We start from the raw sequence: 63,308 nt of genomic DNA on the forward strand, positions 1-63,308 counted from the left end.
CCACCCCCCCCCCCACCATTTTCAAAGGTCTGAATGACTATGGTCAAGGACCCACTATTGGAGCCCATATTGAGGGAAGAGGTGCAAGCTCTTTTACAAAAAGAAGCAATCACAAAGATACCCTTCAACACACAGCAGACTGGGTTCTATTCAACGTATTTCATAATTCCAAAAAAAGATGGTGGTCATTGTCCCATTCTAGATCTCAGCCAACTCAACCAGTACTTAAAAATTCTTCCATTCAAAATGAATCATACAAAGATGGTAATGCAGTCCATACATGCAGGAGAATGGTCCACGTCCCTGGATTTAAAGGACACATATTATCACATTCCAATTTGTACAGAGCACAGGCCTTTTCTCTGCTTTGCTTTTCAAGGCCAGGCCTTTCAGCCTTTGCCACCGAGAGTTTTTACTTGGGTGGTCTCAGCCACCCTAGCTCCCCTTCAGCTGTTAGGTATCAAAATCCTGCCATACCTGGATGATTGGTTAATTTGTGCTCCCTCTCGAGAGCAGGTGATCAGGAACACAGAGGAGGTCACATTCAGTTCCTGGGGTTCACTGTGAACTGGAAGAATGTCTCCAGCCTCAACAGCAGATGAAATTTCAGAGGCTATATTTAAACTCAATAACAATGGAAGCATGTCTCACTCACCAGAGAATAGACAGTCTGGAGAAGGCATTAGGTCACTTCCAGAAGGGGAGGCTCGTGACAGCCCACAGGATTCAGAAGCTGGTAGGACTGATGGCGGCATCATCAGTGGCAATCATCCCCATAGAAGATCAGTGATAACAACAGACACATCACTGACAGGCTGGGAGTTGTTTGGGAAGGCAGGTCAGTAAGGGGCAAATGGGATCTCCCTTGGTCATCAGAACACATAAATGTCCTCGAACTGAGGGCTGTTCATTTTGATCTCAAAGCTCTATTACGATTTTTTCACCACAAACGTGCTAGTGAGAACAGACAGTACCTCAACGGTTTTCCACATAAATCACCAAGGAGGGATGAAATCACTATGCTATCTCCAGGTAGCAACAGACCTGCTGACATGGACATGGCCATGGCTGTCCTCACTGAGAGCAATCCACATCCCGGGGGTGACAAACAGGACAGCCAACATTTTGTCCAGAACAGGGCCTCTCCCAGGAGAGTGGCGGTTGCACACGGAGGTAATAGCCAAATTTGAACCCAATATGGGACAGCTCAGGTAGATCTCTTTGCTTCCAGGGAAACGACCCATTGCCTGGGATGGTACTCCCTCACGGTACAAGAAGGTAGTTTAGGCTTGGATGCTCTGTCACCAGAGTGGCCGACAGGCTTATTATATGCTTTCCCCCCATTTCCTCTGATTTCCCAGGTCCTCCAGAGGATCAGGGAGGGTCATTGTACAGTTCTAGTAGTTGCTCCACGCTGGCCAGGAAGACCATGGTTCCCGGACCTAGTTCAGCTGATGCAGGGTCCTCCGTGGCAACTTCCAACACGAGGAGATCTCCTATTCCAAATAGACGGGCACATTAGGCATCCAAACCCAATGGCACTGCGATCGTGGGTATGGCCTCTGCAGAGTCCGTCCCTCAGCAGCTAGATGAAATGGTACGCGAGACACTGAACAACGCCAGAGCTCCTTCTACTCTGGCTAATTGCTCCATAAAGTGGAGAATTTTTTCAGACTGGTGTTTAGGCATGAGTGTTGATCCAATAATCTGATCTGTGCCACGTATCCTTAGATTCCAACAAGGTCAATTGGACCAAGGAAAAGCAGCCAGTACAATAAGGGTTTATGCTTCAGCCATTTCAGCATCTCATAGGGGAGTGGATGGCCAGCCATTAGGCCAACATCCTTTGGTATGTCAGTTCCTGAAGGGAGCTTGTCCCTTTGTGTCCTAATCGCACTTTGGGATTTTGCCTTTTGTACTAGACTCTCTCACTAAGCCCCCATACGAGCCTATGGCAGATGCAGATTTAAAAGCTTTGTCTCTCAAGAAAGTTTTTATCTTGGCTATATCCTCTGCTAAAAGGGTAGGAGAATAAAAGGGTAGGATAATTGTGTGGGCTATCTATTAGTGAGGATTGTTTACGTTGGAGGCCAGATGGCACAGGGGTGATGCTCTGGCCCAACCCTGCCTTTTTACCAAAAGTGCTTAATCCTCAGTTCAGATATTGAGTTCTGGAGGTAGTTCAATTTCAACCCCCTTCACAGGCAGATCAGCAGAGTTTGCTTACCCTTTGTCAAGAAAAGGCATTACGCACCTATGTAAATTTTACTCAGACCTTGAGGAATTCTCATTTGCAGCTTTTTGTTTGCTATGGAAATGCCAGATTGGGGTTGCCGCTTTCTAAGCCATGTTTGTCACATTGGTTGGTTGAGGTTATTTCCCAGGTTTATACAGAAAGAGGGTTACCAGTTTCTATGGGAATATGGGCCCACTCAACCAGAAGTGTAGCTACTTCATGGGCCGCACTAAAAGGATTTTCAGTGGGAGAGATTTGTGCTGCAGCATCATGGTCTACACCATGTACATTTGCAAAATTTTACAGAGTGGACGTAACTGCCGCAACGCATGTTAGCAGTGCAGTTTTGATGTCAGTTGCCCAGCGAGGATGACATGAGTCATCCTATTAGACCGTAGTGACGGTCAGAGTGAGGTCGAAACAGATCGTAAGTTATGAATATAACTATGGATCTGTGAGACCATAGGATGAGCATCACTATCCTTGTCACTTGGAATACTAGGGCGTTCAAGATAAGAGAACAAGCAGGAAGTTTAACTCGCCTTTTATACAGCGTGACGTTCCGACTCCGGGGTCATGGGTATGACTTTGTTTAGATAAGGTCTCAAGAGAAGGCGGAATGAAGGTTATCATCCTATTAGACTATAGTGACAGTCATCCTTCGGTCTCACAGATCCATAGTTATATTCATAACTTACATTCTACTTCTACAGTGCAGGCGTATCCTGCTCTCTCTCTCTCTCTCTCTCTCTCTCTCTCTCTCTCCCAGGTTCAGGTTCAAGTTGCTTTATTGGAATGACATTGTATTGCCAAAGCATTTTAAGTATGTATAAAATTCTGATAAAATCGAGAATATGATTAAATTACACCACCAAAGTAATAAAGGAGACAATAAATAATTGATGATGAAATAAATAAATACAATAAAATAAAAATAACAACAGCAGACATTATTTTAATATTAATTATAATAATTACAATTATATATAATGAAGCAATTGTAAAATAAAGCAAATTAAGGCAGTGGATTAACCATTTCATATGGTGTGTCTGGTGTATAAATTTTTTGCAGCTACTTTGATGCCATGTAATCCTCTCTGAGTATAACATAATTTCTTATTATTTAGTTATTTAGAGTAAGAATAAAAAATTCTGCAAGTTGTGGAAAAAAATATGTTCCTTGTAGTAGTGTTCTTGGCACAGACAGGAAAAGGTGTTTCTCATCTTCTGTTTGGTTCAAGTCACAGTGTCTGCATTGTTACAGTTCTTTAGGAAACCAGGATATTTTAGTCTTCCTTTCTCTATTTCTCCAAGTCGTGGTCACTGAGTGGAATTAATATTTTGAAAGTTCAGTTGATAAGTAATTTGCCAATTTTGTGTTTCTAACTTCAGTCTGAAGGACTCTAGACTAATGGCCGAATAACACTCGTGTTTGGTTTGGATGTCAAAATAATTTTTTACATTTTCATCATAATTTAAATGAATTTTATTTTAGATTTTTGTCAATTTCTTTATGCATGTTGGGGTTTTGGTTGGAATCAGACTCAGCTTAAGTTTCATTCATTATTTTAAGCATGAGTGAATTTCGAGATGAGACACTGTGGGAGTCAGTGTAAGATGCCAGAATTTAACAGCTCTTTTTTTGTATTTCAGTGTGTAAGGGTATAAGGCCAGTCCACCCCGGCAGGCACTGTTAAAAATTTTTTTGTTGTTGTTGTGGTTTTTTTCCTCTTCAAGCAGGTCTTGGTACGCTTGTTTGGTCCACCTTTGGTGCACACCCGAGTGCGATTGCTGCTTTCACACCTGCCCAAACGAACTGCACCAATTGGGAAACGAACTCTGGTACAATTCAACCAAACTAAATGAGGCAGGTGTGAAAGCACCCTTGAAGAGGTGGTCTCGGTACGCTTTCAAATGAACTCTGGAGCGGTCCGTTTGTGGTGAGAACATGATCCGACCTCCAACAGACCCAACTGCAAAAAGTACTGATCATTTTTGGACTAAACCAGCTGCCGTAGTCAGCTGCGCTGTGCATTATGGGATGAGGAAGTGTTTGTTCACAGTTTGCACTTTAGCATGGCAGCTCGTGGACAAACTTGGAGTAGTGAGGAGGTCCGGAGCCTCATAGAAATTTGTTCTGATGACCATGAACATGTCAGAGTTAAGAAGAATTAATGCACGCCTCCGCTTGAAGTTACGAGCGGGCCATTTGCAGTGCATTAGAACGTTGTTTTCAAGCCGCATCCATGCTTCATTATAGAATGTATTGTTTGTATATTGTGATGTCACTGTATACAAAAAGTGTAACAGATTATGGCCAGGGACAAAACCAGCCCATGCAGTCGTCTCTCCATAGTTGTGTCTCTGTGTTGTTTGCTGGCTTTCCTCTTATGTTGGAATTTTCCTGCACGTAAATTCTGACCAATCGAAAAGCAGTTTAGGAAATATGTCATGGCCAATGAGTGATGTGGATGTTGTCATGTGACTGCATTTTGGTTAGTTTCAACTGGTTCGGACCAAAGCAATCAATGTGGTGTGAAAAGAAACTAAAAAAACTGAAAGTTGCTACAATGTATAATAGTTTGCCCTTGGTTCGGACCAAATGAACCGAACTAGAGATGTGAAAGCACACTTATAGACATAACTTAGTATTGATCTACTTATTTATTTATTTTCATTTCCCTTTCATAGGTCACTTCGATGCTGCGGTGACGTCACCACATATGGGAACACCTTCGGTGTGACGAATGTCTGAAGCCCTATACCATCCCGCCAATCCTATTGGCCAAATGGCGCATGGCACCACCCTACGCATGCGCACGCATGATATACCTGGGTGCAGCGCGCCATTTCGCTCAGATTTCATTCCTTCAGGAATAGCGAATCATCTGTGCCCTATCATCTCGCGTTCTCCAGCGATCTCTTCGAGCAGTGTTAACTCCTCTTCGCGGACGCGATGAGTTTTCGCAAATGCAAGGAGCCATGTACCAGGTACATCACGGCGGGGGACACTCATGACAGGTGCGTAGTGTGTCTTGGTTTACATCACGCACAGGCGGCGCTTAGCGGCCTTTCTTCCTGTCCCCATTGTGATGGCCTGCGGCTCAGAGTAATGCGCTCTAGGGTGGAAGTATTCTCCGATGTCGCCCTCGAGTCTAACCCCCGTCAGGTCACCTCTGCGACTGCCGAGGCACCGCACGAGGCGAGGGCCTGGGGTGACACGTGCGACATGGATTTCGTGGACAGCGCAGCGCTGGAATATTCTCCACATCGCTTGCTCTCCCCTACCCTGCTGCAGAATAAAAGTTATACTGAGCCTGTCGTCTTCTCTAATGAGGATTTACTTCCCACACCGGAGGCATGCGCCGCCACATCCTTCGGTTGTGGACGCTATGACGACGACGTTTTATCCACCGCGGCCTCGGGGTCTGAGGACTTCGCGACCGACACTAGCCCTCCTCCTCCTAGCGGACAGGAGAGGCGTGTTTCCCCCTCCTACAGTGAGCTGTTGGACGTGGTTTCTCGTGCGGTGGGTAAATTGGGGCTAGACTGGGAGGTTGACAAGGCCGAGGCCCAACCTTCTTCTAAGCTGGACGACCGTTTTTTAACTAGTCGGACACCTACACAGCCCCGGAGGCCTTTACCTTTTTTCCCGGACCTCCACCAGGAGGTTTCGAGGTCCTGGAAACAGCCGTTTTCGGCGCGGATCACTAATGCTGCGGCCGCGGATTTCGCCACCGTTTCTGATATGGCGAACCATGGCTACACAATGATGCCCCCGGTGGAAGAGACTCTCGCCGAACACCTTGCGCCTAGTTCGGCCGCGGCATGGAAGTCTCGCCCCCTTCTTCCTTCGAAGGCGTGTCGAGTCACGTCTAGTTTGGTAGGTAAATCCTACATGGCGGCTGGTCAAGCGGCTGCTTCACTCCACTCTATGGCGGTCCTTCAGGCCTACCAAGCGGAGTTATTGAAGGAACTTGATGAAGGTGAGGGCATCACGCCGGAGGCAGTGAAAGAACTGCGTAGAGCAACGGATTTGGCGCTACGTGCTACCAAGCATACCGCTCGTGCAGTGGGCCGTACTATGGCCGGTTTGATTTCGGTTGAGCGCCACCTCTGTTACGCACGATTTGTCACGGATAGACCATCCAGTTTCGAAAAGGCCCGCCTCCTTTCCGCGGAATTCTTTCCACTACGGTGAAGTCTACGGAAATGACTGTGCTGCGACAGGAAATGTCAACTCTGCTGAGCAAAGGGGCTCTGGAAGAGGTACATCCCTCTCAGATGGAGGCAGGTTTTTACAGCCGTTATTTCGTGGTACCGAAAAAAAGACGGCGGATTACGGCCCATTCTGGATTTATGCCGTCTGAATCTTGCACTCAGGCCGAGCAAATTCAAGATGTTGACGGTAAAGTCTATTCTGTCTCAGATCCAACCAAACGATTGGTTTATTACGATCGATCTGAAGGATGCGTATTTCCATATTCAGATCGTCAAGAGACACAGGAAGTTCCTCAGATTCGCTTTAGAGGGCAAAGCGTATCAGTACCGCGTTCTTCCCTTTGGCTTGGCTTTAGCGCCCCATACTTTCTCCAAATGCATGGACGCAGCTCTGGCCCCGTTGCGGCTCCAGGGCGTTCGTGTGTTGAATTATTTGGACGATTGGCTGGTGCTAGCGCAATCGCAGACTCAGGCACACTCTCACCGGGATCTTGTGCTGAATCATTTAAACAACCTGGGCTTACGCACAAATTTCAAGAAAAGTGTTTTAACTCCCTCTCAACGGATAACTTTTCTGGGAATAGATCTGGACTCTCACGCGATGACAGCGAAGCTTTCTCTCCCGCACGCTCAGTCGATTGCGTCATGCGTGCGGCACTTCAAAGCGGGTCGCATGGTGACCGTGAGATTGTGCCTCAGGCTCTTAGGTCTAATGGCAGCAGCATCCCCCGTGATTCGTCTGGGATTGCTTCACATGCGCCCCTTTCAGTGGTGGACGAAAAGGCGGAATATTTCACCCCGTTGTCCTCCGCATCGAACGATTTCGGTGACACGGCGGTGTGTGATGTCGCTAAAATTATGGATGTCAACCGATTTTCTCCTGACAGGAGTTCAGCTGGGAATTTATGCTTTCCGAGAGACAGTCAAGACGGACGCGTCTTTGACTGGTTGGGGAGCTGTGTGTCGAGGGCGCCCAGCCCACGGAGTGTGGACAGCGGCTCAGGGCGGCTGGCACATAAACAGACTGGAATTACTGGCAGTTTTTCTGGCTCTCCAGTATTTCACGGATCTGCTGATCGGCCGTCATGTGTTGCTCAGATCGGACAACACAGCGGTTGTGTCATACCTGAACCATCAAGGAGGATTACACTCTCGCCCCCTGTGCAGGCTGGCGAGGCATGTTCTTCTTTGGTCTCGGGACAAATTTCTGTCGATCCGGGCCGTTCATGTCGCCGGACGATTGAATTTCGGAGCGGACTTGCTATCCAGACAGGCTCTGGAACATGGAGAATGGCGATTACACCCCCAGACGGTGAATCTTTTATGGCGGATATTCGGCAAAGCAAAAGTGGATTTATTTGCGTCGAACATGACTACGCATCGCCCGCTATGGTTCTCCCTATGCCCCCCATCGCCCCTGGGCGTGGATGCATTAGCTCACAGCTGGCCCAGGACCAGTCTGTATGCTTTTCCTCCGATTCGTTTGATCCCAGCGGTATTATGCAGAATACGGCGGGACAGAGTGGAACAGCTGCTGCTGGTGGCTCCGCGATGGCACACGCAGCCGTGGTTTGCGGATCTGATCAGTTTGCTAGCGGGCTCTCCGTGGGAGATTCCCCTCAGACAGGATTTGTTATCACAAGCACAGGGGCTGATTTGGCACCCGAGGCCAGATCTTTGGAAACTGTGGGCGTGGCCACTGAGCGGAGTGCATTAGTATGTCCCGGTCTTTCTGTTGAAATCACTGAGACTATATTGAATTCTAGAGCAGCTTCTACGAGACGCTTATATGCTTTCAAGTGGAGACTGTTTACAGCCTGGTGTGGCAATCGTAATGTGGATCCAGTTTCCTGCCCAGTGGCTTCAGTGCTGGAGTTCCTCCAGGATCGTTTTTCGGATGGCGTAACACCAGCCACTTTAAAGGTTTACGTGGCAGCCATTTCAGCTTACCACGAATACATAGGCGGTGCCTCTGTGGGGCGTCATCCACTAGTTTCTCGTTTCATACAGGGTGCGCGACGGCTGAGACCTTTCCGCCCTGTGCGAGTTCCTTCATGGGATTTATCCATTGTGTTGCTAGGTTTATCAGGGCATCCGTTTGAGCCCTTGGAGACTGTATCAGATAAATTCCTGACACTGAAGACACTTCTTCTCATGGCTTTATCCTCCCTCAAGAGAGTTGGGGATTTACAGGCTCTTTCTGTTTCACCCTCATGCATGGAATTTGCACCGGGCTCTGTGAAGGTGCTGCTGCGGCCCAGGCCTAACTATGTTCCTAAGGTCGCATCTAACCCCTTTCGCTTTCAGCAAGTGGTCCTGGAAGCTTTTTCACCTGCTGAGGCTGGGTCAGGAGATCTAAGTCTTTGCCCTGTGAGAGCTTTAAAGACTTATGTGGATCGTACAGCCCCTTGGCGTGAATCTGACCAGCTGTTTGTCTGTTTTGGACATAAAAGTAAGGGCCATGCGGCAGAGATGGGGACTCGAGTTTGAGACTCGGACTCGAGTGCGACTTAAGTCGCACAAACAGTGACTTCAGACTCGACTTGAGATTCGTCCTCGAAAGACTTCAGACTCGACTCGGACTCGAGCTCCAGGACTCGTGAACAATGTTAATTTTTAGTAAACGTCAGATGAGCTCCCTGTTAGAGTTGTGACGTTCGCGAACGAACCAATTCTTTTGAACGGCTCATAAACATGATTGATGGGAGCCGTTCTTTCTGTCGCTCTTTTTTCCTATGCGTGTTTCAGAGCGCGTGTTTCACACAGATGCACACAAATGAGCTCCTCCGCGAGACAGAACAGTTATAGGGGGAGGGGCGCACCCAGCGCAGGCCAACCCTTTATAGCGTGATGATATTAGTTATTAGTTGTGCACGCATCCTTCACGTGAGTACTCCAGTGGAAAAAAACCACCTGCGTGCCTCTGTCATTGGGTAGGAGCGGAGCTGTAACGTTTTGCACAGATATTCATTGCAGCCCACTTTGTTATTGTTCATTGACTTGAAGGGGCTGATGTCCTATTTGCAAAGTTTACAGTAGTAATAGTATGTAGACATTTCCATTTTATTTATTCTAATTTTATCTACTTTAAATATTTTTGGTTCTCTATCAAAATGTTATTGTGTGATAACAATGTTCTTGTGTGGAAGTGTTTGTAGTAAAAGCTGTTTTGCACAGAAATTCATTGCAGCCGGCTTTGTTTTTGATGTTTATTTGTGAGTAGGTATTGTATGAATAACATAAGTCAGCGTAGCTTTGTTCATTCTTAAGCCAGACAAGAGGTGTGCAGCTATACAGCCAGGACAGACAGAAGGCCATTACTGAATCCATAAAGGCAAAATACAGATATTAACTTAAAAGTAAAGCATTCTTGGTGTTTTTGTCATGTTGCAATAGCCTGTTTACACTGATTATATACCAAAATCAAAGTTGATATTGTATGCTAATAGATAGAGTTGTCATAATAACATATTACATGCTTTGAATTCCTTATATATAGCTACACTGTAAAAAATTTCCTGTAGAAATTACAGTAACTTACTGGCAGCAGTTTGCCAGTAACTTACTGTAAATTAAACTTACAGTAAAAATACTGTATTCATATTTACAGTACCATTTAACTTGCTGTAAATGTATTTGCAGTAATATATTTTTTACTGTAAAACACAATTATGTTTTTTTCTCCTTTTATATATTTTAATACAATAAAATATTACTTTACACTGTGAAATTTACTGTAATTGGTTCACTTTTATTATGTATTGTAAAACTTTACAAATTATTGTATTTCAACAGGTCTCATGTCTCAGTAGTAAAAACTATAAAAAGAAACAAAAGACTGTTTAACTTCTTTTATTGGTTTAATAGTTAAATTGTAATACTTGAAATAACATTTTAATATTCTTGCAGATTGTACTTTCAGTTTTCCAAAAACTTGAATACATTTCATTTATACATAAAAGTTTCATATTAAGAGCATTTTAAAACAACAGACATGAACAGATTCAGTCATAAGAACAATCTTAAAAATTTACAAATTCAGAAAACTCCTGTGTAGAATGTATTTGCTCTTAGTAGCTTAATAGTTTTGCCAGCTGAAATCCAGAAACTCCTTAAAGGGTTGGTTCACCCAAAAATCAGAATTAGGTCATTAATAACTTACCCTCATGTCGTTCCAAACCCGTGAGACTTTCGTTTATCTTCAGAACACAGTTTAAGATATTTTAGATTTAGTCCGAGAGCTCTCAGTCCCTCCATTGAAACTGTGTGTATGGTATACTGTCCATGTCCAGAAAGGTAAGAAAAACATCATCAAAGTAGTCCATGTGACATCAGAGGGTTGGTTAGAATTTTTTGAAGCGTCAAAAATACATTTTGGTCCAAAAATAGCAAAAACTACGACTTTATTCAGCATTGTCTTCTCTTCCGGGTCTGTTGTGAGACAGTTCAAAACAAAGCAGTTTGTGATATCCAGTTCATGAATCATTCGATGTAACCGGATCTTTTTGAACCAGTTCACCAAATCAAACTGAATCGTTTTATACTGTTCGCGTCTCCAATACGCATTAATTCACAAATTACTTAAGCTGTTAACTTTTTTAATGTGGCTGACTCGAGAACGAGTCAGTATTTTGTTCATTATCTGGCTCAGCTCGGTGTTCATCTTCAGTTCTCTCCTCACAGCAGTTCAGTCAGTGTACTTTTTGAGTAGATGAATTACTCCGGGATATTGGTTTGTTTGAACTCGGAGGGAGTGTCAGCCACATTAAAAAAAGTTAACAATTTAAGTAATTTGTGGATTAATGCGTATGGGAGATGCGAACCGTTTAAAATGATTCAGTTCGATTTGGTGAACTGGTTCAAAAGGATCCAATTACATGGAGTGATTGGTTCGCGAACCGAAAATCACAAACTGCTTTGTTTTGAACTCTCTCTCACAACAGACACGGAAGAGAAGACAATGCTGAATAAAGTCGTAGTTTTTGCTATTTTTGGACCAAAACGTATTTTCGATGCTTCAAAAAATTCTAACTGACCCTCTGATGTCACATGGACTACTTTGATGATGTTTTTCTTACCTTTCTGGACATGGACAGCAGACCGAACACACAGCTTCAATGGAGGGACAGAGGAGATAAATGGAGGTCTCACGGGTTTGGAACGACATGAGGGTGAGTTATTAATGTGTGAATTAATTTTTTGGGTGAACTATCCCTTTAATGAAGGAGGATACATGAGGGTTCAGACCAGAGTTCTTCCTTTGCACCATCTTCCCACTTCTTTTGATGACGTGGAACTTTGAGGAGCACTTGCTGCTGTCAGTGTTAACATTTAACCTTTACATAACAGAAAAAAAAGTTAGATCATTTGATGTGAAAAATGTCTAACAAAACAACCAAATACTCACAACACAACCAAATACAGAAATGCACTGCAAATGGCACAGAACACAACGGAAATATTTCCAGGGGACCCAATATGTGACGAACCCGGATGGAGCATGTTTAGTACTCAACGTCTACTTTTGTTTTCTTGCAAAAAATACAGAGATTACATATTTATGACATACAACTTTATATACAATATAAAAAATGTAAAAAGAACATGAGGGTAAGATATTAATCTATACATTAGTAACATTGTAAAAAAATTGTAATGTTATGTTTAAATAAGTTTCATAGGTAAGAAATGTAAGGTAATGTAGGGTCCAAAGATGAAACAGCTAATTTTAAAGTTGAGACACACAGATAAATAAAGCATATTACGAAAACTTTTTTGTATAAAATGTATTTATTTGCAACAGTTATGTTAACAGCAATAATAAGACATTTATGTCCTAAGTACAGCTATTAAACTGATAGACACCATGCTGCTTTGTCACGAGAACATCCCAGGTTAAAATAATGAGGAAATTACGTTGGCTAAATCCGAAATCGCCCCCTTAACACTCATTCACTCATTTCTACATTAGTCCACTAATACGGTTCACTTGAAGCTGTGAATGAAAACGAGTGAGTGAATTCGGACAGCCGTTGATCGCGCATACACAGTCGGGTTCGTCACTTACTGGGGTCCCCTGAAAACATTTCCATTATGTTCTGTGCCATTTGCGGCGCATTTTCGCGAACGAGATTATGTTATTCTCCCGATGCTGATGTACAGAACAAATGTTACATTTGAAGTAGACATATTTTTCTCTTGGTTGTTTAGTTTCCTTAACTTTATGTGTTTGCGGTAACGTTAAATGTGAGACTGAGGGGCGGAGAGGCTTTGGAAAGTGTATGAGCATTCAGGAACTGCACACGAAAACCTTAAATTCGCCGTGTTTTTATGCCCTTTGGCATGATTAATAAAGGCGTATAATGTCTCCACAGAGACGCCAGTGTTTGCACACGACACGAACATTGCTGGTTTTACTCTAGCACTACAAGCATGACGTGCATTTATATGGGGTAATCAGTTAACAGCAAGCGATAATAGCGGGAAAAAATCCGACTGACTTTAAGCTAAATCCACGAAAGCTTTGTTGTTCGGCTAACAGTTCACATGAACACTCACCAGCTCCTGGAGTGGTCAAACCCAAGGCAGAGACCCGTTAATGTCCATATTTTGGCGGTGAAACGTTCAGAAAAGGGAAAGAAAGGAAAGAAATATGAATGTTTGCACAGTGTCACCACAACTCTCTCTAGCTCTCTTCACAGCATAAATGTGAGGTGACTGCGCGCCGTTCAGTGGCAGCGTTTTTTTATTTATATATATTTTTTTTTAGTTAAACCAAAGATATAATATATTTAAAGTAAAAGAAGTAATATTTGTACCCACCTTTGCATCTGACTGGTTCTTTTCGCATCTGTGTGTCTTGTTTTCTTCTTTCTCCAAGTGGGAAATAAAACTTGATCTGTGATTGGTCAGGTTTCGCGCTCATTTTTTCTTTACTGTATTTAGATTTACAGTAAATTAAAAATACTGTAATTTAGTGTCACCAAGAGGGTATTCCCCAAAATGTAACTATAAAATACAGTAATATGCTGTATAACTGTCCTACAGTAAAATACAGTTCATTTTACAGTTAAATACTGTTAAATTTACAGACATTTCTAACAGTGTATGCAGTGTTCTAAGCAGCTTGGATGGGTCGCTGTACGTGATGCAACATTTATTATAACCAGAGACTTAATATAATAAAGAGACTTGAGACTTGACTTGGACTCTAGCTCAGAGACTTGAGACTTGACTTGGACTCTAGCTCAGAGACTTGTGAGCATCTCTGCCATGCGGTTACAAAGCAGCGCATGTCCCATTGGCTGGTGGAGGCAATTTCTTTGGCATATGAGGCGCGCGGACTCGCTTCGCCCTTAGGAGTTAAAGCTCATTCCACTCGAGCTGTGGCTTCTTCTCAAGCTTTTCTCAGTGGATCTTCTATGGATGATATCTGTGCTGCGGCAGGATGGTCCTCACCGAGCACTTTTATCAAGTCCTACAGTCTAGATGTGAGGATGGCTCCTGGCTCCCGGGTTCTCTCAGCTTGAGCAGATGCTTCCTCGGATCTCAGTTATCAGGTACGTCAGGCGTTTTGGTATATCGTTCCCATACGTGGTGACGTCACCGCAGCATCGAAGTGACCTATGAAAGGGAACATCTCGGTTACGTATGTAACCATGGTTCCCTGAATAGGGAACGAGATGCTGCGGTTCTGGCCGTTCCGTACCTTGATATGTTCTTCATCTTTAATCATGAAATCTGAGCGAAATGGCGCGCTGCACCCAGGTATATCATGCGTGCGCATGCGTAGGGTGGTGCCATGCGCCATTTGGCCAATAGGATTGGCGGGATGGTATAGGGCTTCAGACATTCGTCACACCGAAGGTGTTCCCATACGTGGTGACGTCACCGCAGCATCTCGTTCCCTATTCAGGGAACCATGGTTACATACGTAACCAAGATGATATTCGTTATTTGATTCAGTATAAATTTAAATAAATAAATAAATGTATGCATTCAGCAGACGCTTTTTTCCAAAGCGATTTACAGTGCATTCAGGCTATCAATTTTTACCTATCATGTGTTCCCGGGGAATCGAACCCCAAACCATGCTCTACCAACTGAGCTACAGGAACATATAGTATAAACAACAGTATAAAGTGTAGTTTAAAAATTACAGCTCTGTGTAAATTATTTAATTCAGATTGTGCCTTTATAGCCTATATCAGTGGTTCCCAACCGTTCCAGGAGGCTCCCCAACACTACATTTTGCATCTCTCCTTTGTCTGACACACCCAATTCAGGATCTTGGAGTCTTTACTAATGAGCTGATGATTTGAATCAGGTGTGTTGGTCTTCGGTCTTTATTTAAAAAACAAAAAGAAGAAAATAAATGAATATTTGTTAGAATATAAATATTTGTTGTCATTTTTTTTAAATAAATGCTGTTTTTAACTTTTCATTCATCAAAGAATCTATCACAGGTTCCAGTCAATCTGTCAGTCCATCAAGAAATGGCTAATGAAAATTCAGCTTTGCATCACATGAATAAATAATATTTTAAAGTATATTAAAATAGAAAATAGATGTTTTAAATTCTAATATTTCACAATATTATTTCTGCATTTGAGCAAAAAGATGTAGCCTTGGTGAGCATAATAGACTAATTTAAAAATACATTAAAAATCTTACTGATCCCACACTTTTGAATGGCAGTGTGTGTCATTTTATATATATATATATATATATATATATATATATATATATTCAAAAAAAAATAGATCAGGTATGATGAAAGAAGACCAAGAGTCAGAGATGCAATTAATAGAAAAAAAATAAATGTAAAAAATGACTGAAGAGTTTGCAGTTTCATCAGCAGAAGTCAGCTGCAATACTCTCAAGGAGTTTGTAGGCTGCTCTGCATACATGCTCAAGACACCGCCGATTATACTCTGAACAGAGGTCACTTATTATGTCAAAGAATATGTAGGAAGGATTCTGGTTGGCTGAAACATATATAAACTTGGAAAATCTCCACACATGGATGTCTAGTTTAAAACATATATCCTGGTGATTATTTAGGTGACAAGAAAACAGAGGTCAGACGTAACCAGTTATCCGGGTGATGACAGATCTCCATATGAATGCTTACTCCTCAGGTGCCTCAGTCTCCACATCTTCCTGGAGACAAGCTCTGCACAGACAGATACCAACACACATATGCAGAAAACGCTTATACGCTACAAGGTTGTCTGGCTCGGCCCTGAATCTTATCAGGTGCTTATTTTTACACACACAGACAATGAGTACAGTTTTTCAGAGAGGAGAGTAGAATTTCACTGAAACTATTTAATGTAATTCTCTGACATGCAGAAATATATATATGTTGACATGTTGGTCAAGTACATGAGAGGTCCTCCATAACTTGCAGACAGCCAAACTTGGGCAGTCACAGTGCCCTAAATGGAGAGAATAAAAGCTCAGCATTTAAAAAGCTTGATTATTCCAACTTCTCACTGAGGGAGAGAAAGATATGAAATACACATACATTTTCAATATCTACTCACTGGTTTATGGTTAATAATAATTTTATTCAATCAACTAATAATCTGTGTGAGGTTAAATACCAATTAATAACTTGATCAATATTTGTGCAAACGGATGATAATATATTTTATGAAGGCCGTAAATAATCCAAGATTCCACTCTTTCACTTTCAAGATTATTTAATGCAACATGATGAAACACTTTATTAATGGACAACAGTATATAATTTACTTGTGCTATCATTAGTTACATAGGACAATCAAAATGAACCAATGCAACATCAGATGAATAAATATGCAGAAACTCTTGTTAAGAGCAAAAATGGAGTAAACATGGCAACAGCTATATTTTTATCCTTGATCAAAAGAAAAGTAATTTGCTATTTCCCAATACCCATATGTGGTTTGCATTGTGCTGATTAGAGAACAATAGCTTAACTAAATTTCTATGTCTCTGCTATTACTATAGCAACCAAGAGATGATCAGGTCCTTTGTATCTGCATTAAGTTTCATCTGATTTGTCCATTTGCCGATTTTGGTAGCTTTTATTATGATGACATGGTAAGTAAATCGGGAACTGCAACATTAATGATATGGGTTTTTACTTAATATTTCAAAACACTACATTAATCACGAGTTTACAATGCTGAATGAAATATTTTCCATATTGCCCTGTAAACTAGACAAAGCATTTATTTTCCTTAGCTGACAATTCTTTGTTAACCAAACAGAGTTAGTGTTAGTTCCTGTTACTAACACCTCTAAGCCAACAAGATCTCACCATACAGTTTGCTGATATTCTCTCTTGTGAATGTTTCTCTAGAGCAGAAAACCGTTTGAAAAACAGTCAGTTTACATGTGTAACATTGTGCCATTGTCATTGTAAAGTTAGCTATATCTCAAAGTTAGTGGGGTCACAGCATTTCTTGATAATAGCAACAGAAAGAAAAAAATCTGGTCCTGGTCTATCATCATCTTTTATTTCAGTGAAACCAGTTTTGAGGAAACTGAATTCCAGTTGCAAGGAGCCTGCACTGTGTTTTCTGTTTGTGGTCTTAAAATACTTTTCTTTCTTTACTTTTAGGTTCATGGCATGACATCACTGATAGCCAAAATGCAAACACTATTCACAGCTTAATTTATTAAATGCATAAGCTATATGTTATCTATCTCTTTTCAAATCAGACTGGGTGAAATATTATATGTTATTATTATTTTAATTTGTAAATCATGCTTATATTTAACCAAAATATGATAATAATGTACATACTGAGGTTAATGCATTTAGTCTATTTCAACTGTTTCAGACGTCTATTTCAAACGTCTATAAAATGTGTGATGCAAACCAACTGAACATAACACTATAGTGTATAACCACAGAAAGTCTGTGGTGAAAGAGATAGTGAGCCACTTCCTGTATCAGTTCATTATTTTATACACTGTTTTGCACAATTAACTGCATGCAAATCCTTAGTCTATGTGTTTGCACAACAGTATAATATTTTCTTTCTTTCGCACCGTTTTTACAATGAGAAATATCAAAAGGGGTATTTTAATTTAGGTGCACTGACTACTTTAATTTGGACTGCTGTGTTCTACAATAAGCCCATACATTTTAATTCTTGACTTGATAAAGTTATAGTGAAATGACCATTGTTACTAAAAGGATAGGATACAATTTTGAGTTAGGGTGTTTCCTTAGTACAGCCTCAAACATGCAAAGAAACCCTAAATGTAAATTTCGAATCCTACTATTGTTCAGGGATTGGCACATGAATTTTAAATAGAATATGCTCGCGTTCTTTCCTGAGTACTCAATCAAATTTATATTAATAAACCCAGTTATTTCGCCAGTTGCATCACGTAGCGACGTCTTCCCTTTCGCAGACATTTCTACAGGCGGAACGTCATGTTGCATTAATAATATGAATGAGCCACGCATTCGCCGTAGTAGGATTTGTTAATTCGTATTCGAGACTGGCAGTTTCACTTCCAGGTGCTAGGAGACGCGCGGTCCACTCACAATTCAACACGAACTGCATTCATCCTTATAAATGCGCATGCGCAGAAGCGTTGCCCTCTCTGTTTCCTGCACACATTGCCACGTAATTAGCGGCAGACACAACATTCAAGCGACACTTCAGACTTTTAAAGGTGAAAGAAGACCCGCCGCGCTAACACACTCCCCGGTTTCCATCACTGTTTTCGCTATAGCTGACTCGTAAGGAGGTCATCCGAGATGCTGAAGTTGTTGATTGTGTGCGCACTGGCCGCTATTAGCGCGGCTGATATCCCCGAGGAGGAGGACGTGCTCGTACTGAAGAAAAGTAACTTCGAGGAAGCGCTCAAAACTTACCCAAATATCCTTGTTGAGTTTTGTAAGTAGTTTGTTTGACTTGTTATTGCTGTGTTTATGTCCATGGCTTGTGCATAAGGAAAATACCAAACGAAACCAATTCTCAGTGAAATGGCATTTTTTTTTTATTCTTCGTTTTGATTTGCTGCAGCAATACTTAATCTCATGCGGTCGTAACTTAACTAACAAACATGTGCTAACCAAGTCTTAATTGAAGAACTGAGTCCGTATTTAGGGCGATAGTAGCCTTGGAATGGTAACTTAGCTCAGAGTTGCTTCAGTGTTTAAAATGGATAAACAAATGAAAAGCATTGACTTGCACTTTCAATTTTTCGAGTGCTTTGTTTTTCGGTTTCACCCACTTAATGCAAATGAGATGCAGTACGTTATGGGCAGGCATGAAAGAATTTTCAACCTGAAGACTTCTCAAACTTGTGCGTAACCGGGCTCCTGTGTTAATTTACTTGCGATTTATTGGCCTAAAGTCATTGGACGCTCTCAAAGTATTTCCTGGTAGAGGGAACTGATAGACTATAATGTTGGCCAGTCGCTGGAGTCCACGAGTGTTTCGTCATAATTAGAGGCGTGACATCGTGTAATATGGGCAGGACTTTCAGGCGGCCCTGCGCTAGGTTGACGTGTACATCAGTAAAATAAATTTTTATGCACATTGTTCACGTGAGAAGTGTTTTTAAAATCCACAAATTCAATGTAATGCAGTCTTTCATTTAGTATTTTTATTTGGTAAAAATTTAAAAAGGAGTATGATGCATTTGTGGATTTTTATAAGCTCCATGAACTTTAGACTTTACTCTTATGTGCCCTGTTGTGAGATGACGTGTTGATTAAGATTAGGGTAATTTTGACCTACTTAATAATTAATCCAGTTTTACTGGGTTTGAATACCTGATTAAAACATGCTTTTCAGTCAAACACACATTGACAAATTCCTTCTAATGTGGTTTGTGAGTACATTAATGTTAGTGACTTTACTTGCAGTGACTGTAAATGTCAGATTTATTGAACTAACTTATTTTGCTTCTTGCAGATGCACCATGGTGTGGACACTGCAAGGCCCTGGCCCCCGAATATGCTAAAGCAGCAGGTATGCTGAAAGCTGAAGGCGCAGACATAAGACTTGGTAAGGTGGATGCAACCGAGGAATCTGAGCTTGCTCAGGAGTTTGGTGTTCGTGGATATCCCACCATCAAGTTCTTCAAGGGAGGAGAGAAGGAGAACCCCAAGGAGTATTCTGGTGAGAGATCAGCTGCAATTTTTTTCTACATAATATACTTGGTCCTTTATGCACTACTAGACTATCTTTAGCTTTTGACTTTATCAATCATAATTTTAAACAAAACCAGATAGAAGTCAGTGAGTGTACAAACCGTTGTACCTGGTTTGTTTTGGTTGGATTAGCTTAAGTGTAACGGAGCTGTATGTATGCCATCTCAGTTTTAGACAGGTCAGTAGTCTGCATACCATGACTGTAAGTGCTAACTGCTGAAGACGTGCATGTCATTCTGTACGTGGAAGCCCTGCGTTCCAGCCTGTTTGTATAAGGCCCATCCCCCTTTCCTTCAACGTGCAGTTCTTCACGTTGCCTGTGGTCTGGTTGCTGTAGGCCGATCTCCATGACCATGTTTATTACTGTCATACTCCTGCAAACCAGACCAGTCTCAGCAAATGTAAATTCCAGGACTTTCAAGAGTCTTAAGCCCAAAAAAGAAAAAGAAAAAAAAATCCACACCCTTTTCAGATTCCTTGTGGGATTACAGAAAACACAATTCCAGAATTGTAATCTTTGTCTTATCCTTGATGGAAGGACTCTATCAGGGCGTCATGTGTTCTCGTAAGAACTCCGACTTGTTCAAAGGCTGAACCGTAGTTTAATTGTTGACGTGTTTCATTAGTAGTTCTGCTGAAACCAGTGTAGCGCGCTCTTCTCTTGTTTAAATGGAACATAAGACTAGCTTTGAAAATGTGACATGTCATTCGCATTATGTCAGTCCTGAATGGATGGGGATACATTGAATGAGCACTTAATTATTTTTGTTCATTGTTTAATTAGTATTTCTGTAACTCAAAGAGTAGAACATAATTAGCACACCAAGGTCACATTTTTTTGTTCATGTACAAGAGTTTGCTTGGTACCACAAGGTTCTTTTATCTCACGATGACATTTTAATGCTATGTCTACAGCTGGCCGACAGGCTGATGACATTGTCAACTGGCTGAAAAAGCGAACTGGCCCTGCAGCCATTACTTTAAGTGATGTGACACAGGCGGAGTCTCTTATTGCTGATAATGAGGTTGCAGTCATTGGGTTCTTTAAGGTAAATGTAATTTTATTTGGACAGCTAGTTTAGTTTTTTCTTTATTTTTTTACTAATTATTTTTTTTTTTTTCTTTCTCTGCAGGATGTTGAATCAGAAGATGCCAAGGTCTTCATTAAAACTGCAGAGGCTGTGGATGACATCCCCTTTGGCATCACCTCGGATGATGCAGTCATTTCAAAGTTTGAAGTTGCCAAGGATGGTGTTGTTCTTTTTAAGAAGGTATACATGTTCCCTGTTACTGTGTAACTCTTGACTAAATTTCAGAAGACTTGATTTGCTTATTAACTTATTAATTGGTAGTAACTTGGAGTGTGACAAGATATCAGGCTACAAGGTTTTGTGATATTAAAACGTAACAATATTTCTCAAGGTGAAAATCTGTTCCAAACAATGCCACAGCAGAACTGTTGTGCATCTCTGAGAAACACAGAGGCGTTCAAGCGATCAAGTGAACCATTCATAGCCACTTTCTGAATCAATCCATTTAAACAAAGGTTGAATGTATCACTTAAACGTGCAGATTAAGTCAGTGACTAGCTGCCAACTACTGGATGTTTTTCCTTTTTTTTTTTTTCCTTTTCTTTTTTTTCTCAGTGTTGAATCAAAAGATGCTTTTTGTACAATTTAGTTATTGTCTCGCACAATGATTTTAAATTGTATCTTTTGTGCTGTAATTTTTATTTTTTGATGGGAAAAAATGCAATTCCACTTTAAAAGATTTTAATCGCTTGATAGTCCGGTTTGTTAAAATTGTGTTAAGGTGTTCTGTTAGAAGGTCACTGCTTCAATCTGAATTTAGCTCACATATGGCTGATGCACAGTTGTAAGTTCTGACAAAACTTGTGTGAAATCATACAGGAGGAAAGCAAGTCAGTGCTTGGATACTGGGCTTACTGTAAGTGGCTTTCATTATAAGGCAATTTTCAAAATGTGCCAGCATTGTTTTGCATTGTGACTTTCATACAGATAAAAGAATATTTCTTAAAAATTCTTGTCTTCTGAGCTTAGTGTATTGTCACACCCCTAGTATTAGCAGGGTTTCTGTGTCTCAGGCTCGAATAGTGGCCTGGAAATTTAGTGCGACTCAAAAGTTGGGCCCTCGATGTTGGTTCTGTACCAAGCCCAATCATTTTTGAATGCAGCCCTGGGTAGTTGTATTAAAGTGTATTTAGACACATCAGTAGGATCAAAACAATCACAGGCTTTTTTATATATTTCCTGAATTAAACTCCCAAAGAAGTGACAACATTGTCAACTCAGTATCAGGCTTTTGAGAGGCTATTTAGATCATGTAATCCATAACAGTCCATAATTTTTCATGTCCGACGACTCAGTGCAGCCATGGTAACATGATCCTGCTGCACTTGTGATAGTCTCATCTGGCAACACAACTGCTGTTGATATTATTGGTCTTTGCTCAACCATATATTTTGTTTGCTGGTTCTTGCTGGTTTAAGCAGACCACCGATTTCCCCCTTGACCTTTGAATGCATTAGATAATGATGCTTTCGTTTATCAAGGTCAGTGAATCCGATCAACCCCTTAATATACTTTGTGCAACAAAATACTTTGTGGAGGGGAAGGCATTTAGACTCTTCACACATTGCTTACAAGAGCTGAGCACCACATCAGTGAATTTACTTTAGTGATGGTTCACAAATTAAAATTCAGTTGAAATTGACTGCTGAAATGTACTCCCATTAAGTTGTTCAAAACTTGTGAATTGCTTCTGTTGAACACAAGTCCCACTGCATTTGTACCATTGTCGTGTAACTACTAGATTAAGTATCAGGATCGAATAAAAACTGTTACTTTTGAACAGTATACAATACCTTTCAAATGTTCGACTTTTTTTTTTTTTTTTTTTTAAAGGCAAGGACTTTTTAAATGTAAGCATTTTAAACTGATAACTGAAATCTTTTGTAACGTTGTAAGTCCTTACTATTTTGAATAAATGCTGTTCTTTTAACTTTTTATTCAAAGAATCCTGAGGAGGAAAAAAAAAAGATCATCGGTTCCAAAAACATATTAATGGCTGATTAATATAAATGTCTGATGAAAATTTTGCTTTGACACCACAGGAATAATTTATATTAAATAGAAAGCTGTAATTTTCAAATTTACTTTAAAAAAACAAAACTAATGCGTAAAAAAAAAAAAAAAAATCTTAGTTTCCAAATGTTTGGTACTGTCATTGCCATGGTTTTATTTAAAGTATTCAATGGTTCTTCGTTCAGAATGTTAGCAATAGACAGAGCATGGTACTCCTGAGCTAGTTTGAGGTTCATGTTTCGCGCCCAGACACACACACTGAGGCAGTAAGGGCAAAAAGTTTCATACAAGAATGCAGCTGCTCTTTATGCATTCTATTAATGCCCACTGCATGTCGAATCTAGGATATTAGCTGCCCTATGGCCAGCAGCTGTTGCAGTCACGTTTCTATGCTTGAGTGATGCATAGTTCCCTAGTTAGCTCTCAATTACAGTGAGTTTGTTGCCATGTACACCAAAATATATTGTGTTGATAATATGTATTGAAGCTAAGCTAAGAGGAAATCTTTCTCTTATTTTTTGTTTTTCAGTTTGATGAGGGTCGCAATACATTCGAAGAAGAGATCAGCAAAGAAAATCTACTGAACTTCATCAAGGCCAACCAACTTCCCCTGGTCATTGAGTTTACAGAGCAGGTAAACTTTAGCAACACTTTTGGCTCTTGATGTATATTAATTTTACAGATGTGTGTTTGACCTGTTGCATACAGGGCTCAAGTTAACCTATTTATATTTCTATTGAAAACGTGAATGCATTTAAAGATTGTGAGGGGAAACAATGGGTTTGAGTTTTAATATTTTTTTTTTTTCTTTTGCAGACTGCTCCAAAAATCTTTGGAGGTGAAATAAAGTCCCACATCCTAATGTTTTTGCCAAAAACAGCCACGGACTTCCAGGACAAGATGGATCAATTTAAAAAGGCATCTAAGGGCTTCAAAGGCAAGGTGGGTATATGTGTTTGTGTGTGTGTGTGTATATGTTAACTTTTAACAAACAATATTATTTAATTTTAATTGCATTTAATTTGAAAGGATAAGGGTCTGTGACCCATTAAAAATACTAACATTTGTTTCCTGGGGATTAATTCTACATGCGCAAAAAGCATGTAATGCAATGAGGATTCACATTAGTGTTGGATGATATGGTCACTTTTCAAATTGCCATATCGTCAGCCTTTGAGATCGACGATGCACAATATTGAGCGTGGGTGGAGCAAGAGAGACTCTTTGTTCTTTTCGTAGCATAACTATTTATTTTAAACCATGCAGGTGCACGACAGAGCCTATGGAATCGCCAACAATTGAAAAAATATACTTTGGAACATAATGATAAACTAACGTTAAATATAAAAACTATTTAAAACTGCTAATTCATATATAGTTGGGCGCAACTGTCATATCGCTTGTCCTGTGACAAATTTTCTGCATCTGTGCACGGAAATTATCGATCTAAATTTTCTGCAAAATCAGTCAACGGTAAAAAATCAATAGTAGATTTCGTGTAAAGTTTTATTTAACACTAATATTGGACGTAGACAAACACGTTAAATGAAGTATTCAAAACTGGTAAGATTATATATTTGGAGTAAAGTTCAATTGAACTGCTTCATCAGTCATGCACTGTGCGCCCCATGACAAGCCTGACGCACCGCCACAGAAACATTTTTATTGTTTAATACATTAATAGGAGAATGAGCCTAATATAGTCTTGACTATCGAAAGCGACATCTGCTATAGTCAATACACGATATCATCGTCTGTCGGCATAGCCCTAGTCTTATCACTCGCAGTGCTTCTACAAACTATGCTGTAAAGCGTTATATCAGTACCGCCGTCATGTTATGCAAAACATTTTGATCTATGTGTATATTGAAACGTGAGTGAAGTAGGCTACATAATAAATAATTTGGCATTTACATTGTGAATACGTAAACATTTGATTTTGTTGAATGAGACCCAACTTAGGATTCGGTTTCGTTTTAGCCTAAATTTTGTATTTTTTTTTTTTTTTTTTTTTCTTTAAAAAAAATTTATACACGTGGCGTAAGACTATTTTAGCAATGCAGCAAACCTTCTAAAATATATATATATATTTTTTTAATGGTATAACTGGTAAAAATTCTTAAAGGTCAGTTAATGGTTAACCGGTTAATTAACTTCCTTTTATATATTATTATTATTATTTTTTTTTTTTTAAATGGTGTGTCAGTGTATGTTTCCTGGATATGTTAGTTTAACACAATTCTCTTTCTCCACAGATTCTCTTCATCTTTATTGACAGTGATGTGGATGATAATCAGCGAATTCTGGAGTTCTTTGGTCTTAAGAAGGAAGAGTGCCCAGCAATCCGCCTCATTACCTTAGAGGAAGAGATGACCAAATACAAACCAGAAACCTCAGAAATCACAGCAGAGAACATCATCACCTTCTGCACAGACTTCACAGAGGGAAAGCTTAAGGTGGCTGAGAACTTTGTTTAAACCTAAACCCGAACAAACAATGTCTGTGTTTGAAATTAGGAAATGAGTCTTTACGGTAGATTTAGTAGTTACTTTAAAATTGGCACTTAAAGGCAGGGTAGTAAAAAACTTTTTTTCCAAATTTGTTTAAACTTTATTTATATATCAATACATAATTAAAATGTAAGTACTCTGAAAAAGAAAGTATAAAAATCGAGTGTCTGTAGACCTCTCACGACTGTTTTAAAGACATTCTAAAGACATTTTAATTTCCATTCACTCCACCCCCTCCCTTCTGGGCTCCTTCCAAAGCCACGCCCCCAAAACACATGAACGCGCGACTCCGACCACTGAGCTGGAAGACGCATTATTTACCTGAGATGAGCGGAGAGGAAGGAGCACAGTGCATGTAGTGACATGTCAGAATCACATGCAATAAAAATAACTTTATAATAATAAAGATAAACAAGATGTATTTTAGTACTCACTATCAAGCTAGCATATTGATATTGGTAAAGTTTAAAATATATATTTTCTGATTCGCTAACGAGCTAGTTATCTATAAGGCAAAGCTAAAAACAGGTTGCATGATACACGCTTTTCCATTACCGTCATTGCACTGTGCTGAAGATGAATTTCGTGTAAGATTCATAACATATACGTTGTTCTGCATGTAAGAGTTTCCATGATGAAAGCATTGTTGACTCTGCTGAGGACTACACTCCAGAGACAAGTACCGCATCGTCAGCTCGAGAACAGGTCCGGGGTCGAGGGCGAAGCAGAGGAGGTCGTGCAAGAGGCCGTGCAACTAGGGTCCGAGGAAGTAGAGGCCGAGGACGGGGTGGTCGAAGTGCAGGGCAAGGAGCACTTGAGTTCCCTCAGTTCTCGCCATCGCTGGAAAGCCATGCCGATATTAAATCGCGTTTTATTTCTTTGTTTATCCACATACTTTGTTCATTGTCTTTTCTTGTACTGTTACTGTCTTCCTTTTTTTGCCTGGTTTGCCTTTACTAACTGCATAGGCTGGTACTGTGAATTTTGCTTGCTGTTTCTCTGCCATTGTTTTGGTATTCCTAGGATCCGTGCCTCTAGAATTCCTCAAATCAAACGTGCGTGCGCAAGTGGGCAGGTCATGTGTGGCAAAAGGGTGGTTGCCATGGTTGCGAGAGAGTGACAGTCGCCTAAGCCAATCCTATGTTTCGTCCCGAATGGAAATGAGCTGCGTTTAATACAGATTAAACGGTCTAGAGTTACTCGATTTTTGTACTCTTTTATCAGAGTACTTACATTTTAATTATGCATTGATCTATATAGAAAGTTTAAAAGAATTTGGAAGAATGTTTATAAATTTTTTACCTACCCTGCCTTTAAATGACTAAAGAAAATATGTTCTGTCTTTTTGGAATGATTGGGGTGTGTGTTTTGAATGATTTTAATGTCTTTCAGCCTCATTTGATGAGTCAGGACATTCCTGACGACTGGGACAAGAACCCTGTCAAGGTCTTGGTGGGCAAAAACTTTGAAGAGGTTGCCTTCGACCCTGCTAAGAATGTCTTTGTAGAATTTTGTACGTATTTTTTCTCCATTATATAAATTTTTTTTTTTTTTTTTTCTTAGATTCTGTGGTCTTGAATATTGCTTGTTCCATTTTAGATGTCTGACCTCTTGTTTTGAGAGATCACTTTGCCTGGCATATTGCCTGATTTATTTTGAAAGTTGGATTGCTACCCCTCCCAATAGCCTGGCATTGTAAACACAGATTGCTGTATCTGTCAAAACATACTGCTAATCCTGGAACGGGGCAGGATACCCACAGGATACTTACTTGGAGATCTCGTTCCTATATGTCCTGAACTTGCTATAATGGGAACGAGTGAGAACTTCACAATTTGGCACCTCTTTTGTAATTACCTCTAAAATATATATATATATATATCTCTATCTCACCAGTATCAATGATTACTTGTTCCTTTGCAGTTATATTCAAGCTCCAGTGGCGCTTTGTATAGTCAAGTTGTCGGCCCAAGTTTACATTTATACAACATGTAATCACATTTTTATGATTATATCCATGTTGCATGTCTTATGTTTTGGAGAGCAAGTGCAACAGCTTCTAGAGATCTTAGTTTAATTAAAACGACAGTTCTGTCATGTACCAAATTATGATTTCTTTCTACGGAGTACAAAATAATATATCTTTAATCCAAATGCAAATCTAGAGACTTTATCCAATTAAATGGTTTATTTACTCTAATTTTGGCCTGTTCATCATACAAAGTGACCGTAATGCATTCCACTTGCTTTTTCTATCCAGATGCCCCATGGTGTGGTCACTGTAAGCAGCTGGCCCCTATCTGGGATCAGTTGGGTGAGAAGTTCAAAGACAATGCAAACATTGTTGTGGCCAAGATGGACTCCACAGCCAATGAGATTGAAGATGTCAAAGTGCATAGCTTCCCCACACTGAAGTTCTTCCCTGCTGGCGATGACCGTAAGGTAAGGTCATGAGAACATCTGTTTTAGGTGTATTTTTAGCACAATATAAATTTTTAAAGATTATCAGATTATCGATATACATGGGGCTGGTCTGTATGTAGGATATTAATATTCAATGCTTTATGATAAAGCATCAATGCAAAAAAATGCCTATGGGGTTGTTTCAGTATCAACTTTTAACATAACATTATCTTACAAAGAATGCAGTGTCTTTCAGCTGAAAATGTAATTTTTTGAAGTCTTTTTAGTTCTACCTGGAAGAGACGGAATGTTTTATGTAATTTCTGGAAAAAAGTTGGATGATATTTTTATGTGTTTTATGCATGTCTAATCTGTATGTGAAACTTTCTGTGCTGCCATTTTGGCCAAGACTCCCTGGTAAAAGAGCTTCTCTCTTATCTCAATGGGATAATTCCTGGTAAAATAAAGGATGATTATGATAATATGATGGTTTTTTTATTTTTTTTTATTAAAAATTAAATCCATGATCAAGTCCAAATTAACTCCCCACATGATATTTTGTAAATCTGTTAGAAATTGCAAACAAAGCAATTTGCTGATAATAATTAGCCTAAAGACTTTGAAATGGTCAGATATAGCTTGCCTCACAACATGTGCAAAGGAAGCAAGACGTTCCCGAACCCAGTGAAATTCACTGCTTGTCAAGATCCTGGGAGCTCCTGGGGTGCTGCATGGATCTAAATTTGTAATCTAGAAATGAAAACCCCATTGTGTCCAAATTATGCTTTGAGGAAACGGAGCACTTACTAGAGGACGTGTTGACCAAGATCACCATGTAATTGTTGTTAAATGAGTGATGGGTAAATTATTTTATTTTTTTCTAAATCTAGAGCCCAGTTTTGCAAGGTCACACAGCTATGACCAACCCCATAAAAAGTTACTTATGTTTTAGCAAAACTAATGCTGCATTTGAAAGTTATCTGGATAAGTTATAATAATAAATGGTGTGTGTTTTAGTTATTATTTTCTTCTCTCGTAGGTAATTGACTACAATGGTGAGAGAACGCTAGATGGATTCACAAAGTTTTTGGAGAGCGGAGGAAAAGAAGGTGGAGCACCAGCGGGAGATGAGGATGAGGAGTCTGTATGTATAATTTGGTTGCATTTTTTTTTCTTCAGTCGTTTGGTTTAACTTATTAACATTTTTAGATTTCATACTATAAATATACCATACCATAATTTCAATTAAAAATCGGGCAGCTCTGGCCACAGACAAATCTCTTTTTGCTAAGTTGATGCGTTTCTTCACTAATTAAACTTTGGATGTGCAATGCGTTTGCACATAAATGGGGGGAGGTATGCATTGACCTAAAACTTTACCAATAGTTGGCATGATTAATGATTGTAAACTTGAGTTTGCTTATGGATCTGCAGTTGTTTGCTGTCTGTCTCATGGGCATTCCTGGTGCCCGTCCTCCTCTGCAGAGGGTAAAAGTCCCTGTTGCAAATCTCATTCAGGCACTTTCCAAGAACCTGAATGATTCAGAGTGTGGCCCAGTTTCTCCAACTTTGAAGTTTTAACTTGATTCAGGGAGATGTGTGTGCACATCAGATGCAAGCATTTACATTATTTTCAGTTTTTTAAAATAATTTTTTTATGCTGATTTCCTTAATTACTGGCACCCCAATGAAATGCCTCAAAAATAACTGCCTACTGCATGGCCCTTTGCTTCTGAAGCCACAAAGGATAAACCTTTTGACACTTTTTATCATTAGGACATAATTGGTATTTGTTTTTGCAAGTATAACGACTGTCATTTGCTAACAGTTTGTTGTGCACAAATTAATATCAATCCATAAGGAATGCAGTAGTATAAAACTGGTCCGGGAGTAATTGAATTTTTTTTTTTTTTATATATCACGCAGTCTGGGTAATGAAATGGAGAAGCATTTCCTTCAGTCTCTCCTTAAAATCTTGACGTGAACCCTTCTGTGAGGTCTGCTTTTCAAATATCTAAAGTTAGCATGGGGTGGGTGATCCAACCTAAATATCGAGAAAATATCCAGACTGGATAGTCTATGGATATTAACTATTTTAACAATATATTGCAATATAAAGACCATATAAAACCATCCAAAGAAATATTTCTAGGAAGTTTAATTTTAGAATATTTATCATCGCCACTAATGCTCAACACAACTGTTATAGCAGCTTACCTTCCAGTGCCCCCCACCCCACCCCCCACCACCACCACTGACTATACCAAGTCAGGCAACACTAGCTAGTCCGCACGTCCCAGCTATGAGGAAAGGAATTTGCAACTGAACACTGCTGGTCAAAACATATCTCAGACCTCTGAACGTTTCCTGGCGGCTGCACTTGCTTTGCAACAGGGATTACTGGCACGTTTCTGTCAAGTTTTGCTGAGTTGAATTGAAGTCATGCTAGTACACATGGCTTTATGGTAGGGATCGCTATGATTGGGTGTGATAACATTTGTTTCAGTGAGCAGACATTCGAGTTGTTGCCATTGCACTAACATGTGTCTTTACATGTATTCTAAAAATATTTCTTTCCACAGGATCTGGATCTTGATGAAGCAGGGGAGGATGATTCAGATGTGGATCACGATGAGCTATAAGAGTCAGGAGGAAAAGCGAGACAAACCCCTTCACCACCACCACCACCTCCACTTTAAACCTCTCCGTCTGTGAACACTAAAGCATTTCCTAACTAATCAAACGGCCACCGGGCATTACAGGGTCCTCTGTCAGCCAGTAGTCATTAACAGTCCAACCGAACCATCTGCAGCCCAGAGAAGTGCCTCTCTGCCTACTTTCTCTTTGAAGTCTTTTACTGTACGGTTCTTTTTGCTTTCAAGTGTATTTTGTTTTTAGTTATAATTCTAATGGTAATCTCTTGAACTGCTCTTTATACCTGCCCACTGCCTCCTTTTGTGATCTGGGAGCTCAGTGTTAAGATTTAGCAGTTTAATAATGGAAATACTTGTCTGATGAAGGAGGGGGAAAGCCAGTTATTTTGCCTTAATTCTGTGATCTGAGTGAGTGGACATTTCGGGGCAGAGTGGCTATATGTCATACACCATTGGCTGGACATAAAATAATAATGGCTGATATTAAAGTGTGAACAAAACTTAGCAGAGACCAAACTGAGGTACCTTCCCTGTTTCAATCGTCAAATCACGTTTTCATATTCCTTATTTTCCAAATTAAGTTGCTACTGAATTATTTTTAAAGCTGTAAAAGTGGAGAACTTTTATTTAATTTTATATTTCAGTTATCTTTTTTTTTAATATTACATGCAGAAGGGCCCAGGAATGACACTTTTGTTGAATTACCTGGGGGAGAGTTGGCACTCTCAGCTTTCTGGTCATCTGAGAAGATGATTTGAAACCTTGTTTAGCACTTAATTCAGTGCCATCAGAGATTCCATATCAGTTACTGAAATGAAGATTTATCATCTTTTAAGGACAAGAACTCTCCCATACCCTGCCTGCTTTCCATCGCTTTAGTGGAAGATTCCTTCCAACCCGAAGGTATGCCAGTTGATGACGGGGAGGAGAAAGTGTGCTTGTAACCAACTTAAACAGTCTTTTCCCCTTTCTTATGCCAGGGTTCAGGGTTGTGTGTGTGTGTGATTTGGTTAACCCTCATGTTGTCTGTCTTTATTTTTCTAGGAGGGGTGAATTTCAGGGGTGGGTTCCTAAATCCTCCCTTAACAGAGAGGGAGGGTTTTGGAATTCTATTGGTAAGGATTTGGGTTTTGAAATTGGTCAACATGTTTGAGACCAAGCATTCCATTGCATTGCATTGAAATTGATTAATGTAAACTGGTGGCCAAATAAACCACAGAATGGTGATAAATGTGTATGGTCTTTTATTTAATTGTTGTTTAGACCCTATGCCAGACCGCTCCTCATCTAGGCCCTGTGAGCAGTCAAAATATTTATGGAGCAATATGCAGTTTCCTGATGTTTGGTGCAGGTTTTTTTTTTTTTTTTTTTTTCTCATAACCCTAACACAAAACTTATCTATTCTCCCCATCCCTATTTTTTTTTTCTTTCCCCATATAGACCCATATCTTCTGGTTGATAAATTACTTCCAATGGTTAGCTCATATATTTGTAAAGCTTATTTCAGACCGTGCTGCGGTTAGGTTTCACCTGGCTTTACGAGGTCTTTCAATGTCCTGGTCTCCTTGGCATTTTATCTTCTTGCTCAGTGATCCTGATTTTATAGCAGTTATTAATGATCATATTGATCACTGGGCGTTTTAGCTAAAACTATTTGGGAGGCATGTATTAAGGGAGGAAATGATTTCCGATTCAGCTACTAATGAAAGGAGCGCTAATCTTTCTAACACTTGACAGATTTCCAGTCTAAATGTGTTAATTCTACTAACTACAAGACTTAAGTTTACTCAAATTTTCACTTCCATTGGGTCATAAATTAATCCGCTAACTATTAATGTGCTTTGCATTGATCCTGATATTTCCTCAAATTTATTAGGCCCTTTTACATTAGATGAAATTGATTGCTCTTAGTCGAATGCAGAATGGCAAATGCCCAGGGCCTGATGCCGTTCCTGCAAAGTTTTATTAGGGTTTTATTTTTTTTAATAAAGATTAATTATCTCTTTGACATGTCATGTTTAAGAAGTCCTACAGCTCCGGTATCCTCCCTCATGCTTTATTTCAGGTTTCCCTTATTCTTAAAGATAAAGATCATTCTCAGTTCAGTAAGTGAATTAATGCCCATCAACACAGCCTCCTTGGATTATTTATTAACACTCCTGCCTTTCAAACCTTCTTTTCACCGATTTAAATATTTGGGCATATATATGTGTGTATATATATATATATATATAATGTATATATGTGACAGTTTTTCAGATTTATTTGAACACAATTTTGTACTGTTGCTTAAGTCTTGCACAGGATTTTAATAATTGGTCTCCTTCCTATATCCCTGATAGTTATAGGGTTAATTGTATTGAGTGTGTTCCCAATATTTGTTGCACTTGATGGCTCGACTTCTACTTTTCTCTGGGAAACTAAAAAAAAAAAAAAATCTACAAAGGCAAAACCATTGGATGGTCTGACTCTTCTTAATTTTCAAACGTTATTTGGCACAAAATATACGCTCTACTCTGTATTGGTTCCATTCAAGCAGCTTTGTCCATCCCCCTTCCTGGCTGCACATTGATAATGTCTCGTAAGTTCTCCTCCCTGGCTGCTCTTTTATGTCTGCCATATACATTGTCCCAAATGAAAAATTTAAATATCATTGTAAAAAAAAAAAAAAAAGACTTAAAATTTTGGCCTTCATAATACCCTCTTATTGTCCTCAACACATTCTAACCCTTTGTTTTACCCCTCCATTTTGGACTGTGCTTATGTTTCCTGGAGGTATTGGTTTCTATTGCTAAGCTCTATATCAAAAGTGTTTTTACATTTATTATTAATATTATTTTTTATATATATAATTTTATCTCTTGGTTTAATATTACTAAAAGCCTTTTTTTTCAGATATTTACCAATTTGTGACTATGCAAATGTACTTCTCCCTTCAGATTTGGAGACCATTCTGGGTGTGGATTGTTGTTTAAAGGCCACTCGTTTATATTCATTAAAGTAGTGAATATAATTTTTTATTGGCAATTTTTCTCTGATAACTTATGCATTGTCTGGTCACTCTAATTCAAATGTTCTGGCCCTGCTATTCTTTTGGATGCAATTTTTGTCTTGTCAGCCATTACCACTTTGAATATCCCACTGTGTTCAATTACTGGTTTATGGGGTTCTCCCACCTAGCTACTCTTTAATTCTCATTTCTCAGACTTTAACCTTTAAACTCTTTTGGCTAGGCATTTAATTCTGTTGAACTAGTGGAGCCCTCACCCTCTATCTTACACTCACGGACTAAGAGATGTTCTTAATTTCATGAAAGTGGCAAAAAAAAAAAATATATATATATATATATATATATATATATTTTGTGTGTGTGTTTTTTTTTTTTTTACCCTGTGTTATATTCAGAACATGTAGAAACTTCTGGACCTAAGTAATAATAGTGGCTGAGTAATAATAACTCAGCTCCCAAAATAGAAATTCAGGTAGATTTAAAGTAGAAAACACTGTCAGGCCTGCTGTCAGAGATCATGACATATTAATGTGATTAAACAGTCCTCTGCAAATAGAGCAAGAGCATAAACAAAGATAAACAGCAAGCTGTTTATTCAAGTGTTATTTTCAAATTCTAATTGTGACCATCAACATGTCCTTCATGGCCTTCACGTTTGGCAGGCCATACTTATAAGCCATTTTTATAGCCCTTTCACTGTGGAGGAGTTGGGGAGGGGAAAAGACTTGCTTTAAATGTGGTGTGTGAAAACAAGCTGAGGTCATGGATCTCATTGCTAAGTTGGCTGAGAACTGTAGGGGTGTGACTCCTGGTCACTCATCCTCCAATTCAGTAATCTGAGCTATGAGATGACAGTCTCTTAATTTAGTCAAGAGGGGGGTATATATAGGGTACACATAGAGCCCTGACATCAGACCAACTTCTGAACGACTATCTAGGAAGGTACTATACGCCAAGAGACAAACAAACAACCAGACAGCTGCAATTTTCAAGACAAGCACCTTGGAAAAGAAGAAATTCTGAAGACCTCTGATTGTGCTGAACATTGAGAATTGGAATATCTCATCCAATTTTAGGAACAAGAACATCAAAGAATGAAGTACTATCAGTGTCCAGTTTCCCAGAAGATGTGCTATGAGGGGTGCAAACCAAATGCCACTAGACCAGTATCATGCTTTCATTCACAGCCTTCCATCAAACCTGTTCGCAATGTTCACTTTCCCAACGATATAGTTTTTCAGGATTATGTCCGTGAAGGAGAGCTGGAGAGAATCGGACGCTTCATTAGAACCAAAAGAGTGAATCTGGACACTATCTATCATTCAGGTAGGAAAATCAACTACTTGATTACTCAACTGGACCAGCTATGGAAAGTAAATCTTTGTTCAGACTCAACTATATACTCTGCATGCAAGTAATTAAAATGCAGTTATGAACCCAAAAACATTTCCTGGTTACTAATACAGACTATTTGTCCTAATAGTTAGCAATACCATTTTTTGTCTAGGCAGCTCTGTCTATTTGATATCATAATCAAAATTGTCTGAAGCTTTAATCCACTGATAATTGAGCTGTCTGAGCCTGTCCTTTAACATTTTCTCCTTGCTGATTGCCCAGGCATGGCAGCCATTCATGAAGCAGTCCTATCTGGAAACCTGGAGTGTGTGAAGCTTCTGGTAAACCTTGGGGCTGACATCACCCAGAGGGACGAGGATGGATGGACTGCCCTCCATATGGCCTGTAGTGATGGCTTTCCAGAAATAGCGAAGTAAGCAGATTTCTTAATTTAATGTAATGTAAAATGTGCATGATTAGTGGACCCAAATCTGTTAAGAAACTGGTGAAAGATTTAAAGAAAGTTTTGTTGTTGTTTGTTTGTTTCAGGTACTTGCTTTCTTTGGGTGCAGACACTGAGGCTGAAAATGACTGTGGGGAGAAGCCTGCTGACCTCATTGACCCAGAAAGCAAAGAGCTGCTTGAACTCTTTGGCGTCGGTGGTGACTGATCTTGCCTGACACTGAAGTTCTGATTGCATTCTTCTTTTATGCCATTTGCCACGTTAAAGGGATAAAGCCAGAAAAGGTGTGGAACAGGCACTGTGTATGCAGTGGAGCTGGTAGTTGAGACACCTTGACAGAGTGTCCAGTCATAATTGTCTGGTCCTGCGCATTAGGACCAGGGACAGTGATAGGATGTGAGCTGTACTTGCCTCCGGCAGGAAGGAACTCTTTCAGAGTTGAAAATGCAGTGTGTTCTTGCTGTATGCTAATGACAGTCAATTTGTTGCTTTTTTGAGACATGATTTTTAAGTAGCACATCAATGCACAGAGTTTGATAGCTCACTGTGATTGTAAGATTTTTAAAAAAATCAATTTACATATAAAACTTTACTGTACATAAAGTCTTAATTTTATACATGCCTGGATTAAATGTTTTTATACCTATACATACAAACAATGCTGCCTGATTTATTTTAGCTGTTGTCTGTGTCCATAGCTCCTCACACAGTAGACTTAATTAATATTACATAATGGGCTTCGGACTGAAAAATGTATTATGCATTTGGTCTTTCTTTTTTTGTTTATTTCCAGCTTTTCAATGTAAAACCAAATATTTGTATGCCACTTGTTTTGAATGAAATAGTGTTGTATGACCCTTGTTATTGAAAGACATAAGTTTTGTAGAAACGTAAAAATCCTTCTGAAAGGCACAAACACGTTTGACAGTTTACCGAGGATGTGCTCTAAACAAACTAAAACTCTAAACGTTTCTACGAATCGGTTCCTTTGAAACACGTGATAAATGAATCCATAAACAGAGTCGGTGATTCTTCTACGGTTACATACGTGATTCAGCTTATACAAAAAACAATTTAAATACTACATTTACTTTTCGACCCATTGAATTTTTTTCGGTAAAATTCCACAAAGTTCACTCATTGTATCTCGGGTCAAAGTCAGACATGTCTTCAAGAGACAGTTCCGGGTTAAATGTGGCAATTTCATAATAAAGCACACTGGTTCAACCCATAGACTGTATAAAAACAATACAACCATAGATACGTACGTATATATATATATATATATATATATATATATATATATATATATATATATATATATATATATATCTTTGGGTCCAACAATTTCACATGTCGGTGGCGAACCGATTTTTTTTGTGATTCATTGAAAAGATCCGATTCAACAGAATGATTCGTTCTCCAATCTGACATCACTGATTGTCACCGCTGGACATATCATCGTACGTTGTTTTGACAAGTGTGTTTTTTTTTGGCTGGGACAACGGATTTCAACGCCACATTGTAAGTCTCAGATGCGCAAAAGCTGTAGTCACATTGACCTTAATATATTAGTCACGTTAGTATTGATCCCTTGTTTATGCATCGAGTGTTTTTTTTTTTTTTTGGAGGGTTTCTGGGTTTTGACGTTAGCCTGCCAAGCTAGCCGGGTATCATTTGCGAAAATATGTCGTTATGTTATCGGAAAATGTAAAAACACATTTGCTATTTTAGTGCCATTCAACGGCAAATTAGTATTTGTTTGTGAGACTGACCTTAAACTACGGCATAGTTTAGATTCCGAGCTAGTTGGCTGTTACAGTTTGAACTGAGCAGCTAGTATTAAAAATATTAAATAAACAATTCCCGAAGATAAGATTATTTATGTAATTAACTAAGATGGCAGCATATTTAAAAACTGACCAGCGCTAAAAGCTAAAACCAGCTACATTTCAGGTTTTAACCATGTAAAAATAATAATAGTAATAATAATAAACATATGTAAATACACATTTGTTTTGTGCTTTGACACTTAATAGAGAGCACAGCACACAAATAGTCAGGAAATTAACTCTTTAACTGTCAATTTAACAATAGTAAACTTGGATTTTGACAGTGTTGTTTGGCAGCTCTCCATCTTTAAAAATGGTTCAGAATTACAAACAGACAACTGGAGCTTCTTCCCCAACCAACACTGAGGAACTACTCACACCAGCACATGAGGAAAATGTGCGATTCATTCATTACAGTAAGTTGCCTCATAAGAAATATTTTCAAATGTCAGACACCCATCAAAATATCCTATTTCTATGAGAATTTTTTTTTTTGGGGGGGGTGAATTAAAATATCAACTCTTCCTCCAACAGCTTGGCAGCGCGTCATGAGAGAAATGCAGACATGCCAGGGAAATGAAAACAATAATCAGGGACCTCAGAAATATGTGGAGAGGACACCAAACCCTGCACTAAGCTGTATGTTCAACTGGTTGATTTATCCTGATGACTGTATTTTGTTGTTGAAGGAACATAAGAGTGATGAATAATATTGGTTGAAATATTTTGGCAAAGCTGTTTGAACAGCTGTTTTATTTATTTTTCTTAAATACCAAATTAATGAAAACTGATTTTTCCAAAGGCTTACCTGAAATAAGATGTTGAAAGTGCATGCATGCTCTCTAACTGTTTGTTTCTACTCTTCAGCTTTTACACCAGTGGACTTGAATGATATGAAAAGGAAAAACACACAAGACCCCAAAAAGTCTTTATGAAACTATTGGATTTATCCAGCATACAGACTAATACAGCATAAATATCTTGCCTGGTGCACTGATGTTTATTCAGGCCATTTATTTGCCAATCCCTAATATTTTTTAAATGATCAAAGTTGTTCACTGATAACATCTTTGACCTGTATTTAAGGACAAATGTTGCTGCTTCAAATATGTTCTTATAATCTCCATTGCATTTCATATAGCAAGTTTATTTGTATAGCACATTTCGTACAAAATGGTAATTCAAAGTGCTTTACATAAAAGAAAGTCAAATTCCAAACGGCAGTAAGCATCCCTATGCCCTACTCCCTTTGAAGGACAGGCCCTTGAAGTGCGTTCTTTGAAGGGTGCAGGACATTACTGTCTAGTATAAGCTTTTAGAACTCCTTTGGCAAAGGAAATGACTGACCAAATGCCAAAAGCTGCATGTACGTGCAGCATTCAGCACTTCATCAGTTGTTGCAAATAAATATTTCATATTATTATTATTTTATTCAAATATTGTCTAATTGTGTCTAATTTACTAGTGAACTTTTACAAAACTAAACTTGCTTACACTACCATCTTAAATCATATTTCTATCACTGGCAAAAAACATTTAGTATAACATTAAAGACAAATTCAATTCACCCTTTTCCACTTTTGATTGTATGTGAAGTCTCCTAACCGAAGATATCACAAGTGGAAATCACTTTTGTGAAGTGACCATTGCATGTTTCCTTCGATAGTGGACTTCTGGAAGGGCCCTTCAATTCAGTTGTTCACTTTTGTTTGGAACGTCCATACAAATGACGCCTCCTTCAAAAAAGTGCACTTCAAGGGCTCAAAAAAGCCATTGGGAATTTGCCCATAGAGTGCTACAGATGATGTATTTTTGTAGGTGACAAATTCCTGGATTTATCCATTGCAGAAAACAAGCTCTAAGACTAACAAAAGTTATTTCATTAAGTTTTGTTCATAATGATAATTTTCACATATTAACACAATTTAGATGTAGAGTATATTTCCTGTTCCTGTTTCACATTGAGACGTTTAATGACCCCCGAAATCCTCCTTTAGCCATATGTTAGCTCATTAAAAAATAAAAAATCTAAATTTTCTACAACATAAAATACTGATGATGTATTTTATGTTGTAGAAAAAGTTTGAGCCTGGGTTATCCTATTTCAGGCATTTAACCAAATACCCACTGAATTGAGGACAATAGAAACGAGAAACTCATTTTCAGGATTTAGCCTACAAAAATATGTCATCCCTACATCACTCTATTTATGCTATTTTAAAAACGCATCAAAGTGTACGTCAAAAAGCATGTTTTTTTTTATCTATGATTTTTAACATCAAAACAACAAAATAATTAACGAAACAAAATATACAAATCTTTTTTTTTTTTTTTTTTAAAGTAGTTATACTACGTTGCAACAAAATTAATAGATTGGAGTACAATTTGCTCATAGGTAATGTTCTGAACCCAGTATCTAGAGACTTATTTGTATTTCTTTTATGTTAATAAACTTAGGAAGTGGCCAATCATATCTAGAGGTCTGTGATTAAGGGAAGCGTATGGGGAAATGTGCTATATATTTGAAGTTTTTTATTCCAAGCCTACCATTTGAATTAACCATTTTGATGATATGCAAACACAGAAATGGTAATTGTGGGGCAATTTGAATCAGTGGTTCAACTTTCCTCACACCTTATTTTAGTCCTCTGATATATAAAATGTTATTTTCATGTAGCTCTATTCCTCTGAATAAAGTATAGATTCTGAAAAACAATTAAATATAGACACGTAGGAAAAAGAAGGTATGAAGGTAAAAGAGTTGATTCAATTTTAAAAAATATATATAATTGTGTGAATTTCATGTCAGTTATTGAAGATATGCACAAACACATACCATTGTAAGTGTCCTGTAACATTCTGTACTGTGTTCATAATTTAAAATTACTGTTCCTTGGACTGCAAAATTCTGTCATTTTATCTGTAATGTCAGCTTCTTTTTTCAAAACCATACCATGTATATTTTCATTTTGTGGGATATTTAATCACAAAACTACATTTGTACGATGTAAAATATACTATTGTATAAAAAACATACAGAAGAATCAATCTGAGAGTGTGAATTTATTTAATCTCCTCAGGAAGTGTCTCCCCTGAAAAGGAAAAAAAAAAAAAACCTTAATTACTGTGATAGAAGTTGTCCAAAAATCATATTTAAGAATATATACAGAGATCACAGTGAAAATCCAGGTGTTGCCTGATGGGCGAGCTCACTCTTTAAATTTCCACTCCTGACGGCACATTGGGCACTGCTGCTGTACTTGCTGAGAGTTTAGCCACTTCAGGATGCAATGCATGTGGAAACAGTGAGAGCACTGACCCCAAACCAAAGGGCAATCATCTCCTGGGACCTTACCTGTTAAAACCAGAGAGTACATTTCATTTTATTACGTTGAATATGTTTTGTTCAACTACACAGAACAATTTAAAATGAAACAGTAACAGGATTTCATGACAAAATGGCACACACACAAAAAGGCACAAGTGGCAGTCTAGGTAAAGTTAAATCGGGTTACCCACAATCTGGGCAGCAGCCGTTGAAAGGTGCTCTGCAGATGCCGCAGTTCTCATCGTTGGCTACCCACAACCAGGACGCCACACCATTCCACTGCTTTATTTTAACCTTCATCTCTCCTGGAAATTCACAAAAAACAGAAGAGACTGCACTCAAATATTTTTATAGGCTCCCTGGATTTGCTGAATGAAGCTCATGTTCATGTACATGGTACTTGAAAGGAATTCTAAATGACTAAAATACTACAGTAACGTTACATGTCATGAAACCGCTTTTCATGGTCATAATACTACGACACATCACTGTACTATTATGGTATTATTCTTTTTCATGTTTTTTGTTAGAAGTGATTGACATATCCACTCATGTCAGCTAATCTATGAATGAAACTCTGGCCTGTTAACACGAACGTAATACGAAAATCTAAACGTAGCGTTTCCATGTATGATAGAGAGCATATAATTTAACAGGGTTAAAATACTGACCGACAGGAGTGTAATCATTGATCAAGCTCACTATATTGATTTCCTTGTATCCATTCTTCGTAGTAAGTGTGCACTGCCTCTTGAGCTCCGCTTTCTTGGCGCTGTCTAGAGCCAGTTGAAAGCACAACACTGCCACCTACTGTGTGGGAGGGAAATACATATTCTTCAAAGAAGGTAAACAAACAATATTTCAACGAAGTTATAATAAAGGTAACCCTAATTTAAAAAAAACTCTACTATGTTTTATATCTTGCTGTTAGAGATTTTCTTTCCAGACTGATTGTATAATTTATAAAGAGCAGCGAATCCGGAAGTGTGGCGTCTCCTGGCAACGGAGACGCAAAAGAAACGCTGAGAAAGGATCTCGCACTGCTAAATGGTGATACCAGACATTATTGCAAATTGAACGATACATTTTTATAACTTTGAGGACATATTGCTTCATAATAGCTCTCTGCCACTCAGGACTAGGATATAAAAGAAACAGGTGATAATTTAAAATGATCTCAAATGCAATTACTCTGTACTGTCCTGTATTAAGTGTCTGTGTTGAGTTACGGTCATTTATTTTTGATTATGAAGAGATGGAAGGTGGTGGGTGTGATGGAGGTCTGTCGGAAGATCAGATAAACAGACAGGAAGAGGCTCCTGATGAATTTACTGAACCTAAGGAGGTCTAGATTCATACACAGACCTTATATTTGTATCAGTTTAACTCTAAACACTAAAGACATATCAGAGTTAAAAACAGCTTTTTGCTTTAGTTTTCCCATTGTACCAGCAATCAGGGCTTGCAGCATGAACTAAGTTAGTTTTAATGTAGTACAGTGAATGTTTGTTAATGATTTTATTCATAGCGGGAATCAATGGAGCAGTCAGACCATTATGACAGAGGCTCTGATCATGCTGGGACCAGTGGACTTGAAGCTGGGACCAGTGGACAGCACTCCCTCCAGCTGGAGATCAGTGACACTGAGGCAGAGGAGAGAGCCAGAGAGGAAGATGTGGAAGAGGAAGAACTTGTAGTGCTGGATCCTGAGCATGTGTGTAAACTTGACATTACATTTTTTGGCCAAAGCAAAAAAAAAAAAAAAATAATTCTCATACCCCTTATTTTATTCTTCACAATTTGTACCCATCAGCCTTTAATGAAAAGATTCCAGTCTGCATTGAAAAACAACCTCAGTAATCAGCTGGAGAGATTGAACACTGAGCTCCGCGAGAAGGTAATAGAAAAAAAATAAAAAATAAATAAAACCTGGTGAATACTCTTGGTACATTCCTCTTCGAATTATTGATATGATCCATTTTTGTATAGCTACACATGCACTCTGGGCAGAAATGACAAATTTCTTCTGTACTTTGGGAAATATATGCATACACTTGTGTAAAAACAAGAGCTACGGAAACTAATTGTTACTGCTCTGCTGCAGATAGTAGTGGAGAAGGGAGAGGCTCAGAAACGTCACAAACTTGCCGAAGAAGTATACATGGTGCATGAGATGTTGGCCAGACTCCAGGCCTCTCTGGAGGCAAGTCATGAGACCAATGCACAGGCTGCTTCTCAGCGACGACAGGCCCAAGACCAGCTGGATGGGGTAAAAAATCAGTACCAAGATAATGCCAGTCAGGCCAACAAACAACGTATGCAAGGTGAAAAGACGGATCTATGAACCAGTGTTTTTCTTGTTGTTGTTTTCTCAGTGTTTTTTTATGCTTTTGTAATTTATTATTGTTGTTGTTGTTTAAATATTACTATTAAAGTCTGATTTATTTTAGTTTAGTTTTAGTTCAGTTGTAGTTTTTATTTATTTCCAGTTAGTAATTTTAGTGCTTCAGCTTAAAACATTGTTTGGGGGGTGGACTACCTGTTAAACAATAGCAGATAGCAAAAATGATTTGAAAATCATTATTTTACAATTCTTATAGTGCAGACTTCATCTTTAGACAATCAACAAGTTAAATTCAATTGAATCTCACTTTGTTTTACCTTAAACATTTGTGCCCTCTTTATAGTCTCGGATCTACAGTCTAAAGTGGACAGTCTGGCCCTGAAGTTGCTCTATATGCAGGAGGCCAATACTGACCTGCACTCAGATGTCAAAGCCATAATAAATGCTTCACACAAAGCCCAGAAAGAGAGAACTCAGGCAGAGGAGCGTAAACACCAGCAGGTGGAGTTTTAGAGCACATGACTGTGGTCAAATGTTTGCATTTAATGTGTTTTTCTATCAATCACTTTATGCATTCTCATATAATTATTTAAACCAGAAAATTCCAGTGATTCTGCTTTAATGTGATAAAAGTTGTTATATACAGTATTGTTCAAAATAATAGCAGTACAATGTGACTAACCAGAATAATCAAGGTTTTTAGTATATTTTTTATTGCTACGTGGCAAACAAGTTACCAGTAGGTTCAGTAGATTGTCAGAAAACAAACAAGACCGAGCATTCATGATATGCACGCTCTTAAGGCTGTGCAATTGGGCAATTAGTTGAAAGGGGTGTGTTCAAAAAAATAGCAGTGTCTACCTTTGACTGTACAAACTCAAAACTATTTTGTACAAACATTTTTTTTTTCTGGGATTTAGCAATCCTGTGAATCACTAAACTAATATTTAGTTGTATGACCACAGTTTTTTAAAACTGCTTGACATCTGTGTGGCATGGAGTCAACCAACTTGTGGCACCTCTCAGCTGTTATTCCACTCCATGATTCTTTAACAACATTCCACAATTCATTCACATTTCTTGGTTTTGCTTCAGAAACAGCATTTTTGATATCACCCCACAAGTTCTCAATTGGATTAAGGTCTGGAGATTGGGCTGGCCACTCCATAACATTAATTTTGTTGGTTTGGAACCAAGACTTTGCCCGTTTACTAGTGTGTTTTGGGTCATTGTCTTGTTGAAACAACCATTTCAAGGGCATGTCCTCTTCAGCATAGGGCAACATGACCTCTTCAAGTATTTTAACATATGCAAACTGATCCATGATCCCTGGTATGCGATAAATAGGCCCAACACCATAGTAGGAGAAACATGCCCATATCATGATGCTTGCACCTCCATGCTTCACTGTCTTCACTGTGTACTGTGGCTTGAATTCAGAGTTTGGGGGTCGTCTCACAAACTGCCTGTGGCCCTTGGACCCAAAAAGAACAATTTTACTCTCATCAGTCCACAAAATGTTCCTCCATTTCTCTTTAGGCCAGTTGATGTGTTCTTTGGCAAATTGTAACCTCTTCTGCACATGCCTTTTTTTTAACAGAGGGACTTTGCGGGGGATTCTTGAAAATAGATTAGCTTCACACAGACGTCTTCTAACTGTCACAGTACTTACAGGTAACTCCAGACTGTCTTTGATCATCCTGGAGCTGATCATTGGCTGAGCCTTTGCCATTCTGGTTATTCTTCTATCCATTTTGATGGTTGTCTTCCGTTTTCTTCCACGTCTCTCTGGTTTTGCTCTCCATTTTAAGGCATTGGAGATCATTTTAGCTGAACAGCCTATCATTTTTTGCACCTCTTTATAGGTTTTCCCCTCTCTAATCAACTTTTTAATCAAAGTACGCTGTTCTTCTGAACAATGTCTTGAACGACCCATTTTCCTCAGCTTTCAAATGCATGTTCAACAAGTGTTGGCTTCATCCTTAAATAGGGGCCACCTGATTCACACCTGTTTCTTCACAAAATTGATGACCTCAGTGATTGAATGCCACACTGCTATTTTTTTGAACACATCCCTTTCAACTAATTCAACTAATTGCCCAATTGCACAGCCTTAAGAGCGTGCATATCATGAATGCTGGGTCTCATTTGTTTTCTGAGAATCTACTGAACCTACTGGTAACTTGTTTGCCACGTAGCAATAAAAAAATATACGAAAAACCTTGATTATTCTGGTTAGTCACATTGTACTGCTATTATTTTGAACAATACTGTATATATTCTCTCCATTTCATTGAAGCTCTATTATACAGTATGTTCATTTAAGCGTCTCTCTCTTTCTTTCTCTCTGTCAGGATCTTTATGTTGAGCGTTTGACCAAGCATGTGGAAAAGCTCTCAGAGCAGATCTCTCTGTATGATGTTCAGAACAACACTCAGACTGAGCAGACAAAAGCTGCAAAGGAAGCTCTTTCTGAGGTTAGACACGTCCACAAAAGATCAAGTGAAGCATACACACTCAAAGTTATGATTTTTTAAAGAACTTTTAACACATTTCACTTGAGACATCACAATTTTGGTTATGATCAAATTTAAACATTATTGGGAGCAACAGTACTGACTTTTTGAGTGAATTTCAATACTGGTCCATAATTAGTTAATTTAATACCATTGGTTCTGGAATTAAAGTGAGATAGATAAGATTTCATCTCTGATTTCATGACATCGATCAGTAATAAAAAAAGAGAAATGAATTGTACTTCCACATTAGATAAAGTACAGATATGTATAATTTAATGAAAAGTTTAAACTATCACTCAAAAGTTTACGGCTGGTAAATAGTTTTTATTTATTTATTTTTATTTATCTATTTATAAAAAAATAAGTCTCTTATGCTCACCAATGCTGTTTATTTGATCAGAAAAACAGTAAAAACAGAACTATAGAAATACTAACAGAAATATTAACAGAAATATTACTAAAATTAATTTTTTATTTTCATTTCATGTAATTTGTTCCTTTATTGGCAAATCAGAATCTTCAGCAGTCTTCTGGATCACATTCTAATATGCTGATCTGGTGCTCCAGAAACATTTTATTATTATAAACGTTCAAAATATAGTTCAGTATTTATTTCAGTATTTTTTGTTGAACAGAAAGTTCAAAAGAACAACATTTCTTTGGATTAGAAATATTTTGTAAAATTATATATTTTATTATTGACCATATGGACCAGTTTAATCCATCTTTGCTAAATAAAATTATTCAATTTTTCAGAAAAAAAATCTCACTGACCCACAGTTTTGAACTGTAGTGTATATTTATTAAGTACAAACTGGTGAATTTAAAACAAAATAGTTTGTTTGTCTGTAAGGCCTATAAAACATTTCATTTTAACTCTTATTTAGAAACTTATTTAATTATTATTATATTTATTTAAACCTGGGAAATTCCTTTTGGTGTTACATTGCAGTTATTTAAATTTATAAAAAAGTTATATATAATTTTTGTTGATTTTAATTGTACTTCCATATATTAATGATCAGTTCTGCATACTTTTTGTATCTCCATTCAAATTAATTTGAGATTCAGAAACTTAATTGGAATTTTAAAAGCCTTCTCAGTGAAATTCTGAATGCTGTACAACCCTGCCAGGCATATGCTACAAGAAAATAACATTTGTAGGTCACCTGTGGCTATGTGTGTGTGTGTGCTATAGGCGCAGCTAGAATTGGATTCTGTGATTGTTGAACACAGGCAGTTACTCCAGCAATGGAACAGCAGCCTGTTAATGATGAGGAGGAGGGATGAGGCTTACACTGCCATGCAGGAGGAACTGAGGTGAACATAATGCTTAAGATTTCTGTGTGTTTATGATCCAAACAACAGTATTGATTTGTACTGATGGTCCCTCCTCCAGGTTGGCCAATGATCAGGTGCGCTCTCTGGACACAGAGATTGAGGGCTATAAAAAGTCCATCACACAGGAAGAAGAGCAGAATGAGCGTCTCACTCTCCGTCTGAACCGGGCCCAAAATGACTGCACCACCTCACGTAAACTTATCACACATTCCCAGAACCATCAGGAGGTCTTGCAGGCCCAGTACAGCACATATACACGAATGTTGCAGGAGACAGAAAAGATCCTCAGCACACTGCGTGAGGTACTTCATTCATGTCAACCTTCAGCTCAAATAACCTGATGAGTGCAGGTTAATGAGCACGGGTCAAAAGCTTTTGTCTTTCTTAAAAGAAATGTTATATCTATCTCTCTTTTTTTTTAGGACCACGAGGGTCTTCAGTCCGAGATCAAGGGTCTTAGAAAGCAGATGGAGAAAGAGTCTGAAGTGCGTGTGGATCTGGAAGACCAGATCATGAACAAGCTGCAAGAGCAACTTACCCACAAAAATGCAGCAAAGTACTCACGTCGACTGGCCGATAAAACCGCAGCGCACAGGAGAGAAAAGGTAGGATGTTGTCAGCTAACCCATAAATGTTCACCACTCGTTTTTCTGTTTGACACTGTAAAGCTGCTTTGACACAATCAGTATTGTATATAATGCTACATAAATATATAGGATACTTGACTTGACCACTCAACGAATTATTTTTCTTAATTGTTAATGATTAAGATAATCATTTGTAAGTTGTGTGATGATTTTAAAAAAAAAGATCTTCTATGTGTAGTTTGACCTGGATATGTTCAATTCAAACTTTTGCATTTGTGTATTTTCTCAGGAGGCCCAGTTAACTAAGTTAGAGAATGACATCAATGCAGTAATTCTGGAGGGGCAAGAGGTGGCGACACATCTGGAATCTTTGGCTGCATTTCAAGCTGAACTTGAGCAAGAAATGAGCCAGCGTCATTTGCTCCTCTCTTCTCGCGAGGCAGAGATTGCTAAACAAGTCACTGATATTGAGCGAAGACAGGCCACAATCAGCATCTACAACAAGAAGATCAAGGATATTGTGTCCAGTACTGGGGTCAGAGCTCACATTTCACAATCAATACATGTTTTAATCTATGGATGTTTTGAATAAGACACAGACATCTCTCCTCTCGGGTGATGCTAATGATTAATTGCACTTTCGGGTTACTGTATTCAACTCTTATTTCAGTTAATTTTAAAGTTACTATATATACTCTATATTTAAACTTTCCATTGTGTGTGAGATTAGCATGAAGACCTAGGTCCTCTGGAGATCCGTGCAGCCACTCTGTCTAAGAAGCTGGAAGAAGTTGGTGCTGAGATTAAAGAGCAGCAGCAGTTGTGGCTCTGGCAGCAGGGGGAGCTAGTGCGATTCACTCAAGAAAAACAGGCCCACAGCTCTTCTGTACAGACCCTACAAACACAACTCACAATACTGCAACAGAGCAAGATCAGGAGAGAGAGTATGCACCACTTTTCACTGACTCTGTACATTTGGTACATTTAATGTGTAATAATTGGCTCTTTATCATGTTATTCCAAAACTGTAAGATATTTAAAAGAATTATAAACTGTTTTGTCTATACAGTTGAAGTCAGTGGGCTCCAAAAACAAAACGCTGGACCCCACTATCTTTCATTGTATGGAGAAAAAAGGCTGATACATTTTAAATGTTTTCCCCTAAATATCTTCATTTGTTAGAAGAAAGTTGGAATGACATGAGAGTGAGTAAATCATGAGAAATTGCTCATTTCCTGTTGAACTATACAGTACCTTAAGTACAATTAATATGGAAAGCTTTTGTTTGCCATTTGTACAAAGAGAACAAACAAACAAAGTAATACAATGAGTCAGAGAAATATATACATTATTGATATCATTCTCTGCATTTGTGTGTGTTATCAGGTGAGATGGAGCAGGATCAGCGTGAGCAGGCAGATCTGGAAAAACAGATTAAAGCCCTCATGGCAGACATGGTCAAACTAAACTCCCTACTCAATAAGAACAGTGATCTGAATCAAGCCCTGCAGCAGAGCAACAGTCTGATGGAGACAGAGTTCAGACAGAGACTCAAGGTACAACACTATGTGCTGTGTAGCTTAATATTGTGAAAATCAGGTCTTGACCTTATCCATAAATTTTTTTGTGTGTTGTTCTGCTTTTACTCTTTCCATTTTGTCACCTATAATGCATTAGTTTCCAGATCTCACAGCGTATAGTAAGAAAAAACTATTGTTCCTTTGGGATTACAGTAATTTACTGTGTAACAAACGGCAGTTTTTTATCTTTTAAAGTGTACTAGTAAATACACAAAAGATCAGTAGTAATCAATATACTGCATTTCCTTATCTATAACACAAATAAACTTGATCGTATATTTAGCAATTAATTTTCTAAAGTCTAAACAATACATCCCATTGTGTTTTAGCAGCTATTTCAGCCATGTACACACTGCAGTGAAAAATTTGGTTGTCACTGCATTTGCGCTTAATCCTATTCTATACATAAAGTTCAGTAATTTAAAGGAGTGATAACAGCATTCTACAACAGAATTAACTCTAAAGTTGCTGTCACCAGCCGTGAAATCTCAAGTCTAGCCCAGGGCACAGCTTGCTGCCAATGGTGGTTTAGTTATAACAGGGTCCCTGCTAGTCCTTAAAAAGTATTACATTTAATTTTAAAGGCTCAGCAGACATGCTGTATAATAGCCAGATTAATGTATGCTACCTATTGGTACCTAATATTACTTTGGTCAAAAATATCGAATTGCACTTTTGGAAATCATGTTTCTCATTCATAGCCGTGATGTCGAAATATGGCAATCAACACAATTTCAGTGTTCCATACACAATGGAATGATTACTTAATGGATTCACTTTAAATGTGGTTGTCACTGTTTAAACTTTCCAGTGTGTATGTGGCCTTCAAGTATAATGATAATGTAGAGTGGAAGACTTCTATGGCCCTTAAGGTCCATTGTCCTGCAGAGTTTGAATAGGGTTGAAGCTAAATTCTGCAAGGCATTGGACTTCAGAAGTTGACAAACCCTGATCTAAACAGAAATGTAATATTAGTCACATGACTTTAGTCCTGTTCACACCAAGAACGATAACTATAAAGATAACTATAAAGATAACAATATTAGTTTCCACACCAACCAATGATATCGTCCGTTTATTCTAAACAAATGCGCCTCTGCCGCTTTAAACTCTCAAGCTGGTCACAGCAGGATTGATTCTGATTGGCTGTCAGTGTTTTCATTGTTCATAAGCTGGGGAAAAAAATTGTTATGAACTCTTTAATATTGAGAAAGATTTTTAGAATTATAGTTTTATCATATCTTGCTTGGTGTGAACAGGCCTTTATTGTGTAAAAGATATTTTAAACAGTTTATTTTGTATCTATCTTGTGTGTGTAGGAGGCTGAAAGGGATTCGGTTGAGACTCAGTTGAAGCTGGAGGGGTTAAATGAAGAGAAAGAGAGACTTATAAACAGCCTAGTGGAGGCAGAGTGAGTATAACAACTTCACACACACTTTACTATAAGGTTAAATTTTCTAACATTAGTTAACTACATTATGTAACGAACTAATACATGAACAATGTATGAACCCATAACTTGATTTATTTGTCGTGGCCCGCTACAATAGATTTTTCAAAAGGCTTTGACTTAGTTGAATAAAGATGAACACTGCATGTTTCAAAATCAAAACGTAGAGCGGTTGTTTTATATGAATGTATCTTTGAAGGGAACCGATCCTCTGAAATATTTTGATGTCATTTAATCTTTCCTTTAATGCCTTATGAAGTAGCGTTTATGAGCACAGCGTTTGCTTGTTTACAAACATTACAGGGGAAACCGCTAGTTCTGCTGCTCTAAAAGTGCCTCCTGCTGGCAGAGAGTCAAACTGCATTTTCAATAAGCCCGTCTGCTGTTTTATATTTACATTATATACATATATATTTCCCCCAGGGGAAGTGCCACAACACATAGTGTTAGTCTGTGGGAAACACTGATATCTCTGGAAGAAAATGAAGAGACTATTATCTATTACTATTACTATTACTAGACTATATATCAGATTCTCTGGTTTTACCATTTATAGGTATGGGTTTGAGTAAAAAAAAAAAAAATCTATAAACTACTGACAACATTTCTACAAGAGTCCAAGTAAATATATTGTCATTAAGAGCATTTATTTGCAGAAAATGTCATCTAGTCAAAAAAAAGAAAAAAAAAGAGGCAATGTTTACAGACCTCAAATAATTAATATTAGTTTTTAAACAACACAATACTTATGTTTAAACTTAGAGTTCGTAAATCGGGGTTCCACAGATCTTCCCCTGAAGGGCCAATCTGCTGCAGAGTTTAGCTAGAACCCTTATCAAACTCACCTACCTGTGATTTTCTAATTATCCCGAAAATATTGATTAGCATGCTCAGGTGTGTTTGATTAGGGTTAAAATTCATGCAGCTAGGCATCATCCTCTTGATCACATTCTATAGGTTTTCAGTCAGGTTCATGTCGGGAGATTGAGCTGGCCATGACAGGGTCTTGATCTGGTGGTCCTCCATCCACACCTTGATCGACCTGACTGTGTGTCACGGACCATTGTCCGTGTCATGGGTGTTAATGGTGACTTGACTTGACTCTGGATGGTCAGAGGTGACTTGACCTGTCTCTGGACGATCAACAGAAACCTGACTTGACTCTGGACGATCAACGGGGACCCGACTTGACTCTGCAAGGTAAACAGGGACCCGACTTGACTCTGGAAGGTCAACAGGGACCTGACTTGACTCTGGAAGGTCAATGGGGACCAGACTTAACTCTGGACGGTCAACGGGAACCTGACTTAACTCTGGAAAATCGACGGGGACCTGACTTAACCCTGAAAGATCGATGGGGACCTGACTTGACCCTGAAATATCAACGGGAACCTGACTTGACTCTGGAAGGTCAATGGGAAACTGACTTGTCTCTGGAAGGTCAATGGGAAGTTCAAATGGGACCTGACTTGACTCTGGAAGGTCAACGGGAAGTTCAACGGGGACCTGACTTGACTCTGGAAGGTAAACGGTGACTTGACCTGTCTCTGGATGATCGATGGGGACCTGACTTGACTCTGGACGATCAACGGGGACCTGACTTGACTCTGGGAAATCGACTGGGACCCGACTTGACTCTGGAAGGTCAACAGGAACCTGACTTGACTCTGGAAGGTCAATGGGGACCAGACTTAACTCTGGACGGTCGACGGGAACCTGACTTAACTCTGGAAAATCGACGGGGACCTGACTTAACCCTGAAAGATCGATGGGGACCTGACTTGACCCTGAAATATCAACGGGAACCTGACTTGACTCTGGAAGGTCAATGGGAAGTTCAACTGGGACCTGACTTAACCCTGAAAGATCGAAGGGGACCTGACTTGACCCTGAAAGAAATTACGGGAAACTGACTTGTCTCTGGAAGGTCAATGGGAAGTTCAACTGGGACCTGACTTGACTCTGGAAGGTCAACGGGAAGTTCAACGGGGACCTGACTTGACTCTAGAAGGTAAACGGTGACTTGACCTGTCTCTGGATGATCGATGGGGACCTGACTTGACTCTGGACGATCGATGGGGACCTGACTTGACTCTGGGAAATCGACGGGGACCTGACTTGACCCTGACTTGACCCTGAAAGATCGTCAGGGACCTGATATGACCCTTAAAGATCGACGGGGACTTGACATGACCCTGAAAGAACAACGGGGACCTGACTTGACCCTGAAAGATCAACGGGGGTTGACTTGACCCTGAAAGATCAACGGGGAACTGACTTGGCCCTGGAAGATCAATGGGGAACTGACTTGACTCTGGAAGATCAATTTTGGCTGCCATCTTGTGCTGTGGCTCTGGGCTGGCAGCCATCTTGAGCAGTGGCGCTGGGCTGGCAGCCAACTTGTGCTGTGGCACTGGGCTGGCGGCCATCTTGTGCAGTGGCGCTGTGCTGGCAGCCATATTGTGGAGAGACTTTGGGCTTCAATGCTGTCCAAATTGTGGCAGCCATCTTGTGCAGTGGCGCTGGGTTGGCGGCCATCTTGTGCAGTGGCACTGGGCTGGCAGCCATTTTGTGGAGAGACTCTGCGGCTTCAATGCTGTTCTCTGCCTCTCCAACAGTGAACGGAGAGTCACATAATATAGTCCATGATGTCCCTTAAACTGCCCTTAAACTCCCATCCAGGTAAAAATGATTTAGTTGGTTCATTGAGTACAAAATGGAACAAATCCTTATACAAAACTTCATCATGTAGTTGGTCTCCATGCCACTCAGTGGAGGTGAGCTCTGCCGATCTGTCACTCTCTGCCGATTTGTAGCTTTGTTGCCAATGTCTGCAGCTTGACCTTTTTCTTATGAACCACAGTCTTTGAGATTTTAAGCAACCTCGAAGCAACCTGACTCTCCCTGTATCACTCACCCGGTAAAGCCAAAATTGAACCCTACTTTTGAAAACTTTAAACTTTTCCTTTCAACTCTTTTGGCATGGTCAATAGTTATTATTTTCATCTAATTACATTACTATGTAAATGTCGGTTTGTGTAATACAATTTGTGTATACAATATAACTCTGCACTTATTTATTTATTTGTGTTGAATGTAAGTCTTAGTGCAACTGAACTTTTTAATGTTCTGCTGTATGTGTATTATGTGATGTACGTTAAAGAGAAGCTATTCTACTTTATTTGTACATGGCATAATGTAATTAAAAGGAATTCATTCATTCATATGCTGATTTGAGAAAAAATTGGAGTGGTCTCTTAATTTTTCCCAGCGCTGTACTTCTAGCAGTCAGTAATCTTAGTTATTGTTAATTTCACTATTTACTAATAGATTATTACAATCAAATGTTGTATCTGTTAATGTTTTTAATGGATTTGAGCTAATATAAATTAACAATGAACAGATGTTGGTAAAACTTTACAATGAGATTCCATTAGTTCATTTTAGTTTATGTATTAACTAACATGAACAAATTATTAATAATACAATTATTACAGTATTTAATAATTTTTTATTATTTTGAAAATACAGTTGTTCTTTGTTAGTTCATGTTAATTCTCAGTCCATTATCTAATGTTAAGAAGCACAGCTTTTGATTTTAATAATGCATTAGTAAATGTTAACATCAGCTAAGATTAATGAATGCTGTAGAAGTATTGTTCATGCTTAGTTCATGTTAACTAAATTTGTTAACTAATTTAATTTATTGTAAAGTGCTAACCAGGTGTTGTTGTTGTTGTTAACCACTCTAGTGGTTAGAAATAAAAAAGCATTAAAAAAAAAACTGCTACCTAATGGCATTGTACTGTAACTCTTTACTTTACTGTTTTATGGAATGAGGTTGAATCACAGTCCATTTAATTTCCTTCTTTTGCTTTTTAAATGGCTTATTTGGTAACTTTGATAAATGATTGAATGCTCCTTTTCCCTGTCCTTTCTGTTGTTTTTTAGTGATTTTTGCATTCTTTGGCTACAGCAGTTAACAGTTTACTTCTGTTTTATTGTTGCTGTTCCATCTGCAGCTGTTGTTCTAATGTCTTGCCATTGGATACAGTACATTCTTGGTTTGATTAGCATAATTCTGTTCAGCCACTATAAATATCAACTTCTGTTTAGGACATTTATAAAAATGACCACATTCTAACTTATAAATCATGCAAGAACAATGTCAATTGTAAAAGGACTTAACTGGATACACTTTATCAGAAAAAAGATCACTAGCTTTCTAATCTTTTTGCATTCTATCTGTTTTCTTTTCATTTATCATACAATTACCAAAGCAGGATAAAAAAAACCTCTAACACTAGCTTTCTGTATTATTTTTTATTCTATTTGTTTTCTTTTTATTTATTATATTATTTAAAAGCCCTTGCTACATGTACTGTGTTTAAGCTAACTGAGACTTGTTGTAGCACTTGTGTATCATTGCTCTTTTGTTGACTTTGATTGCTTCCACTGTCCTCATTTGTAAGTTGCTTTGAATAAAAGCATCTGCTAAATGACTGAATGTAAATGTAAAATGTAAATGTTTACCAAATCCAAATTAAATGCCTACCTAGGGAACATTTTTGGGCATTATTGGTGATGAGTAAGCAGCTGACTCATATGCCCTTGGCCCCAAAATGCTGTTACGATCTCTAGGTCACTAGGTTAGAGGCACGGCTATACATACAGCCACAATGTATAGAATCAGTATAATAATAGGCCTACAGAATCAACACTATATTGATGTTTCCACTGTTTTGTGTGTGTGTGAAGGCGTCAGATCATGCTGTGGGAGAAGAGAACTCAGCTGATGCGAGAGACTCGCTCTGCTGTAGATTCAGACACTGGACAAGGAGACATACGAACCATGAGAGCAGAGATTCACCGCATGGAGGTGTGTGCATAACTTTGTATTTGTGAAAGTAACTTCAAAGTGTGGTTTCAATCTGAATGGATGTTAAGTATTGTATGTGTCCAGGTTCGTTATGCTCAACTGATGAAGCAGCAGGAGAAGTTGTTGAGAGACATGGAGTCAGTGGTGGCCAGACGTGAGACAATAGCTGTTCGGAGTGAGGCTCAGGCACGTTCTGACCATAAGCAGCTTACACACAGTGACTATCACAACACTCTCCAGAGCCTCCGCAGAAAGATTCTTCAAGCAAAGAAGGTGTGTCTGTATCAAAACATTTTATATTCGTTTTTAAAATATATTATTTATTCATTCATTTAGTTTTTTCATACTTTCCACTTTATACATTATTAATCGTACTTTTAGCTTTTTCTACTTCCAGTGTGCTTTTTTCTATACTTACTTTCTAGTAGAATTACTAACATTAACAATTTCAGAAAAATCAGTTCTGGGATACTTGAGTGTGATTGGTCAGTGGTGGTCGCAATCAAAATATTAAAACATATTTTTGCATAATTTGGGTTTTGAACTCATATCAGTATTTATTATAATAATAAGCAACAATAAATTATGTAATAAATGGGATCATTTCATTTATTTTGAAAAACTAAAAACTAAGGTTTAAGATATTTTCATGAATATATTTAGTTATCTTTGAGCCATGAAGATGTATTTTTGTTTCGTTTCCTTAGCTTTTTCTCTTAAACATATTTTAGTTTATATTTTTTATTTTAATTAATTAAATGTTTTTTAGTTTTTTTTTTTTTTGTGTTCAGTTTACTTTTATTTAAAGGGGTCATGTACTGCCTTTTATATTATATTTTTTACTGTTCTCTTAGGTCCACTAATGATGTTATCAAGATTTTTTACATAAAAAAAGAAGTAATAGAATATTTTCTGTCCTGTTTTGACCCCCTTCAAAACAGCAGGGTCTGTTTGAAATGCTCTGTTTGAATAGGTGTGGCGGATTGTAGACTCGGAAGTAAACACCCACTGGTTTGATTTGCTAGCAGCTGTGCATTTTTGACAGCCTACATCCTTCATAGACATATGCTGTTGTGATTAAGGTCAAAAATGCATAATAAGTGCATATCAAACAATCTGTAATAACAGGCAAAGCAATAGTGATCACATCATAAAAACCGCACTCACACTTGTGTGGTGTGACATTAATGTTGGATCCAATATAGTCAGCACAGCATCCTTTTTTAGTTTCATCCATTCTTTCCTAATGTTGGTATCAGAAGGAAACCAATGTAAAGATAAATTTTGGTTTCTGCATAGCTTAGACCTGTGTTTGCCTCCCTCATTATTGACCATGCATTACTGCATCAGTGGGCGGCACTAAACAGCCAGTGATCTAGAAGCAGGTCACACTGTTACGTCATAAAATGGCACATTCCACAATCTGTTGTTTTCATTGACAAAATGAATTTAGAGACAGTTTTATCTGTTATTAATACCAGCTTATGCCTTGTTTACTATTTGTGTGTTCAGCAAACAGAAGAATGTGATGGTGTTATAGCCCAGCTTGAGGAGAAGCAGGGCTCTGTGACCTCCAGCCTCCGAGACAAACGTCTGCATCTCATTGAACTGCAGAACAGCAGAGCGGTTCTCACCCAGGACCTCAGCGCACTACAAGAAACCAAAGAGAGAGTCAGTGCATCCACCAACAGAATATGTCATGCACTTGCATACTGGACATCCAGTGGTGCCTACTGAACCAGTGATATTATATTTAAATCAAACTATGTAGGATGATTTTACTCCACATGCAAGTCACATCAGAGCAGCAAGCGTACTGTGTGTTTGCATAGACTTTAATTTCCACAAGAACCACAATCGCAGGAAAAAACATTTTGCACTTTTGAATGTTTATTCAATCTAAACACTTTTTTAAGACATCAACACTAGTGGGCATGGTTTGCAAGGGGGATTTAGATGTACTGTAGGTTCTAAACATTTAAGTTTAATTTATGTTACGTAACTGTGTGCCGATTATGTGCCATCACCAAAGTTTCTCTGCCCTTTTATTTTCCAGAACCTGTCTCGTCTGCCCGTGCTGCAGGGTCGGGCGAAACTCTTGCAGGCAGTTAAGGATGGACAGTACACTCCAGTGGCCAGTGGAGACACGGCATTGGAGCTGGCTACACAGAAACAGGAAGAGCGTTTGAAAATGGTTAGTGTAAAATCCACTGAACATTATCTGATAAAGTAAATTAGGAAAATCCTTGGTACATCTCATGTGATATGGTCTAGCATGCAAAGCTACTTTAATGATGTTATCAAGTTAATAATGATGATGATGATGGGGATTAAAGAGCATGCACCTGGATGCAATGACTTCTAAGAAGCTCAAAACAATCTTACACGTTTTGTGTTATTATCAGTACAAGTGGAACCAGTCTGGCAAAGTGGAGAACAGCAGAAGCTAGTGATTTCACAAACCAATAAACAATACTAATATTAATTCCTTTCTGCACACTTATCACAGATCAGCTCCATTCTCCAGCATTTGGCTGAAGAGTACTCTCAGCATCACAGCACCCTCCACAGGATCAACCTCACAATGGCAGAACACCTACACAGCAAACTTCAGGACAGCCAGTGATCACAGAAATATGTAATGCATAAAATAAAATTCATGTAGGTACATACATGTTTGACAGTTGTTGGCCTGGTCAGTATGATTCTGGTTTATTATGACAAATGTTGAGAATGTCAGAGAAACAGATACTGAATATCTGTTATTGTAAGCACCCTTTTATGAAACTTTTATGTATTTAGCTATAGTAAAAAAAATATTTTAAAGTAACTTTACTGTAACAGTGTAAACAGTTGCAACTATATTCTCTATAAAGGAATTGTGATAGAGTGTCTTAAATTATCTTTCTAAAAGTTTTCTTTTAATAAATCAAATTCATAGTATACAAAAATAGAAATAGAAATATAGTAAGCTTTGTTTTTTTCATTAAGTACTGTAACTGGAAGATTTGTTTAATTTTTCTGTGTCAGTGATGTGTGTAGCTAATTAACTATACTTTAAGTACAAATTTGTCCCTAGAAATGAGCTAAATCTGACAAAAACTCTACTTAGGGACATCTAGAGATATACTTTACTACATTAGTTACTTTACATTACTTAACATTAAGTTATTAATGTGAATATAAATAATTTTATTAAAACAACATTCGTGAAGTGGCAATGTGAAATTCCATTTATGTGAACAATTGTGTACATGTGTATAATGACACTTGTACAGTCGAGTTTTCAGATGCATAATAGCACCAAAAGTTTCATTTACAGCTCTAATAAAACAGGAGTCTTGTTTCCCTTCATTCAGGTGCGGGCTATGACTGTCTAATATATTCATATAGGGTTTGTTACATGTGTTTTTATTTAGAGATGGCAGATAATGTACAATATACATTGATTAATTATGTTAGTTCAGTTTAAAACAGATCATTCATATGTGCAATAAGTGGCTCTTAAAATATACTTGTTAAAATGTTTGGCAAGTGTTTAATTTACTTGACTTTCCATGCGAGATACTGCACATACACTGAATACCCAAAGTTGCCATTTAAAAAAAAAAAAAACATATTCTGCTAAATTGATTAACTAGGAAGAACATCCTGGAGGGTTTATGCTGGTTAATGGTCTACCAATGCACCAGACAAAGCCATGCAAAAATGTACAATAAATCAGATGGTCAACCAGGATGATCATTCTGGTAATTCTGGTAGAATAAGGTTGGTTAGCAAGTAAAGCAGCCTAGTGGGAACATCAGCATCCAAAATACAACCTAGAGTTGCCTCAAAAAGTATTTGGTCATTTGACCTTCTAGTCCTTCTTACTTGTAGAACACCTGAAATAATTTTTTATTTTAATTTTAATTTTTTTCTGTAAGATCAATGTAATAATTTTTATTCAATTATATTATTCATAGTATTTTGAGATAATTTATTGTAATATTTATGAAATAATTATGATCCACTAAAAATAATGCAATGTTTATTTATTATTATTATTATTATTATTATTATTATTATTTTAATGAATACTGTATTTCAAGTTAAAATATAGGCTAGGCCTTTAAAAACACAATTTCTAAGGCTCTCTGGTCAAAAAGAAAAACATATGTAATGCCATAGTATAACCACTAGATAAGTGTATACTGACACCTGTGTATTCCTTAGTTGTTTTTATACATTGTTACTTACTTTTATTAGATTGTGGATTTGAATATATATTGACACCATCAAGGATATTATTTGTTAATGATTTTATATTAGTTTATGTTTGAAATGATTTGAATTGGTGATTTGAGGTGTCAGGTTTTGCATTATTATAGTCAAACCTGAACATTGTGTTCTAAAAAGATCCAGTATCTTATTGAAAACATATACAATTTTAATAATTTACTGCTTGCCAATGAATTAAATAACAATGTGTAGAAATACCAATAAATCATAAAAGGAAAAATCTTTCTCGTATCACAAACAGTCCTTACATTCCAGCATTTGGAACTGAGATATAATTTCACCTATGCATACCTAAAAAATGTTGTGCATCATATCTAAATAATGTTTGAAATTTTAAGCAACAATTTTTTTTGTGTGAAAATAGGTTATAAACAGAGTTGACCCTTTAAGTAACAGAATTGTGAAGTAACAGAATAGATAGAATTATCTGGTGGACTGTCAATTCTGTTACACCATTGTCAGCATTGTTTCTCTACCTTGGTAACAGAGTTTGAAATAACTGAAATAACTCGCAATTGACAATTTTATTTTATTTTTGCCCAAAATTCAACTTGCTAGAATAAATGCTAAGAGCACATAATGAAATCACGGTTAAAATGCGTTTAAATAACCCAATTTGTGATCAGTAATAATTTTTGTTTTCTTTTTGATATTGTGGTAACCAGGGGTTAAATCGAGATCTATTATGTGGGGGTGGTATTCTGAAGCAATATTCTCTTTTCTATTAGCTGTGACATATAAATCTGCATATATATATATATATATATATATATATATATATATATATATATATCCAATGGCATTTTTCTTTTCTTTTTGTTTTACCTTTATAGAGGGCCTTTTCTCACTAATTTCATTAATACTTTAATTAAAAATTCTTACATTTGATCTATAAATTGAAATATAATAGTTTTATGATCTATACATAAATCATTTACACTGAAAAAACCAACTGCATTGAATAATATTATGAGATTAATTTAAATATTTTTTACAAACAAGAAATTAGGGGGGAAATTATACTTTTCAACAAATGAAAACGCCAGTAGGTGCCAGTAGTGAGCGAGCGAGTCATTGAGTCGTTCATTCAAACAATTCGTTCAAAAAGCAGATTAATCGTATGTTTATGCATGGACGAATGAAACTTTGACTCAGCCGATTCGTTCAAAACACGGAATCAATCAGCAATGAATCGTCTGGTTGCTGTGAGACTGTTTTCCTCATAAAATGTACAATAAGTGACATAATATTATTTTACTTGCTTATTTAAAGGAGCATTGCGTAGGTTCTGAAATTTCTAACCGTTACTGACACCAGTGGCCGTTAGAGGAACTGCAGCCAGTCTCATGCTCGTTCTCAGTCCGCACGCTCGTACGAGCACGACCACATCAACCAGGGTTGCCGCAGCAACCACTGACGGCTCATCGAGATTCATCAGCATGCTTGAGGTAAGAAAAGTTAACTATGTAACTATGTCTTACCTTTGCAGTAAAAAGAAAGCCAGCTCGGGATCTGTTTTTATACCCAGCGCTGACCAAAGCTCCCGCCAAGAATCAAATGCCGCTCCGATGTTGACTCTTGACTTTGCCCTACGCCGGTCGCTCTCTCTTTTTGCCACACTAGATATGTTTTTTTTTTTTTTTTGTGCTTATGAGGAGTGTCCGTGGGTGTCTGAATTGTGCTGCCGGAGGCTGGTCGCTTCTTTCAATCCACAGAGTCCATCTGAAAACACTATTGCCGCTGCTTACTATAATGGCTGGCGTGCTGTACGGTTGTAAGCACAAGTAGATGAGAACGCGCATGATGTCACATTTTGTGAATTTTCGCGCCAATTCGGGCCCGACTCCTCCACACACAATTGATCCTACAGGCTGATAGAGGCAACCGTGGTGGACAGTCGAGGTGTCATTCTTTTTTTTACATCATGGTTGGCTCATACATGTACAAATGAAAGATTTTTTTAAGTAAAAACCTCCACATAGCTCCTTTAACCTGTTAAATGTCACCCCGTCCCGTATACGGGACGCCTACGTTGACTATACTTTATTACAATCAAATCTAATGTAATCTTGACAAACTATATATCGTTGGAAAGGTCTAAGACTCCCAAATATATATTTTACCAATATTTTTTGTTAAAAATTATGTAGGAAAAGTAATAGATGAATTTATGACAAGAGTGCACCCTCAGAAATCTACATTACAAAAGGAGCTTTGACCTTTGTTTAAAAAAAAGACTTCCTCGTTGCCTTTTTCTCTATCACATTTTAGAAATCATCAGAAGTTATATATCACTTGAAAACATAAAATTTCAAAATTCATCCTTCAAAACCCATTTTAAAATCAGACATTGCATTACCATGTAAATGGCACATCAAAATCATGTTACAAAATGTTTTCAGTCATGAATTATAAAACTTTAGGTTTGTATCATGCACATTCATGTCTATCTTCAAAAACGTGAGTGACAGTTAACAGGTTAAATATTTATTGAACTATTAAATAGTCTTTATAGTGAATACATTGTGTAATGTTGCCTAACTGACTGTATATAAAAACTTTCCATTTTGATTTTTTTTTTTTTTACCTTGGTTGAGTTGAGTTTCATAAAGTGGCCGTTTTGATTTCTCTTTTTGATAAAAATAACCATTCGCCTATTACTCTTAACCATTACTCTAAATGTAATCAAATCAGAATAATACTTAAGTTTTGTTATTTACATAGTTATTTTTGGTTAGTGTCGTTTTAATCATGTTACTTGTCTGGCTTTAATGAAGCGTTATTGTCGAGCCATGGAGTCAATGTGCGAGCGTGATTTCACCAAGTGCAACATGTTCCTGGAACAACATCCTTGTTGATCTTGGAACAACATTTCAATCAACCAATCAGATTTGAGATATAACCTTCCAGAAAATATCTGTTTTAGGTTTACAACCAGAGTTAGATGCTTCTAATTGTTAATCAGCTTTCATTTCCCACTGATTTTAGGAATAAATTATGGGTAAGGTTATGTTTAGGGGTAGGGATAGGATTAGGTCTTTATTTTTGGACAATAATGTTGACCCAGGATCATCAGAAGATGTTGATCCAGGTACATGTCTTGACAAAGATCTTTTTAGATTAAAATATTTCTCAGAGAGAGCACACAGACTTTTCACTGCTTCAGATCTTATCAGTGAGGGAAAGTGTCATCATTTCCTGTATCTTACATTGTTGTGGGAGATAATTCCACCAATTTTAAGACAAAATATGGTACAGGAAAAGAGTTTACGCAAGATTTATGGACACAAATTTTTATAAGAAACAAAGTTATTTTTAAACAAGTTAATGTTGTAGAAGTAAGTAAATTAGTATTTAGGGCTTTTATAAATAAAATGAACAAAATATTACAAAAATAAAAGTACAATAAAATGTTTTGATTACACAATGATACATGATGGAAAAATGCACTAATTCAGACTACAAGAAATAATTATTTCGAGCTATTTAAGACACTTTTTACACAAATTATTATATTGTTGTTGGCTGTAAAATCTCGTAATTCATAAAAATAATGACTTCGAACACCAAATGTTCCTGCAATTATAGAATCACCCACATGCATGCAATGTCCACAGAGCAGCAGGCAAGCTTGGAATGTGGAAAGGTTTACATTCAGCAAATAGAAATACTGAATTGTATTGATTTTCGATTGATTGATTTTTTATTGATTCATCCGATCAACATGCATGTGGTACATTATATTACTTTAATTAAAAATCTTTTTGGAAAATTAAAAGGTTTCTTACAAACTTATGTGATCTGACAAAATAATGAAATATAATTGTATATGGGTAATGGAGAAATTACAATTAGCTTCAAGCTACACATGACAATTAATGTGATTAATACAATGCTTCTACTTCAATCTCACTATCAGTCACTACTATTGAGTGTTTGTAATAACTTATAAATGCCATCCAATGTGGATTTTGGTCAAACGATGAGGCAGAAATATGTTTTTAGTAACATTCTAGAAGAATTTTATGTGGAAGAAAAAGTAATGTAACTTGTAGTGCAA

The 63,308-nt window shown here is 38.0% G+C and overlaps 4 protein-coding genes across 6 annotated transcripts; 3 read left to right on the forward strand and 1 right to left on the reverse strand.

Annotated features, from left to right (window-relative positions):
- The first annotated feature begins 18,044 nt into the window (after positions 1–18,044).
- LOC113050684 (prolyl 4-hydroxylase, beta polypeptide) lies at positions 18,045–31,530 on the forward strand. Its single transcript, XM_026213906.1, has 11 exons — positions 18,045–18,363; positions 19,390–19,596; positions 20,544–20,677; positions 20,762–20,899; positions 23,262–23,366; positions 23,549–23,674; positions 24,988–25,188; positions 26,635–26,755; positions 27,503–27,684; positions 28,685–28,789; positions 30,228–31,530. Exons 1-11 carry the CDS (start codon positions 18,225–18,227, stop codon positions 30,285–30,287), a joined length of 1,518 nt encoding a protein of 505 aa, XP_026069691.1. The 5' UTR covers positions 18,045–18,224; the 3' UTR covers positions 30,288–31,530.
- A 2,672-nt stretch (positions 31,531–34,202) lies between these two features.
- Positions 34,203–35,762, forward strand: LOC113050685 (protein phosphatase 1 regulatory subunit 27). Its single transcript, XM_026213907.1, has 3 exons — positions 34,203–34,635; positions 34,927–35,077; positions 35,194–35,762. The coding sequence occupies exons 1-3, from the start codon at positions 34,404–34,406 to the stop codon at positions 35,312–35,314; spliced, it is 504 nt and encodes a 167-aa protein (XP_026069692.1). The 5' UTR covers positions 34,203–34,403; the 3' UTR covers positions 35,315–35,762.
- Positions 35,763–39,983: 4,221 nt separating this feature from the next.
- On the reverse strand, positions 39,984–41,074 carry anapc11 (APC11 anaphase promoting complex subunit 11 homolog (yeast)). Of its 2 annotated transcripts, XM_026213911.1 has the most exons (4): positions 40,939–41,074; positions 40,459–40,572; positions 40,153–40,294; positions 39,984–40,031 (listed from the first exon to the last, which is right to left on the reverse strand). In XM_026213911.1, the coding sequence occupies exons 2-4, from the start codon at positions 40,565–40,567 to the stop codon at positions 40,016–40,018; spliced, it is 267 nt and encodes an 88-aa protein (XP_026069696.1). In that variant the 5' UTR covers positions 40,568–40,572; positions 40,939–41,074; the 3' UTR covers positions 39,984–40,015. The 2 variants fall into 2 exon arrangements, with proteins under 2 accessions (XP_026069696.1, XP_026069697.1); XM_026213912.1 differs by lacking the exon at positions 39,984–40,031 and having other exon boundaries at positions 40,149–40,294.
- Positions 41,075–41,105: 31 nt separating this feature from the next.
- ccdc40 (coiled-coil domain 40 molecular ruler complex subunit) lies at positions 41,106–57,653 on the forward strand. 2 transcript variants are annotated; one of them, XM_026213909.1, is made up of 20 exons: positions 41,106–41,148; positions 41,236–41,425; positions 41,521–41,612; positions 41,796–41,981; positions 42,081–42,164; positions 42,372–42,591; positions 42,955–43,112; positions 44,966–45,088; positions 46,329–46,450; positions 46,530–46,773; positions 46,894–47,076; positions 47,348–47,593; positions 47,789–48,002; positions 48,445–48,614; positions 49,958–50,049; positions 54,847–54,967; positions 55,052–55,240; positions 56,480–56,638; positions 57,024–57,161; positions 57,477–57,653. In XM_026213909.1, exons 3-20 carry the CDS (start codon positions 41,523–41,525, stop codon positions 57,591–57,593), a joined length of 2,856 nt encoding a protein of 951 aa, XP_026069694.1. In that variant the 5' UTR covers positions 41,106–41,148; positions 41,236–41,425; positions 41,521–41,522; the 3' UTR covers positions 57,594–57,653. The 2 variants fall into 2 exon arrangements, with proteins under 2 accessions (XP_026069694.1, XP_026069695.1); XM_026213910.1 differs by lacking the exons at positions 41,106–41,148; positions 41,521–41,612 and having other exon boundaries at positions 41,273–41,425.
- Positions 57,654–63,308: the final 5,655 nt, after the last annotated feature.

Source organism: Carassius auratus, chromosome 31 (assembly GCF_003368295.1).
Source record: "Carassius auratus strain Wakin chromosome 31, ASM336829v1, whole genome shotgun sequence".
In the NCBI taxonomy this organism is placed as follows: domain Eukaryota; kingdom Metazoa; phylum Chordata; class Actinopteri; order Cypriniformes; family Cyprinidae; genus Carassius; species Carassius auratus.

What these genes read in the sequence shown, in the direction of transcription:
- LOC113050685 (XM_026213907.1), top strand. Translation starts at nt 34,404, where the DNA reads ATGAAGTACTATCAGTGTCCAGTTTCCCAGAAGATGTGCTATGAGGGG. An exon ending in GGACACTATCTATCATTCAG is followed by an intron (nt 34,636 to 34,926) that starts GTAGGAAAATCA and finishes CTGATTGCCCAG; the next exon opens with GCATGGCAGCCATTCATGAA. An exon ending in GGCTTTCCAGAAATAGCGAA is followed by an intron (nt 35,078 to 35,193) that starts GTAAGCAGATTT and finishes TGTTTGTTTCAG; the next exon opens with GTACTTGCTTTCTTTGGGTG.
- anapc11 (XM_026213911.1), bottom strand. Translation starts at nt 40,567, where the DNA reads ATGAAGGTTAAAATAAAGCAGTGGAATGGTGTGGCGTCCTGGTTGTGG. An exon ending in CAACGGCTGCTGCCCAGATT is followed by an intron (nt 40,295 to 40,458) that starts GTGGGTAACCCG and finishes TGGTTTTAACAG; the next exon opens with GTAAGGTCCCAGGAGATGAT.
- LOC113050684 (XM_026213906.1), top strand. Translation starts at nt 18,225, where the DNA reads ATGCTGAAGTTGTTGATTGTGTGCGCACTGGCCGCTATTAGCGCGGCT. An exon ending in CAGTCATTGGGTTCTTTAAG is followed by an intron (nt 20,678 to 20,761) that starts GTAAATGTAATT and finishes CTTTCTCTGCAG; the next exon opens with GATGTTGAATCAGAAGATGC. An exon ending in CTAAGGGCTTCAAAGGCAAG is followed by an intron (nt 23,675 to 24,987) that starts GTGGGTATATGT and finishes CTTTCTCCACAG; the next exon opens with ATTCTCTTCATCTTTATTGA.
- ccdc40 (XM_026213909.1), top strand. Translation starts at nt 41,523, where the DNA reads ATGGAAGGTGGTGGGTGTGATGGAGGTCTGTCGGAAGATCAGATAAAC. An exon ending in TAGTGCTGGATCCTGAGCAT is followed by an intron (nt 41,982 to 42,080) that starts GTGTGTAAACTT and finishes TGTACCCATCAG; the next exon opens with CCTTTAATGAAAAGATTCCA. An exon ending in GCCATGCAGGAGGAACTGAG is followed by an intron (nt 46,451 to 46,529) that starts GTGAACATAATG and finishes TCCCTCCTCCAG; the next exon opens with GTTGGCCAATGATCAGGTGC.